At 53.4% G+C, this 69,824-nt stretch overlaps 3 protein-coding genes across 3 annotated transcripts in view; all 3 read left to right on the top strand.

Annotated features, from left to right (window-relative positions):
- The window catches only part of KIF6 (kinesin family member 6), a 417,940-nt gene extending 401,713 nt beyond the window's left edge, over positions 1-16,227 (top strand). The window contains exons 17-21 of the mRNA XM_052648206.1: positions 9-93; positions 1,259-1,394; positions 6,084-6,184; positions 14,037-14,126; positions 16,065-16,227. Of these exons, the coding sequence (XP_052504166.1) occupies positions 9-93; positions 1,259-1,394; positions 6,084-6,184; positions 14,037-14,126; positions 16,065-16,227 (575 nt within the window). The remainder of the gene's footprint in view (positions 1-8; positions 94-1,258; positions 1,395-6,083; positions 6,185-14,036; positions 14,127-16,064) is intronic.
- Positions 16,228-31,294: 15,067 nt separating this feature from the next.
- On the top strand, positions 31,295-37,504 carry KCNK16 (potassium two pore domain channel subfamily K member 16). The gene is made up of 5 exons (XM_052649519.1): positions 31,295-31,507; positions 34,614-34,728; positions 35,837-36,003; positions 36,792-36,957; positions 37,281-37,504. Exons 1-5 carry the CDS (start codon positions 31,295-31,297, stop codon positions 37,502-37,504), a joined length of 885 nt encoding a protein of 294 aa, XP_052505479.1.
- A 2,180-nt stretch (positions 37,505-39,684) lies between these two features.
- KCNK17 (potassium two pore domain channel subfamily K member 17) lies at positions 39,685-52,852 on the top strand. Its single transcript, XM_052649498.1, has 5 exons — positions 39,685-39,963; positions 43,580-43,694; positions 46,168-46,328; positions 46,771-46,945; positions 52,557-52,852. Exons 1-5 carry the CDS (start codon positions 39,685-39,687, stop codon positions 52,850-52,852), a joined length of 1,026 nt encoding a protein of 341 aa, XP_052505458.1.
- Positions 52,853-69,824: the final 16,972 nt, after the last annotated feature.

A 69,824-nucleotide genomic window follows, 5' to 3' on the forward strand; every position in this document is an offset into this window, starting at 1 on the left:
TTCTCCAGGTATCTCAGAAAACACCCCCGTGCCCTCAATGCCAGACCAGCTGGAAGAGAAGCTGCGATCACAGCTGGAGGAAGAGAAGAGAAGGTGCCCCTTCCTTTCGCCGCACACACCTTGATCCCTGCCCCCCACCCCCACCCCCACCCCCACCCCTACCCCTAGAGGACTCTCAGGACCACCTGGAGCTGTGGGGCAGGGCAGGGGGCCACCACCCCTACCCCGCCGACCCAGCCCTGCAGCTCCTCTGAGAAGGGGGTCTTAAATTAGCTGGAGGAGGCGCCACCTTTCATCAGGCAGTCGTGAGGTGCAGGAAGCCAGCCGTGGCAGGGTGAGGCTGGAGTGGGGAATAGAAGGCCCAGCCAGGCTCCAGAGCCAGGATCCCTGACTCGGGCAGGGAGAGCTGGTCGCCATCTGCGCCATGCAGCCTCTGCAGCCTGGGGCCCGGGCTGCAGCCCCGGAAGCAGCTAGTCTTGTCTGCTGCTGCCCTCTAGGGGAGCCCGGGAGTATGACCATAGAGGGCCTCCGCCTCGCTCCTCTCCTGAGCCTCGGTACCTGCAGGGTGACGGAGAACATCAGACCCTACTGCAGCCACTGAGGGCCCCAGAATGATTTAAGCTGCAGAGCGGGGAGCCTGAAGCATAAACAGTCCTGTGGTCCTTACTGATCAAGCATCTCGGTTCATTTCTTCATTTAGGCATTCAGCAGAGAGGTTGGCTATCTTCTCTGCCCTGGAGAGATTTGCTTGCGGGAAACCAAATAAGAAACTTTTCTTGCTCACAGGGGGCAATGATGTCATTGCTACCCAAGCCACCTACCCCTGAGCTGGCTAGGCATGTACCCCAGGTGGACCGTCTCACCCTACCCTCATCCCCGGGTGACCTGGGTTCAAACCCTGGCCCCTGTGTTTATTAGCTCTGTGCTAAGGACCAAGTTCCTTAACCTCTCCATGTTTCAGGTTCCAGACCCGTGAAGGGGAGATGGTTATAATAGCACCTTCGTCCTAAGGTGGTGAAGAGGATTGAATGAGTCTGTAGACAGCAAGTGGCTATGACAATGCCTGCCCTTCAGTGCCCAGTAATGATAGCCAGCCTTCTAGGGGAGCCCATGGCCCTCTGGACAGAAATGCCCAGCTCTGGGCTCACACACCAGCACAGTGCGCTGGCCTCAGGCACCATGGCCATTCTGCCAGGCTTCTGAGGCTCGCCCTGGTCTTGAACCCTCCCTCCCTCCCCCTTCTCCGATTCCATTGTAGATATAAAACGATGTTCGCGCGCCTGAAGGCCCTGAAGGTGGAGATAGAGCATTTGCAGCTGCTTATGGACAAAGCGAAGGTGAAGCTGCAGAAAGAGTTTGAAGCCTGGTGGGCCAAGGAGGCAACCAGCCTGCAGGTACTGGCCGCTGTGCCCCTCGCTGCCCCAGAGTCCGCCCTCCTCTTGCAGCCTGGGGACTGGCAGGCAGCCAGGGAGGGGCTGAACATGCAGCCCTCCCCTGGGGGGTGGCGTGCAGAGGGAAAAGAATGAGGGGCCTTGACCCACACCAAACGCACTCTCAGCCCCTGCCTCCTGAAGTGAGTGCTCAGTAGTAACAAGGAACGTGAGTGGCCCAGGTCTCACTGTTCCTTCGCTAGTGCCTGACCCAGGGAAAGGTGGGGGTGGGGGTGGGGGTGTGCACAGCTCCCCAAAAGCCGGGGGATTTGCCACCATTGCTTCCTGTGATGGAGTGACAACACTTGATGGTTCTTTATTACAGTTATAATATATATATTTTATATATGTTACAAACATAGATGCAAGGTAAAATTACCATAATCCCACCACTTAAGGATAATCGATATAACATGTTGGATTATATTGTTTTATATTTTCATGCATATACATCCACATGCTTTTATAAAAATAGAATCATATTAGTCTTTTTTTAAGAAAGAAATCTTCCTTCTTTTTAAATATGAGTGTATTTATTTGGCTGTGCTGGGTCTTAATTGCAACCCGAGGGGTCTTGGCTGCTGCGCACGGACTCTAGTTGCGCTGCACAGGTTCAGTAGCTATAGCGCGTGGGTTTAGTTTCTCCACGGCACGTGGGATCTTAGTTCCCCGGCCAGGGATTGAACCCGTGTACCCTGCACTGCAAGGCAGATTCTTAACCACTGGACCACCAGGGAAATGCCCATATTAGTCTTGGAGTATTACAGATGCCTTTGTTTCTACCTAGTTGTCCAGCCTGCCACCTCTTCCATGTTGTTATTCCATGACATCATTCCAAGGCCCTCGCTGTCCAAGCATATGGATCTGTTTTAATATATTTAATCTCCTGTTGTTTAATGTTTAGGTTGTTTGGGGACTGGTTCCCTGGAAACGTATTTGAAGAAACGTTTTTGCATATTTCCTAGACAAATTCCTAGAAGTACTCTATGATATCATAAAGGCTAGAATAACCTGTTAAGAAATGTTAGTACAAACCCCCAGTTCCAACTGCCCCCATGTGACCTCCCCTCAGGTGTGTGGAACAAAGGAGATGACAGACACATAATCCTACCTCTCGTGGGGCTGGTAGAACCCTTCAAGGTCATCTCACAGGCTGCTCACTTCATTTTAAGGATGAGGAAGCTGAGAGGCGCGGAAGATATTTTCCCAAAGACACAACCAAGCCATAACCCGTGTGTTACTGCCACCTGTGACCAGACAGTGCAGAAGCCTATTTGGATAAAATTAAATACACACAATGACAAATAAAACCAATGAGACGGAAGTACAGTTATTGCAATATTTTAACAGCAAAGTTATGGTATAATAATATGTATGGTGTTTTACAAATGCACAAATTAGTAAGATCTGGGGGAGTGTTCCATACTTACCAAAATTTCAAAGTAGAACACAGATATTTCAAGATTTCTGCACCAACTGTAATGTGATCTGAAAATAACCGTAATCTCTACTGGTTACAGAGTCACTGGTACCACCCATACTACTGTGGTTTGTTGTCGACATTTAATCACTGAAAGAAATGTTAAATTTCAGGTGGAAGTTAGGAAGGATAAAGATGTCCCTGGTTCCCGGTCACACTCACAGTACCCCTTGGGTTCTGTCTGTTCTCTAGTTAGGAAGCCTCCCTCGTGAGGGCATCAGTGGGTGAGGCCGTTAGCCCCTGCTGGTGCCCACGGGCATCTGGCCGCGGGACAGTTGTGTAGGTCATTCTGTGTGACCCAGGAAGAGTCCCGTCGAGGCTGGTGGCTTCAGACCGTTTATTACTCACGTGGTCAGTGACAGCCAGGGTAGCCACAGTGTCGCTGCAGGGGCCTTCCACCCTGCAGGAGGTCCCAGAAGCAGAAGGGACCAGGTGACCACAGCAGGGGCAATGGGTCTCGTGTAGCTGGGGAGTCAGCTCCATGCAGCCACGACACCTTTTCATAGCCTGAGGAAGAAGCCTGAGTAGGACGGGCAGGAAGCCATAAGCCTCATCAGAATGTGGGAGGTGACGAGAAGCTGCCCCTCGACGGTCTCCGAGCGAGACGGCGAGGCACAGGGGAAGTGGCCTGGCAGCAGCTGCTCACCAGCCTCCCACGCCCTCCTGTTCTGGGAGAATCGGGAGGGGCGGGGTGGCGTTCTGCTAAGACTCGGGTCAGCTGAGGTTTAATTGCTGCTCCGGAGACCTGTGTGGAGACACACAAGGTCTCTAGGACCCTGGCCCGGCTGCCCCCACATACAGTGCTGAACGCATCACCCCTGACTCTCAGTTCAGTTCAGTTCAGTTCAGTCACTCAGTCGTGTCCAACTCTTTGCGACCCCATGAATCGCAACACACCAGGCCTCCCTGTCCATCACCAACTCCCAGAGTTCACTCAGATTCACGTCCATCGAGTCAGTGATGCCATCCAGCCATCTCATCCTCAGTCGTCCCCTTCTCCTGCCTCCAGTCCCTCCCAGCATCAGAGTCTTCTCCAACGAGTCAACTCTTCGCATGAGGTGGCCAAAGTACTGGAGTTTCAGCTTTAGCATCATTCCTTCCAAAGAAATCCCAGGGCTGATCTCCTTTAGAATGGACTGGTTGGATCTCCTTGCAGTCCAGGGGACTCTCAAGAGTCTTCTCCAACACCACAGTTCAAAAGCATCAATTCTTCGGCGCTCAGCCTTCTTCACAGTCCAACTCTCACATCCATACACGATCACTGGAAAAACCATAGCCTGGACTAGACGGACCTTAGTCGGCAAAGTAATGTCTCTGCTTTTGAATATGCTATCTAGGTTGGTCATAACTTTTCCTCCAAGGAGTAAGCATCTTTTAATTTCATGGCTGCAGTCACCATCCTCAGTGATTTTGGAGCCCCCAAAAATAAAGTCTGAAACTGTTTCCCCATCTGTTTCCCATGGAGTGATGGGACCGGATGCCATGATCTTCGTTTTCTGAATGTCGAGCTTTAAGCCAACTTTTTCACTCTCCTCTTTCACTTTCATCAAGAGGCTTTTTAGTTCCTCTTCACTTTCTGCCATAAGGGTGGTGTCATCTGCATATCTGAGGTTATTGATATTTCTCCCGGCAATCTTGATTTCAGCTTGTGTTTCTTCCAGTCCAGCGTTTCTCATGATGTACTCTGCATAGAAGTTAAATAAGCAGGGTGACAATATACAGCCTTGACATACTCCTTTTCCTATTTGGAACCAGTCTGTTGTTCCATGTCCAGTTCTAACTGTTGCTTCCTGGCCTACATACAGATTTCTCAAGAGGCAGGTCAGGTAGTCTGGTATTCCCATCTCTTTCAGAATTTTCCACAGTTTATTGTGATCCACACAGTCAAAGGCTTTGGCATAGTCAATAAAGCAGAAATAAATGTTTTTCTGGAATTCTCTTGCTTTTTCCATGACCCAGCAGATGTTGGCAATTTGATCTCTGGTTCCTCTGCCATTTCTAAAACCAGCTTGAACATCAGGAAGTTCATGGTTCACGTATTGCTGAAGCCTGGCTTGGAGAATTTTGAGCATTACTTTACTAGCATATGAGATGAGTGCAATTGTGCAGTAGTTTGAGCATTCTTTGGCATTGCCTTTCTTTGGGATTGGAATGAAAACTGACCTTTTCCAGTCCTGTGGCCACTGCTGAGTTTTCCAAATTTGCTGGCATATTGAGTGCAACACTTTCACAGCATCATCTTTCAGGATTTGAAATAGCTCTACTGGAATTCCATCACCTCCACTAGCTTTGTTCATAGTGATGCTTTCTAAGGCCCACTTGACTTCACATTCCAGGATGTCTGGCTCTAGATGAGTGATCACACCATCGTGATTATCCAGGTCATGAAGATCCTTTTTGCACAGTTCTTCTGTGTATTCTTGCCACCTCTTCTTAATATCTTCTGCTTCTGTTAGGTCCACACCATTTCTGTCCTTTATCGAGCCCATCTTTGCATGAAGTGTTCCCTTGGTATCTCTAATTTTCTTGAAGAGATCTCTAGTCTTTCCCATTCTGTTGTTTTCCTCTATTTCTTTGCATTGACCGCTGAAGAAGGCTTTCTTATCTCTTCTTGCATCTCTTTGCGACAAGGGAAGGCAAAGCTGAAAGGACTTCTGGAGCACTGTCAGATCACATTGTAGACACATCTTTTCTTAGCTTCGGGAAGTAACACAGGCTGTGTGCTCCAGAGCCCGGAAGCCACAGCTCTCGAAGCCCTCGTGCCCCAGACAGAGCCTGTGCTCCGCAACAAGAGAGGCCAGCACAGTGAGAAGCCTGCGCCCCGCGGCTGGAGACAAGGCCCTGGCAGTAAAGAAGAACCAGCACAGCCAAAAATAAATAATTTTTTTAAATTGTATTTTTTAAAAAGCTATGCAGGCTCAATTTGGAAAACTCAGAAAACAGAGAAAAGCACACAGAATGAATCCAACATCACCCCTTAGCCTGCTATCCAGAGAGCCTGTTTCCACGCCCATCAGCATGCTCCATGCCCACACCTAGACCTATCTTTTTCCCCATACATGTTGTATATTCCAACCTTTATAGCTAGTTCTTTCCCCTTGAGAAATACATCAAAGACAGTTTCCCATGTCATTAGATTCACACTTACACTGCGCAACTTTCTCCCGGACCAGCAGGTAAACTCCCCAGCAGTGACTCCATCGAATCACGTGAAGCCCTTTCCCCAGATGTCAGAAGCCCAGCACGAAAGGTCGCAGCTTCTCTCTAACAAAAGGTAAGGGGAGAAGCCTGCAACAGGTTGGGATGCCCCACCTCTCTCTCCCAACCCAGTCTTGCTGCTCTAAAAGTCTCTCTGTAGGCTGCGTGACCCAGGAAAACGAGTGACTTGCGCTGTTAAATTAGTTGGAGATACTCAAGCCAGTGGCTCTCACCAAGGCTTGTGGGAGAACCTCCCCACCCCCAGCCCTGTCCCTCTGGCTCTGACAGCCAGGGGACCTGCTGCCACAGTGACAAGAAGAGCAACTTGGCCAGACCGTGGACACAGTCCCACCCCAGGGTAGGAAGTAACGATTGGCAGAGGGGAGAAGGAGGGGTGACCTGGGGGGGTGTTGGCGGAAGGCAGTGGGGAGTCGGCCTGCCAGGACCCAGGGAGCTCTGGCAGATGACTGTGCCCTTGCCCAGGCTCAGGAGGGGGCGCAGAGCAGCTGGTGGAGACGACACCTGCCTCGTGCAGCCTCCATCCCTCAGACAGGCCGGCTAGCGTCGTGGCCAGGCCAGCAGGAGCAGGGCCTCAACCTCTGCCACCAGGGCCCGATCCTTGACTGGGTCTGAACGGGAGCCAAGCTCTCACGCTAGAATGTGAAACAGAGCTTTTTAAAGGGGGTAGGAATGGGGTTGCCGGACAGTGTCCTCAGTGCTGTGAAGAGAACAGCACTTTGCCTCCTGGTCTTCTTTTCAAAAACCCATAATGCCCATTGAATCATAAGGAAAAGGTCAGACAAGTCCCAGGTGAGGGGCATTCAACAAAATACCTGCCCAAGGGCATCAAAGGCAAGAAAATTCTGAGAAACCATCACAGACAAGAGGAGCCCTAGGAGATGTGATGGCCAAATGGAATGTGCTGTCCTGGCTGGGGACTGGATAAGAACAATTCAGAAAATCCAAATAAGAGGACTATAGTTAATAACAATGTATCAGCATTGCAACCAATGTGCCTCACTTGAATGTGAGATTGTACAATAAGGGAAATGGGAAGTGGGGTACATGGAAACTCTGGACTAGCTTAGCAACTTCTCTTTAAATCTAAACCTACACTTTCCCTGCGCCCGTGGTTAAGACACCAGGCTGCTATACTCTAGGGGGTATGGGTCCAATACCCCATGTTTAGGGAACTAAGATACCACATGCTGAGTGGTGTGGCCAAAAAAAAATTTTTTTTTAATTTTTGAAAAATTTAAACCTGTTCTTAAAGCAGCCAACCACTGAGCTGTCCACCACCTCGCTGACATTTTCTCTGGACTTCACACCCCCTAAGCTGGTCCTCAGGGCCAGCACTTCGGCTTGTATTCCAGCTTTAGGAAACCTGGGCCAATGTGAGTTCTTAAGCCTCAGGCTAATAGCCGGCAAGGTGTGTCTTCTTTGGTTACCCTGGTGTTTTAAAAGGCGGTTTAGATCCCACAACAGAAAAAAAAATTGAGAAGTTTGACCTTATAAATATGAAAAAATGCTGCTCTATGAAAGACTGTTAAGAGAATGAAAAGATAAACTACAGGCTAGGAGAAAATGTTTGATATATATATATATGTATATGACATTTATATATATATATATATATATATATGTATATGACATTTATATATATATATATATATATATATATATGTCAGCAAAAGATCTGAACAGCCACTCACCAAAGAAGATATACAGATGGCAAATAAGTGTATGACAGGATGCATCATAGATCATTGCAAATTACAATTAAAGGAACAAGCAGATATCACTGCACACCTGTAAGAATGGCTAGAATAAAATGTATAAAACAGATACCACCAAATGCCGGTGAGGATATGGAGAAATGGCAACATCATTCATTGCTGTGATGCTCTGAATTCTGAGATTAACAAGAGCTGTGGCCAAAAACAAAAAACCAAACAAACAACAATGAAAGAGCTGCAGTTTCAGCCCTACTCCAGGCTCCATGCTGGCAGCTCTTTGTCCTTCCCACTGCCCCCTGCCTCCTCCCTCCTGCTCACTGCTTCCCTCCCTTCCTCCCCTCCTCCCCTCCCTTCCTCGCCTTCCCTGACCTCCCCCATCCTACACTCTTTTCCTCCCTCTTCTCATCTTCCCCTCCGATGCTGCTGCCCCTCCTCCCCCTCCACCCAGGCAACTCGCCATTGCTGTCCCTGTGTCCATCCACTGCCAGCTCCTCTAAGAGAGTGTCCACCCTGGACTGGGTCTACGACCCGGCCTCTGGGCAAGCCTCCTAGGATCTCCTCGGGAAACACTGTTCGAACCCTCCCCCGGCCTCTGCCTTGTCTGAGAAGAATGGCCCATCTGGCCTTGGCCTTCCAGGATATTCGTTGGGTATCCCAAGTTTAGGGCTTCCCAGGTTGTGCCAGAACCCACCTGCCAGTGCAGGAGAGGTAAGAGACCCGGGTGTGATCCCTGGGTGGGGAAGGTCCCCTGGAGGAGGACATGGCAACCACTCCAGTACTCTTGCTGGGAGAATCCCATGGACAGAGGAGCCTGACAGGCTACAGTCCATGGGGTCGCAAGGAGTCAGACAGGGCTGAAGCAACTGAGTATGCACACACCCATCCCAACGTGATCCCTGGGTGTGCTTACCATGGATCCTAAACCTTGAGGTTCAGAGCCTTGGATCTCGAAGCTCACCGTGGGTTCCCTGCAAGGAGTCCCCTCAGTTTAAACTTTCACCCAGGGTGCTCTCCTGAGCTATGGGCCCTCAGGCAAGCCAGCATCCCCCTTTGGGATGGCCTTGTCTCATCCATAAGCTGTGCCCAGGTCCCTCTGTCACTATCCTTCCACGAACAGACGAGTGTCCCAGCTTTCAGTGTTGAAAGCTGCCGGAGCGGGGGAGCGGGAGTCCAGCTGCTGGTCTCCCCTGAGCCCCAGAGAGGCCGCTCCTCCCAATGGGCCCTCCGCAGCCCAGGGGCTGGTCCTCTGCTTCTCAGGCTCTGACAGAAGCCTGACTTCATCCCTTCCCCAGGGACCAATCACACTAAATTCACAGCACTCTGATGGGCAACCCAGGAGGCCTGATCATTATTAATAATACTAATTAATCCTTATGAAGAAAGAGATAATCAGCTCTGATGGCTGGCCTGCTGTCTCTCCAAGAAAGCACATCTGCGTGAGAAATGAATTCACTGTCAAAGGCTGGAGGGTCAGGAGAGAGGACAAAGGTCACTGCGGTATGACCCTGAGGGTTCAGAGGCTGTGGCATCCTGGGACGCTCCTGAAGCCTCGGGACTGGAAGAGTCCTTCCCCTCCACCCACCCCCATCCCTCCCCTCCAACCACCCCACAGCCTCCCACCCCGATCCTGGAGCTACGGCCTCCATACTGCACCATCCTCCTGCATGAGCTGCTGGAGGTAACGGGCTGGGCGGTTGGGCCCCCACAGAGGATGCTGGATGCCCCCTCTGCTCTGGTGTGGTCACGCCCTTTGCTCTGCCAGGTCCAGCTCTGCTCTCTTGCGCCCACCCCCAACTCTCAGCAGCTGGCACCTGTGAGCATTCTCCAGGATCTCATCTGGGAAACCATTGAGTTCCTGAGCCATTTGCATGCCAATGGCTGGATCTTGCAAGACTTGCTACAGTCTCCAAACTGACCTCGGCCTGGTGTCATCGCAGCACCTGCAGGATGGAAAGCCCTTTCTCCCTCCCGTGTTGAGGCTGCACCCAGATACTGTTCAGAAGGAGCTCTGGAAGCCGGCCTCTGTTCTCCAAAGAAAGGCGTGCAGAGCCTGCCACCTTGCGGCCACCTCTGGTCCTGCACCAGCCCTGGCCAAACAGCACAGATACCCCGCTCTCTCAGACTCAGTGCAGTCTCTGAGATGCTGGGGGTGAAAAGGAATCCTAGGCTCTGTTTCCTTTCCTGTTTGTAGGACCCACAGTCCTGAGCCAGTAGATGCAGGCCCAGGGTAAGAGACCCTGCCACTGGCTGAGACGGAGAAGGGAGAAGGCTGGGGCTGGGGAGGAAGCAGTGCTCAAGGCTGGAACAGCAGCTTGTCGGGCCCATGGAGAGCCTGGGGCTGATGACGTGGGCTGGGCAAAGCCAGAGGCCCTGTCTCTAACCCTACTGCCAGTCATCCTGCGAGTCCCCATCGGGAAAAGGAGGGCTATGGCCAGGTGACTCTGCAGACCTCGTTCTGCTCTGACTCTGTGGTCTAGGCAGGACGTCATAAAGCAAGGGAGGGGATCTCTCACATCACTGCCATTCCGGACAGCTTATCTCTTCACCTCCTTAGGGTGCTGCTGGTTTCCACTGTCTCCCAACCAGGGTCCAAGGCAAGGAGCCCGCATCCATTAAACGTGCAGAGCTGCATCTGAGGAGCTGCTGGCTCTGACTCCTGACTCAGGGAGCACAGAGCCGGTCAATCAGGGCCATCCAGGATGGTCCACGTGGCCAGGAACAAGCCGTGTGTCTCACATGTGTCCTCAGAATGCCAGAGTTGAGTCTGGTTAATAAAGCACAAGTGGCTGGGACTCCACCTGCCAATGCAGGAGACACTGGTTCGATCCCTAGGCTGGGAAGGTCCCATGTGCTGCAGGGCAACTAAGCCCGTGTGCCGCAACTACTGAGCCTGTAGTCTAGAGCCCGGGAACCTCGACTACTGGCCAAGCCCTCCTGCCTGGAGCCGAGTGCTCTATAGCAAAGAAGCCACTGCGATGAGAAGCCTGCGTACCACACCCGGAGAGGAGCCCCCGCTCACCCCAACTAGAGAAAGCCCACACACAGCAACGAAGGCCCAGCACAGCCAAAAATGAAAACAAAGCTCAAGTTCTGAAGCTTCACGGAGTTGTGATTAAATCCAGATACTGCCACTTACCAGCTGGGTAACTTTTAGAATCTCTTTAACCTTCCTAAGCCTCAGCTTTTCTCAACTATATAATGGGGATGAGGAGGCTATCGAGAGGATTAAGTGGGGTGATGTTTGCCGAGCGCCCTCCCAGGACCTGTGTGTAGCCGGTGTCTGTAAATGACAGCTGTGATCATTGTTGCCTTTGTTCAGCGTCCACAGCGGTACATGCAATGCTCTGACAATGAGAATTAACGAGTAAACATCTATTATAGACTGAATGTTTGTGCCCCCGCCAAATTCATATCACACGCTAATCCCCAGTGAGATGGCATTAAGAGATGGGGCCTTTGGGAGGTAATTTGGTCATGAGGGTGAGGCCCTCAAAAATGGGATTATGCCTTGTAAGAGGAGTCCAGGGACTTCCCTCCTGGTCTGGTGCTTAGGACCTGGCCTTCCAACGCAGGCTGCGTGGGTTCAACCCCTCGTCAGGGAGCTAGGATCCCAAATGCCTTGGGACCCAGAAACCAAACATAAAGCAGAAACACTATTGTAACCAATAAAGACTTTTAAACTGGTCCACGTTAAAAAAAAAAAAGAAATCTTAAAAAGAAAAAGGTTCAGAGAACTAGCTCTCTCTCTCTCTTTGTACCTCGTGAAAGCACAAGAAGTCAGCAGTCTGAAACCCAGAAGAAGGCTCTCACCAGAACACAACCATGCCAGCACCTGACCTCGGACACGCAGCCCCAAAGCCAAGAGAAATGATGAGTTTCCATTGTTTACAAGCCGTTTGGTCTATGGTGCTTTGCTATAGCAGCCCAAACTGACTGAGTCAGAAATTAGTACAAGACGTAGGGTGTTACCGTAACAAATACCTAGAAATGCAGCAGCAGCTTGGAAGCAAGTCATGAGTAGAAGCTTGGAAGAGTTTGGAAGCTCGTGCTGTAAGACACTAGGATCATCATGAATGGACTTTCAAAGGCAGTTCTGGTGAGGGCTCAGAAAGGAAAGAGGAGGGACTTTGCTGGTGGTCCAGTGGTTAAAAATCTGCCTTCCAACGCAAGGGATGTGGGTTCGATCCCTGGTCTGGGAGCTAAGATTTCCCATGCTGTGGGGCGACTAAGCCCGAGCACCCAACTGAAGATGGAGTGCAGCCAAGAAAAGAAAGAAAGAAAGATAGGAAAGAGGAGAGCTGAGGAGAACATGTCCATCTTCTGAAAGAATAAAAAATAACCATATAGAGAATGTTAGAAATAAGGATGGTAAAGACCGTTCTGGTGAGGTCTCAGAAACGAGGAGCATGCTACTGAACACTGAAGAAAAGGTGATCTTGTTCTAAAGAGGCAAAGAACTTGACTGAACTACGTTCACGTTCTGGCCTTTTGTAGAAGGAATAATTTCCAAGTGACAAAACCAGATGTTTAGCTGAGGAGATTTCTAAGCAAAGAGTTGCAGGAGAGGCCCTGGCCCTTTCTGACTGCTGAGATCGAAGAAGAGAGAAATGATTTGAAGATGGAATTATCAAACACAAAGGAACAAGAATGTAAAGATTTGGAAAATTCTCAGCCTATTTATATTGCAAAAACCGAGGAAATGTTTCAGAAGAGAACGCTGGGAGACCAGTGTGGGTGTGGATTCCAGGCTTCATCAGCCTTCCTAGAGGGAAAACTGTGAGACTGAACTGAAGGGGAGGAGATGAGAGGAAGAAAGGAAGGCTGGTGGACCTCTCCGATCTCACAGGACGGACTATAGAGCTAATCCGATGTGAATGGGCAGTAGCCTTTAGGTCAAGGAAAGAATGAGCACAGAGGCAATTCACAGATCATCACAACTGCCTCGTCTGTTTCAAAAGGCGGCGGGGGGGCGGGGAGGGGTGGTAGGTGGGGGCGCGGGTCGCATAGCCTTGCTTTCAACAAGCCAGACAGCCTCTGCCCAAAGATGTGGAGGTGGGGCCGCTTAGCAGAACCATGAAGGACTCCACCCATGGGTCTGGAAGACAGGACCTTCACCCCTAGTGGTTCTGGAGGGTAGAGAGAGCATCAAGCCAAACAGTGTCAAGACCTTTCAAACCTTGAGATCCCGTGACGTTTGCATTGTAGGCTTTGGGTTTGCGTGGGACCTGTCACCCCCTTCCTCTCTCCTCTTTCTCCCTTTTGGAAGGAAAAAGGTAAAATGGATGGGAATGTCTATCTTATGCTTTGTCCCATCATTGCATTTTGGAAGCACATGCCTTGTCAGGTCTCACAGGTTCACAGCCAACAAGGGATTTTTGCCTTAGGATGAATCCTTCTTTGAGTCTCACCCATATCTGATTTAGATGATACCTCAGTGGATGAGATTTAGCGTTGATGCTGGCACAAGCCGGGGGCTGGTGGAGTGAAACGAATGTATTTCACATGAGAAGGACATAAACTGGGGGGAGTGGGGTCAGGGGCAGAATGTTATAAACTGTATGTGTCCTCCAAAAATTCGTAAGTTGACATCTGACCTCCAAAGGGATTGTATTTGGAGATGAGTCTTTAGGTCATGAAGGCGGGGCTCTCATGAAGAGGATTTGTGCCCCGATGAAAAGAGGCCAGAGAGCTCTCTCTCTCTACCATGTGAGGACACAAGAATTCGGCAGTCTTGACCTGACCTTGCAGACCTCTTGACCTCAGAACTCCAGCCTCCAGAACAGCGAGAAATAAATTCCTGTAGTCGAAGCCATCCCATCCATGGCATCCTGTCATAGCAGCTTGAACGGACTGACCACCATCCGTAACAGGAGTCTTGGCGTCTGTCAGATTGGGCCGCCATAAGAGAAACCACACACAGCAGAGGGACAGCTCTGGTTTCTTTCTCTTCCTCTTCTTATAAAGGCACCAATCCTATGCTGGGGACTCCACCCTCATGATCTCATCCAAACAAGTTACCTTACAAGGGCCCCACCTCCAGATACCATCACGCTGGGGAATCAGTTCCCACATACGAGTTTTCGGGAGGCACAAACTCTCAATCAATCCATACAGCTCCGAACTATAAACTCTAGATTTCTCGTCTGCAAACCTCCTTCCATACGTTTTTCTCCTGTTGATCTGTCTTTACAGCGATGTGTATGCCAGGAGGATCCTGCCCTCGCCTGGCCCCCTCCTGCACAGCCTGGAGCAGAGCAGCCCTGGTGCCCCCACGGAGGACAGGTCTGTGGCCTTCTTCCCCCTCTGACTCCCGCGACAGCCCTGCCATGGGTGCAGTGGGCTGAAACCACCAGTTGGCTTCTCTCAACCCCAGCAGCCCCTCAGTGCAGTGGCCTCACAGACGGAGCCCAGGGCAGGCCTCCACCCTGGCATCCCAGGAATTCCCTGGAATCTCTCACAGATGCCAACTCCCAGAGCTGAGGAAGTGTCCCCAGAGTCACTGGGGCCCCATGCAGGCGGAGTTGCTTCACGTGCGTGCGTGCATGCTAAGTCGCTTCAGTCATGTCTGACTCTTTGCGACCCCAAGGACTGTAGCCCGACAGGCTCCTCTGTCCATGGGATTCTCCACGCAAGAATACTGGTGTGGGTTGCCATGCCCTCCTTCCGGGGGATCTTCCCGACCCAGGGATGGAACCTGCGTCTCTTATGTCTCCTGCCCTGGCAGGCGGCTTCTTTACCACTAGCGCCACCCAGGAAGCCCACATGTCCTTGTAAATTGATGTACCTGGGGCCACTAAAGGAACAGGAGCCAGCCCAGGGGCAGTTCCATGTAGCCCACCAGCCCCACGCAGAGTCCCCAGGTGGGAAGGGATGGAGTTGATAGGCCTGGCCTCAGGCTGAGCAAAGCTGATGCGGCCCCTACCCCCAGTGCGTGTCTCCAGTGCTCTCTGACTAGACTACCCGCAAGCCCTGCTTCACCCAGCAGGCCCTGTTCTTCTCCACAGGCTGCCCAGGGGTGAATTCCACCCCCCACCACCCCCCACTCCACCCCTACACCCCCACTCTGGACGGAAGGCACAACTGCAGAGCAGCCCGCGCCTCCCTGCCCCAGCTCTGCTCTAGCTCTTCTCGCTGAGCTGCAGTCAGAACGCCAAATATTGCATGAGGCGATAAGCAACCCTCTGCTACATACAATCCTCCCCACCTCCTAAGGGAGTGGATACTGTCCATGTCGTGTGGAGTGACGGGTGTGAGGATGGATGCTTGTCAGAGCCAGGAGAGCACCTCGTTTGAATTTCTCAAGGAGGATTTTACGTCTAGGGGTTGGATGGAAAATGAGAAGGGAGAGGGGTCTTGCATCTGTCCCTTTTTAAAGGGGAAAAGAAATCTCACTTCTTCCAAATCTTATTGGCCACAATCCAGTCACCTGACCACACATAGCTGCAAAGAAGGCTGGGAAATGTAGTATTCTGAATGTGGCAACTTGCTGGGCTAAATAGTGTATGGTTCTGTTTTTAAGGAGAGAAGGGGAAAGAGTTACCTCTGTCTCAGGAACAACTAGCTAAGGGCTAGCTAAGTGGCTCCTCCAGGGCCGAGATCATGGTCAGGCCCAAGGTGGGGAGGCCAGGGCGGAACTGGAACAACAGGGAGCTGAGAAAGCAGGAAGCTTCTGCAGGTTCCCAAAGCCTCAGGCAGGACCTTGCAGTCACCTCCCATGGGGGTGGGGGTGGGGGTGCAGTGGGGTCATGTCCTAGAGGATACAACACCTAAGCCGGGGGCTGAGGAAGGCAGGCCCACCCTAGAATGGGCTTGGTTTGTGTCAGTTAGAGGTGGGGCAGAGAGAGGTGGGTGTGAGGGGATGGAGGAGGTTCTGAAAGCTCCTGCAGCCGTGTGAAGGTCTGGGGACAGAGCAGGCCAGACCAGAGGCCAGGAGGAGCCTGGTCTATCAGAGAAACAGGGTGGCTGGAGTGCAGTGAGCAGCCTAGATCACACAGGGACGAGTCCAAATTTCATCCCAAGGCTGATGAGAAGCCACGAAGCGTTTGACCCAAAAGACCAGGCGCCATGTGCCTCGCGTGGGTGCAGGCGGCTTGCTGCAGGGGCTGCAGAGAAGCGGGGGTGAGAGCGGATCCAGCCACGAGCATGGAAAAGTGCCCTGGAAAGGTGAATCCCACGGCCAAAGGTCAAGCATGGTAAAGTGTGGTGTGTCATTGTCCCCAGCATCCCAGAGAGGCCAGTGTCGTCCGTCCCTCTCACAGGGGACAGCCAGACAGACTCCGACATCCTGGCCTTCATCAAGGCCAGACAGAACATCCTGCAGAGGACAGGTAAGAGCCCCTTCCCCAGCAGCTCCTCCAGGGCCCAGGCCATGGTCAGGCCCTAGGCTGGGGCAGGGGGAGGGGCTGCGTGGGGAAAGCCGGAACAGGGAGCTGAGGAAATACGAAGCTTTCGCAGGTTCCCAAAGCCTCGGGCAGGGCCTTGCAGTCACCTCCTACATTGCCCACCGCTGCCTCCTCCTGGAGACAGCCCCAGAAGGCAGCCTCGGACACACCGAGATGGGCCAAGGGGGTGGCCAGCCCAGGGGGGATCCCTCCATCCCCAGCTCTTTAGGATGATGTCTGGTCGCCTGTCCCCAGAGCCAGCTCCCCTCTGTCTGCCCACTCCAAACAGGAAGGGCTGACCGACGGTTTGGAACTCGTTCAACCCCCAGCTCGAAATCTTACTCTCCTGTTGGAGCCTGGTTCTTGCCAGTGAGTTGTAGGTGTGAACACCACTTGAAGGCCCAGGCCCGAGGACATGGGAACAGTCAGAGAAGAAATATGCGGTGTGTCAGGAGCTGAAAGAGAAAGAGAAGACCCAGCCTGGCCTCCATCACTGGCCTCCCCCACTTCCTCGTGGCCCCTGCCTTCCTGCACGGACAGGACTTCTTCCCTCTCCCTGGAGACCCGTGGGACCAGCCTCCATCCGGGGCCCCTGACCCCAGCCCTGCTTTTAGCCTTAGCCTCATTCCAGTAATCCAAAGGCTACTTGTCTGGCTTAGCATTGCTTTCACACGGCCACAAGGCACCAGATGGGTTAAGGTTAGGGCTAGGGTTAGAAAAATTTGGATTCAGATTGAGTAGTCTCCAAGCCACACACCCCCTCCCCCCACCCCAGTCATCCCCCAAATACTCTAAATGATACGTATCAGACAGACCAATACCAGACAGCCAGTCGGTAAATGAGCACTGTGTTTATTAGGCACCTTCTGTATGCTGGGCACTGTACCAGTGCTGGGGCCATATCAGTGAACAAGACTGAAGCCCTTGACAGGCTGGAAGGAGGGAGAGAGACTGTGAACACATCCCAGAGACATAAGATTATCCTCGGTGCCAATGAGAGCTCTGAAGCAGCTGGAATACGTGATGCATAGAGATCCGCAGAGAGATGCTTTTATCTGGGAGAGGGGAAAGGGGAGACTCAAAACTGAGGCCTAAGAGTGAGGATGACACAGCCATGTGGCTCTGGGGGCCAGGGTTCCACTCACTCTGGGAGGAGCAGCAAGGGCCAGCCCAGAGGGGAAGGACTCAGCTTGGCCACAGGGTGGGACAGAGACTGGCACGGCTGGGACGGGGGGCCAAGCCAGAGAGGAGGGCAGGATCCCACAGTCCTCCTGGGCTTGGCTTCTGCTCCAGGAGCGCGTGGTGGGAACTCGGGGAAGAACTGAAACCATAGCGTGATGTCATCTGACCAGTGGTTTGGAAAGCTCACTCCAGCCACAGAGTGTCGTGCAGGCCACGGAAGACCAGGAGCCAGCGGTTCTCAGGGAGGTACCTTCCTGGGAAGGTCCAGATGGCCCAGACTTACTGCCGCCAACTTACAGGACACGCGGGGGTCACAAAGACTTGTTTATACACTGAAAGGAATGGCCCAGGAAGGGGAGAAAAAATGGAGGGAGATTTATGATGTGGGAAAGAGGACCAAAATGCAAGAGAAAATTCTTTGAGGAAGTTGATGGAATAATGTCCAGGACATAAGTGGAGGGAGCATTGGTTCCTGCAGCTAGGAGACAACCCAACCCCCCAGAACAAATTCATAAAATTCAACCATCATTTGTCCCATCCAGAAGTCTACAAATAAGCAATATTTTAAAGTTCCATTTACTCAGCTTTTGTTTCACACATTAGCGACGTGACCCTGCAGCCCGCTCCAAAGAGAAAAGGCAGACATCCAAGGTCTATGGCGGGATGGCATCTTCCTGCTAACACCAGGCCGGGCTGGTGCAGAAAACTGGGTCAAAGACTGGGGCACTCTTGGTTGTTTTTTTTTTAACTATTTATTTTTATGTATTTATTTTATTTGGCTGCACCAGGTCTTTGTTGCAGCACGCAGGATGGTCCATTTTCATTGTGGCACGCGGAATCTTAGTTGCTTATGTGCACGATCTTAGTTCCCTGACCAGGGATCGAACCCGGGCCCCCCGCATTGTGAGCAGCATGGAGTCTCAGTCACCGGACCACCAGGGAACCCCAGCTGGGATGCTTTCATTATGATGTTTAGAGCAGGTTACCAGTTATATGTTTTCTTCATGAACATTATTCCGTGTGGCGCCCTCAACATGCCTGTAAGGCGCACAGAACCACAAGTGTGATCCCCCCTTTCGGCAGGAGAGGAAGCTGAGGTACGCCCCCCGCCACCCACCACCCCCAACTGCAATGGCAGAGCCAGGAGAACCCAAGCCTCCCGCGTGCTCCGCTGGGCCGAGCCGTCTGGAAAACCAGCTTGCTCTGGAAAACCAGCTTGCTCGCGGGTGTTTTCCCTCAGCCTCCACCCTCCCTGCAGCTGGGGAGCTTGGTTCTCCAAACAAACGGCAGCCTGGAAGTAATTCATCAAAACAAACACAAGTTCGAGGGTTCAGTTTTTATTCCCCAAGCGGGGGGAAATAATCCCAGGTTCTTAGTGACCACGGGGCCCCAGGGAAGCTGAAGACGGGGTGACAAAGGGCCCCCCTCTGGCCAGGTCGGGGCTGCAGAGCAGCAGGTGCGGTCTCCCCCGCCCCCAACGCATGGCAGATGGCCCCGGTCCACCACGCCGCACTGTCTACACAGCCCACTTATCAGGCCTCCCTGTGGGCAAACACATGGGCTGGGCCCAGGCACCTTGCCCTCCCCACCACAGCCAAAGCAAACACTGCCCGTCCCTGCCCTGGGCCCCTCTGCTCCTAATTCAGTGGCGCTGTCTGGCGGGGCTCCTTCACAAGTGCTCATTATGGGGGATTTGTGACCGTCAGCCAAGGAACAAGAGCCCGGAAAGGGTGATTTAGCCGGCTCTTAGGCTTCAGCAAGGGCCAGGATGAATCTGTTTGATTTAGGATTCCTGGGGAAGCTGTGGAGCGTTTCAATCCCTGCCTGGGGCACATGTGGACAGGTATATCTCCCCCGGAAGGGGCATTATTTATCCATGGTGTCAAAGCTGCTGTTTCTAGCTGCCAACGGTGGCTTCAAGAGCGGAGAAAATGAGATTAACCCCTTTCTAGACTCTTCCTTAATCCCTGAGTTTGGAAGAATGTCTGTCTGGAACCTTGATGTTTGCTGTGAACCCCCATGACCACAATGCCCTCTTCTCCAGCCAGGAGGAGAACCCCCAAAGCCCCCCAGCGCCCCTAGCCCCAGCACCTCCGCTCTGAGAAGCCCCTGGCTCTCTCCTTCCGTCAGGAGCCCTCCCAGGGAAACGGAAACAACACAGATCTGGGAAGGAAGAGACCGAGACGTAAGGGCTCTCCATCTCAGCCCTGGGCTGCTCACCTCCTCCAGCCTCCCTGTCACCCCTGTCAGGTTCAGATTTCACCTTTGCCCCGGTGAGCAGCTCTCCTGAGACAAGGTCCACAAAGTTCTCTCGTAACCTGCTGAGCGCCAGGGAGCCATTAGCGGGGAAACTAGCCTGTGTGTTGAGACCTGATCCTACGCGGTGAGGTGCGGTGGAGGTTTCAATGGTGTAATCCTCTACCCTGGGAATCCACAGTCACAAAAACCCCAGCATCGACTGGTAGCTCCATTACTTAAATGAGGTTCATAGAGAATGAATGGGAACCAGGACATTTATTGTGAGTGGAGGTCGATCTGTGCAAGGGGCTATGTCTTTGAATATCGTGCACTCTGAGCCCAGCCCCGGGGCCTTTCTTCTCAGCCCCACCCTCACCCCTAGTCCTCACCGCAGGCAAGTGTCTGGGGCGGCGAAGCAGGGACAGCCCTAGTGGGGCGCTGGCTCCGACTCTCTGCTCCTTACCAGGAATCCTGGCCCAGGACGCTTCTCAGTGGTGCAGAAGAAGCCTCAGACCCGTGACTTGGTCCACAGCCACATGCTTCATGGTCCTCAGTACCTGCCCTCGCCAACTCTTGGAACAGAGAGATGAAAGCAGCGGGTTTGGGCCTGGCCGTTCTTTAGAACAGCTGGGACCCAGAGATTCTGATTTAATCCATCCTGAGAGTGGCCTGGATATGAGGATTCCTAACAACACCCTAGACATTTCCAACATGCACCAGAGCTGGGGGAACCTTGGGTCCAGAGTGACTAGAACACATCACCTTCCCACACTCTGGTGTGTTTGACTTTCTTCCTTCCTGGTCTAGGAGTCAATTACGACAGCCAGGAATATCTTAAAAATAAGGACTGGGCTTCCCTGGTGGCTCAGTGGTGAAGAATCTGCCTGCCAATGCCGGAGAAGTGGGTGCAGTCCGTGATCCAGGATTATCCCACACGCCACAGAGCAGCTAAGCCCGAGCACCAAGCGTCGTGGGCCAGGATTCCTGGTAAGGAGCACAGAGCCCGTGCTCCGGAGCCCGGGAGCAGCAGCTACTGCGCCCACGAGCCCTAGAGCCTGTGCTCTCCAACGAGAAGCCCCCGCAGTGAGAAGCCCCCGCACTGCAGCTAGAGAGGAGCCCCCACAGAGAAGTCCGGGCAGCAATGACGACCCAGTGCAGCCAAAAAATAAATAATTATTTTTAAATAAATAAGGACATCTCAGGACTTCTCTGGTGGTCCAGTGGCTAAGAATCCACCTGCCAGTGCATGGGACACAGGTTCTACCCCTGGTCCAGGAAGATCCCACATGCCGTGGAGCAACTAAGCCCACGGGGCCACAACTACTGAAGCCCACGCTCCAGAGCCCGTGCTCCACAACAAGAGAAGCCGCCGTCATGAAAAGCCCACATCCTACAAATACAGAGTGGCCCCCTCTCGGCACAACGAGAGGAAGCCCGCACAGAGCAGTGAAGACCCAGCGCAGCCAAAACTGAAATAAAGTTTTTAAATTAAAAAAAATAATAATAAGGACCATCTCCATTGAATTAGACAATGAAGTCCACAGAACTAGATCTTGCACAGAGAACTAAATTCGGGGATCAAGGGTTCATAGCCTTGAATTTTCAACATCTTCCTCCCTGTTACTTCCCACATTCGCTGCATCGCAGAGAATCACCGACTGCGCCTCCGGAAGAGCAAGCCGGCCACGCCCACACCCCCCACTGCCAGGCACCCCACGTCCACACCTGGATGCTGCAGCTGCCTCATCTCTCTGTCCGCTGCAGTTTTTAAAAAAATATGGTGTTCTTTACCCAAGGATCTTCAGAAATTCTTATCATGGTAGCCAAACTTTAAGCAAACTAACTGCATGTCCCCCATATTAGTTCTCATACTTTTGTGGGCCCAGTGAGTCTGGGTGGGGCCCAAGAGTCTACATGTCTTAACAAGCTCCTGAAGATGCCTGTGCCACAGGTCAGTGGACCCCACTTTGCAGAGCAAGGAGCCACACTAGCTACTTTTTCCAGGTACCTGGTCTACTCCAGCGATTTGGAAGTGAGAAAAGTGAGCCCCAGAGAACAAGCATGTTTTACCCAAGGTCACACCATCCTGGCTAGAACCCAGGGGTCTTGCTTCTCAGGCCAGTGAACCCTTTCTCCATGCCCCGCCATGGAAAGCTGCAGGATGGGGCCACATGGTCAGGATAAAACATCATGGAACATAATGAATACCTGGAGCAAAAAGCAAGGAGCAAATGTGCAAGAATGAAACAGGTGTGTCAGTGAAAATCGTGGAGCTGGAAAGTTAGTGTGGGTCCTGGCTCGGGGTGATGAGACTTTTGCAAAAAGCAAAGCAGGCAGGCTTTTCCTACAGCGTTTGGGGAGCAGATGCAGCTCCCTGGGAGCAAGGCCCTGAGGGGAGCACCACCTGATGCCCACAGGGGGTGATCCAAGAGGTCCGTGACCCAAGCAGAGCCTAACCGAGACCACCGTCTCCTTTCAGGTTTCCAGTAAGCACCGCGGTGTGTTGTGGCAGCAAGAACGGACTCCAGACGAAGATCTCAGCTCCAGCAGCGACCTGTGGACTGCTGGAAGCAATTGGTGACCTGGATCCCAGTCGGGAGGCGGTGTTTCTTTAAGGATGGAGCCCTGGATGCTTGCTGCCAGTGGGGCTGGGGCCAGGCTTACGGTGCTGTCCTTGCTGTGGGTGCTGGAGCCGTGGGCAGCCAGGCGGTGCCGGGTTCTAGGGGTGGAATGAGTGCTTTAGCTCACCCTTGCTATGGTCTTACACATAGACAACTACAAGCCTTGGAGATCATGAGACAGTACCATCCTAGCGCAGTGGCAGGGAAGCTCACACTGGTAGGAGGAGGTGGAAATGAGTTATCTTTAGCTATGGGGTTGGCCAAAAAGCTCACATGGGTTTTTCTGTAACATCTTACAGGAAAATTCCAAATGAACTTCTCGACCAACCCAATATTTTCCCTCCACTCCCGTGCCCCAGCCCCTGGTTGAGACGCCCAGGAATGGCTGGGGCAGCCACACAGCAGGTCAGACCAATGCCAAGGCAGTGGAGAGCGGCAGGGCATCCGGATGGCCAGCCCTGCCCCCCCAGGCCAGACCCCGCACCGTCACTCTCACGGTCCTGATGACCCACGGGCGACGCCTGAATCAGCTGCGTCTCCAGGGAGCCACCCCTGCAGCAGCAACCGGAGGGCAGTGGACGGCTCCCGGGAGCTCTGCTGAGATCCGCGAGGGGCGGTGTGGGTGACTTGGGCCTCACCTTCACCCGTGCCTCGGGGCTCGGCAGGGTTTGGGCCAGTTCTCCCGCTCCCACAGGGGAACGTATCTCAGGGAGCCCTCTCAGCACTCCAGGCTCAGGGCCAGTGGAGGGTGGGCCGCCCCCTAGAGGCCCTTGGGGGGACTGCCACCCGCCTCAGGACGCTGGCAGTAGGTTCAAGCCAGCTGCAGCGGGGTGGATGGGGGCGGGGGGGAGCGGGGACCCTGGAAATGCAGCTAACCGAATAAAAGCACTTGCCCTGTCACCTCTGGCCCATGAGTCGCCCTGTGGAGGGAGCAGAGAGAGAGTACGGCACTGTCAGTTTCCCCACCCACCCTCCCGACCCTTTCAGGTCTGGATAACAGGATCATGCAAGAGAAGCTAGGTGATTACATTTCAAAGCTGGACAGAGCTCCTCTGACCCACACTCTTGTTTATAACATTAGAAAACTGAAGCGGGGCAGGGCGGGGGTGGGGGGAGGCTTTGCTGGTGGCTCAGTGGTAAAGAATCCACCTGCCAATGCAGGAGACAGGTTCCATCCCTGGTCCAGGAAGATCCCACACGCCGACCGGGAGCCACAGCTCTTGAACCTGTGCTCTAGAGCCTAGAGGCGCAGCTACGGAAGCCCCTGTGCCCGGAACAAGAGGAGCCGCTGCAGTGAGAAGCCCCAGCACCGCAGCTCTAGAGGAGCCCGGGCTCCCTGCAACTAGAGAAAGTCCGTGTAGCAACAAAGACTCAGCACAGCCAAGAATAAATGAAGACAATTATTTTTAAAAAATAAAAATGAAGTGAAAGGGAGGTCCTGGTTGTTAATTATACAGCCAGTTAGCGGCAGAGGTCCCCTCCTCGGACGGCTTTCCCTGATCACCCCAACCAGAGGGACACCCCCACCCTGGTCACCCTCTATCCCGTCACTCTGTTATCTCTTCATCACTACCTGACAGATCTCAGATCTTTATTTGCTTTTTTTTCCCCCCTTTATTGGCCACAGTGCACGTCTTGTGGGATCTTAGTTCCCCAACCAGGGTTTGAACCCAGGTCTTCAGCATTGAGAGCAAGCCATCCTAATCACTGGCCTGCCAGAGAATCCCCTACTTGCTTCTTCTCTAATGGTCTTCAGAGCTCACCACCACCAAGACTGAAAGCTCCACAACAAGGGATTGTTTGTCCTGCTCGTCACTGTGTCCCCAGCAATGTGTCCTCAGTTCACGAGTGGCAGAGTCAGAGCCCATGCTCCTGCTTCTTGGGCCCCCACGACCTCCCCTGGGCCCACAGGGCATTCTGGCACCCACGTGGCATGTGGCAAATCCTTGGGAAAGTCCACAGAACCAGTGAGGGGGACACAAATTGCCCTCACAGCCTGATTCTAGAAGCCTCCCCAGGAGTCTGCAAGGCACATACATGCTCTTTCTCTCTCTCACTCTCTCTCTTAAGAGCCCCGAGGATGGCATGGAGTGGGCCAGGCTCCCTCAGAAACAGAGTACCCGGCACACCTTGGTACCCAGCCCTCTGGAGCTGGTTCGTCTGCGGACCGTAACGCTCCTGCCCAGAAGTTACCTCCCAGACCCGAAGGCCTCGTTGACAGGGATGTGTGACATGGCCCCATGCAGAGCGCAAACCCGCCTCCTAGAACAGTCGCTGAGGCCGGAGAGGAAAAGACTAGGAAAAGACGAGAGGAACACAGACAGCCCCCAAAGTCTCTCCCTCCCCACAGAGGCTAGCCTCTGACGTGGACGGCCACTCCCCTGGTGCAACTTCCCCTCAGCCCTGTGGGCCCTGCAAATGGGAAGAGCGGAGGAAACGTTCTGGAAAGACCCTCCAGCAGGGTCTTTCCACACCGGGCATCCGCAATCCGCACCGGGTTCCAGAGAGCCGTGAAGAGGTCCAGAGTATCTGAGTTCACTCCAGGCGGAAATGTAGAGTTTTCCCAAAACGTCTTCCGGAAAGCGGCCTGGCCAGTGACTTCCCACCCAGGTCCTAATAGGACCGAACTGGCTGTGCCAGTCCTGTGGCAGGAAGTATTAGGAGGAGGGAGGCTCAGAATGTGGCTTTCTCGGGTCTTGGACAGGGCGGGGGGTGGGGGTGGTTAGAAGGCAGGTAGAGAAGCTGTGGTAGCCTGAAAAACCCGCCTTAATTTCTCACGTGCCGAGTAACAGAAATGGGCATCCAAAGCCCTGGCCATGGCCTCATCAGGGCAGACTATGCCTCCTTCCCCCTGCAGTCTGGCCTCGGCCCTGCAACTTGCTTTGGTTAGTGGGGACATTGGCAGTTATGGTACAAGCAGAGGTGTGAAATGTGCCGGCCTGGCTGGGTCCACCTCTTGCCAGGCTGGTGATCTCTGCTTGGCAAGAACATGCCCTGGGCAGGCACTGCCCCCTTGAGCCTACACCCCAGAACACGCAGCGAGCAGACCCGGGCCCAGGCCACAGCCTGGAGTTGAGCCCTGCAGCCCTGGAGCCTGGATTCCCTGTCAGGCGGCCCAGGTCCACTGAGCATTGGCTGACCTGAGGACCCATACTCTTGAGAATAAATGCTGGCTGTCATTAGCCACTGAGACTTGGCAGGGTCGGGGGGTGACTTGCTACGAAGCATTAACTGTAGCAAGAGCCACAGAAATTGAAACCCAGAGATCATATGTGAAACAGCCCCAGAGTTTCTTTCGTTTCCTTCCCTCTATGCCGCCTATCGAAAGGCACTCGAGGGTTTCCGTGCCGGTCCAGTGGTTAAGATAACGCCTGCCAACACAGCGGCCACGGGTTCAATCCCTGCTCTGCGAAGATCCCACATGCCACAGAGCAACTAAGTCCGCGCACCACAACTACCGAAGCCCGTGCCTAGAACCTGTGCTCGGCCGCAAGAGAAGCACCGCAAGGAGAAGCTCGAGCACCGCAAGGAAGAGTAGCCCCCCACGCGCTGCAGCTGGAGAAAGCCCACACACAGCAGCGAAGGCCCAGCACAACCAAGAAATAAAACAGTGCTAGGAGTAGTGAAAGTCACTCAGTCGCGTCCGACTCTTGCGACCCCATGGACTGTAGCCCGCCAGGCTCCTCTGTCCATGGGATTCCCCAGGCAAGAATACTGGAGTGGGTTGCCATTTCCTTCTCCAGGGGATCTTCCCGATGCAGGATTGAACCCATGTCTCCTGCACTGCAGGCAGAGGCTTTACCGACTGAGCTAGGAGGGAAGCAGGCGCTTGAGGGTAGGATGTATGGAGCTGGCACTTTGGGCCATGATAGAGCCACAGAGACCTGATTCAGCCTCCTGCACTAAGCGACTGAGAACTAGACAAGAGACATAAAACAAGGGTTTTCTGACGTGTGACCAAAGGCAGAGCAAGACCTGGAGCCCCAAGAGAAGAGAAACAGGAGAGGTGAGCCCGCTAGTCGCCTATGTGCAGGGCAGGCCGGCAGTGCAGGAGGCAACCGCCCCGTCAGCCCTCAGCTGGTAGGGATGGGAGTTGGGAGATAAGCACCCCACCCTCCTTCCACCCCGCGGGACAACTCTGAGTGAGCCCTACACAGGTGGTGCCCCCCAGGGCCCCCACAGGTGGACCCCCAGGTGCCCACAGCAGCCACCTGCTCCATCACATGTGCAGGGCTGCCCACGTTCCTCCCCTGCTCCCCTTCCCCACTTTCTTGGAATCCCTTCCTGGGCTCACTTCCCAGATAAACCACGCACATCTGGTCTCAGAGTCTGCTCCAAGGTCAATCCAACTCAGGCAAGGACATCTATTTCAGAGTCACGGCAGGAGGGCTCTTGCATCATGCTCTCTGGGCGGATGAGAATGGGAGTCCCCCCAACTTCAACTAGAGCCCCCCTCTCAACCTCACTACACACGGGGGCTCAGGGAACGATCTCTCATGAGAAAGGAATCCCGCTGCCCCAATAAACAATGGAATCTTCTGAACGAGATCAATAACAGGTGAGCTTGTCTGATTGTCCGTCTTCAGGCTCCTTCCCCTTGGCTTTCCCCACCCCCCGGGGGCCACACAGCCCAGCGGGACCTCCCCTGACTCACTGGCCAGCAGGGCACTCACACCCACACGCCCTGCCTCCCACACCCTTCACGGGGTGGGGTCACTGCCAGGAGCCCAGACAACCACACCCCAGGCTTGTAGCTCTGGCCCCGTGCGCCACCGTGTAGGTGGGCACCGTTAGGGCGGCAGGACCTGAGACCAGAGCTCTCCACCTGCCCTTTCCCCTGCAGGGGCTGCACCTGGGCCAGGTGGGCCTCGGCCCCTCCCCGAGCTCTGGTCCAGAATGTACCATTCTCGTTTGTGCAGATACACGCCCAAGAGCAACTCTGTGAGTGAATACCGATGTTGGCCCGCGGCTGGGCGGGCTGGCCTGCCCTCCCCTCCAGGCTCGTTCAGACGGAAAGAGGCCCACATCCAGCTGCTCTGTTTGCCCTGCATCCTCTGGCCACTGTACTTGAAATTGATCGGGGTCGGGGGGAGAGTTGTTTTTCTTCTTTTTTCCTCCAATCTCGTTATTAGTTCAGCCTCAGAAGGTCCCTTATCACTGCCGGATGTCAGGCCACACTCTGCCAGCAGGCCTGGCCACGTTAGACTCTCCATTAATTGATTTTGCCCTCCCACCTTGGGGGAAGCACAAATTGGCGCTGCCCATTAGCAGCAGTAATTCCCTGAAAGGGATTATAAATCATGCCCTGTGTCCGTCCATCGCTCCCAGCGGAGTGGCGCCCATGTAGGGAGGTGTCATGCAGGCAGGGACCATGTCTGATGGGCAGGGGAGGACCCCGCAGGCCTGAAGTTTCCCTCCTAAACCTGGCCAGGCCAGGCCACAGCCAGGCAGGGGAGCAGCCAAGGCAGGTGCCAGCACACAGAGGGCATTCAGCTCACATGTTCTGCGCGTGAAGCGGAGGCAGGGCAGGCACTGGCTCTGGAGTGGGGAGCGCCTTGGGGACTGATCGAGCTGAGCTCCCGGCAAGCCCGCCATGAAGGCTCCACCCTTTAGCTCTGTGGCCCCCTTTAGCCAGAAGAGCTCCTGGGAAAGGCTGTCTTAAACTCCAGCCAGGTGGCTCAGACAGTAAAGAAGCCGCCTGCAATGCAGGGGTCCGGGGTTCAATCCCTGGTTCGGGAAGATCCCCCGGAGAAGGGAATGGCTACCTGCTCCAGTATTCTTGCCTGGAGAATCCCATGGACAGAGGATCCAGCAGGGTACAGCCCAGGGGGCCACAAAGAGTCGGACACGACTGAGCAACACACACACAATGCCCTGTGAGAGGAAACAGCAGCAGCAGGGAGAAATGGGGCGAGGCCCCAACAGGGGGTCCCCAAAGGAGTGGGGGTCTTGGCCCACAGGGCGCCTGGCATCCTTCCTGTCCAGGCCCTGAGGGAGCCCTGTCCATCTGCAACAGACGGCCCTCCCCACTGTGCTCGCCCATCTCCCGCTCCCTTTCCTTCCACCTGAGAACCACCACCATCACCTGCAGACCACGCCCAGACTCACCAAGGATATTCGCACAGAAGAGGTTGCTAAGACCCGCCCGAGTCCCCAGACAGCAGCAGGCAAGCCAAATGGTAAAGGAGAACTCTTCACATACTGAGCTTCTCCTAGGCAGTAAAACGGGATTTGATTATCACACGCCTGGCAAGTGTGTAAGCATAACCCTAGCTTAGAGCCAGGACCGAGGGCGAGATGTGTGACTCAGATGCTTGCTTCTGCCCCAGGACCAGCCGGTCTCCCAGCATGGTGCTGTCTGGGAAAGCTCTGGGTGTGAGGAGGGCCTTACAGGAGATGGCTGTGGACCCCCCGGTGGCCTCAGGGACCCAGAGCCAGCAGGACTGCAAGGAAGGCACCTGCCACCCCCAGACAGGGCCCCGACTGAACCTTGAACTTATCTAACCATTGAGAAGTAACAGTCCCTAACTGTGGCTTAAACAAATCAGGCTTAGGTTTCAAACCTGTTTAAATCTAGAGGTAGGTGTGTGCAGGAATCAGCTGAGCATCTTTGAGATGCTCGTGACCTTTCCTGCAAGGACACTGGATGGCTGAGCAGGGGCCAGCATCCATGCATTCAGGGCAGACCACCCTTGGTTCAGGTGCATCACCCTCAGCCTGCTCCTCCGCAGCTGTCTGATTGGCCAGAACCAGGTCTCGGGGGGCGGGCGGCCCTGCTGCAAGGGAGCTCCGAAAGTGGGTGCAAGGGGCAGGCGATCCCCTGATCCCCTCCTCTTCTCTGGGCGCCTCTCCTCCGCTTTCACGTGTTTGCTCCTAATGGCCTGGCCGCACCTGGGGCTCCTCGGTGGACTGTCCACAGGCTCCTGGAGCCATTTTGCCTGCAGTTGCAGAGCTAGAAATGCCAGATGACTGCCTGGGTGGGGACGATGATAGCCCGGCCTCCCTGCCTCCAGGGGACTAACTGGGGGCACTTCACCCACCAGGGCTCCCCAGAAACCAGGGCAGGACAGGGCTACTGTGCTTTGTTTAACCCCCTATGGGTCTTCACTTACTTCACTGCCCATACATAAAGCACCCTCACAGGGCTTTATTGTTTATTTGTTCCTGAGGCAGTGAGGAGTAGGAGTATCATGATGGGTGAGATCAGCTGGGCTCCACTGCCTGGAGCTGACATGTACAAATGTGGGGCTGTGTTCACCGACAAGGAGGGAAAAGCTATCAGCGTGGGAACTCGTGTCTGCTGCGGGCGCAGCTCGTTACAGGAAACACCAGAGAACTCAAGCAGATTATACTGACAACCCTCGCACACTGCTGGTGGGCCTGTAAAATGGCACAGCTACTTTGGAAAGCAGTCTGGTGGTTCCTCAAATAATTAAACATAGAGTGATCACGTGACCCAGCAATTCTACTCTTAAGGACACTAAATGAGAAGTTACAATCCCACTAAAAGAGACTCGTATGTGAACACTCATAGCAGTATTATTCATAACAGCCAAATATCTATCAACTGATAAATGGATATATAAATATACATAAAATGTTGGTACATATCCATGGAACGAAATATTATTCAGCCATAAAGAATGGAGTAGTGACACTTGCTACATTTCAGATAAACCTTGAAAACATTATGCTAATTGAAGAAGCCAGACACAAAAGTCCACGTATTGTATGACTGCATTTAAATGAAATGCTGTCTAACAAGGCCCTATTGTATAGCACAGTGAACTACTGATACATTCGATATCCTGTGATTAAACTATAAGGGAAAAGAATTTTTTTTAATGTATACATGTGTGTAACTGAGTCACTTTGCTGTACAGCAGACATTGGTACAATGGTGTTAATCAACTATACTTCACTTTTTAAAAATTTTTAAACATGTCCAGATTAGGGAAATCCTGAGACAGCAAGTTAACTGTTGCCAGAGGCCAAGGGGACAGGCTGGACGGACAGGGGTGACAGCTAAAATGTACAACGTTCCGATCTGAGGTTTTAAAAATATTCTAAAAATTGGTCTTGGGATACTTGCAGGCCTCTGAGTATTCTTGAACAGAGAAACCATTCAATTATATACTTTAAGTGTGTGAATGGTAGCATGTGAGTTATAAATTAAAAAAAAAAAAAAGCTGCTGCAAATACACACGCGCGCGCAGAGAAAGAGAGGAGAACACCCTCGATTCCACCCACCCAGAGTGAACCACTGCTAACACCTCCGGGCCGGGAGGTACTTTGTTTTAGCGTCTTTTTATTCACACTTACGTCTCACTGACGTAGCCTCCCAAGGGAACCTGCTAAGGATTTCAAGCAAGGAGGATTTTCAGCAAAAACTCTAAAGCAAATGCATCCGGTTTCTTAGGAACATCAACCCTCACAATTTTCCTGATCCAGGCTGTCATTTGTCTGTTTGCTTTCTCCTGATTTGTCACCCAGGTCTCTCATCCATGGGTTCCCCCAAGAGGCAGGTCCATCCTTCCAGCCCCATTTTGTAGCCAAGGCAACTGAGTGCAAGTTTTATTCACACCCATTCTGATTTCTTCCCAGCTCCTAAGCCTGGGGCTCAGAAGACGTCATGGGTGAGAAGCTGGGAGCTGCTAAGGGAGCCGGGACAGAGTGAAGCGGAGCATCCGATTTGGTCCCCAAACACCCATCCAACTTGGAGGCAGAAAGTGGGACACGATGTGCTCAGGAGGACCATTAGGTCTCTTTGAGGGGTCCCTGCCGCTGACCTGCTGCTCTCCATGGGGAAAAAAAAAAAAGCCTGGGCGGGGGGTGGCCGTCCTGTTTGCACTCAGGGCACTTAGTGCAGCCAAGCTGAGCTGCACTGTTCAAACAGACTCCCCAGCCTCCGAACACCTGTGCCGCCAGGGAGGGTGAGGCAGGCAGGAGGCCGGCCCAGGTCCCCGGGTGCTTCCCGCCTCTGTTTCCACAGCCACCCCCACGGCCCTGGCACAGTCCTGGGCCCGCCATGCCCCGCACCGGGCTGTGCAGCCGCTGGGGCGGCCGGGTGCTGCCCCTGCTCCTGGCCTACATCTGCTACCTGCTGCTTGGCGCCACCATCTTCCAGCTGCTGGAGAAGCAGGCAGAGTCTCAGTCCAGGGACCGGTTCCAGTTTGAGAAGCTGCGCTTCCTGGAGAACTACACCTGCCTGGACCAGCAGGCCGTGGAGCAGTTTGTGCAGGTGGAGGGGGGAGGCTGATGTGGGATGGAGTTTGGTGACGGGGAGGGGAGGAGAGTTGCAGAATGCAGGTCCAGAGCCATCACCGATGGCTGAGGCCCCATTGGAAGCTGAGCGTGATGCGCACAGAGAGCCAGGGGAGACCTGAGGTCAGAGTCTGGCCCCCGGGGTCTACAACTGGATTGCTGTGTGACATTGGGCAAGCCACTTAACCTCTCTGGTCCCCTTCTAGGTGAGGAGAATAGTCTTATATGTGCTGCAGACGTTTGAGAGCTGATGAAAAGCTCTTTCTAGGCTGCCACTTGCTGCATAAATGTGAACCGTGTGTCAGGGCTACCAGCGCTGTGCACACTTCTGCCCCCACACTCCTCGCTTCCCCTTCCCCGGCTCCAGGCAGCTTCTTCCTCTGCCGTCCCACTAGCTCACCTCCCCCCTCCCCGGGGTGCTGACCACACTGTGGGTGGGAGACACAGATGAAGGTCAGGAGCAGCCACCACACCAGCTGCCATGGGTCTGGGCTTGATGAGCAGCAGCCAGGGTGACTGAGCCCCACCCTTCTGGTGCCGACGGGGCATCTCTGGTGACAGATGGGTCACCCCTGCTTGGACCCCTTCTGTAGAAACTCTGGGGCCCCAGTCCCCTCTCTCACAGAAACCAGCCAAAACCAGGGTCTTGTGGGGGAGGGTGAGACCAGGGGGTCCAGTGGGGGACAACGCCCACCGCAAAGGAGCAAGCCACATGCAGGTTCATCACAATGACTGGTCTTTATTGAGTGTTTACAATGTGCCCCAAACAGCAGGGAGCAGGGCCAGTACCGGTCCATCCCCTGGGGCCCAGTGTTTTCTGTGTGTTTCCTCATAATTACCTATTGCCACCACTCTCTCAGATTTGCAGGCAGGGACTGGTGGGGTATGCAGCCCAGAGCTGCATAGTCAATGGCAGAAGCAGAACTCGAACCCAAGCCAGCTTCTCCTCGCCACACAGCTTAACATAAGTGCAGGGGGCAGCTCTCAAAGGCTGGGCCCTGGCCTACCAGCATCAGCCTTACGTGGATGCTCCTTACAAAGGCCACCCTTCAGGTCCCACCCCAGACCTCCTGAGTCAGGAACTCCAGGGGGCAGCCAGGGCAACAGGCTGTGTGTTAACAAGTCCTCAGGCCACACTGATGGACCCCCAAGAACAGCAGGCCTAGAAGATGAGAGGTAGGCTGGCTGGTCAGAGAACTTTCCAGAGTCGTGAGAAGCCCTTTCTCCCAGGAAAAGGGGCTTCCAGCCTCAGGTTTCACTTCCTCACTCCCCAGCAGCACAGGGCTGGGACCATAGCACCCCAGTCAGGGCTGAGAAGGGCTCAGGATGGGGAGTAAGGCAGAGGCCCTGGAAACCCTCCACCCTCAGCTCCTGGTTGGAAGCAATTCCTGGAGCTGCAGAGGGAGCGGGGGAAGGACTGGTAGCTGGTATGTAATTAAAGGCACAGGCTTGACTGCAATCCTGAGGGAGGTGCCACTGATGAAAGGCCCCCAGACCTCCCCGGGGGTCCTCAGCCTCCTCGGGAGGGACCTTCACTTGCCAGGGGATGTCCAAGTGAGAGGCAGAAGAATGCCAGGTAAGATTCCCAAAGAACGCACGTGACAGTCATCGCTCGGTGTCCGCGTGGGATTGCTTCCAGGAACCCCGGAGAGTCGTATCCCCGGTGTGAACCGCGCTGGTGTGATACGCAGGGCCTGCTCTACTGTTCAGCTGACAGTAGGGGGAGCGGAGCTATAACAGTAACAAAAGCAGTATTGAAGACCGACACCATCAGGAAACTGGCCCAGGGTGCAAGCCTGCCTTTCTCACCTGGGCACGGGGATTCTTAGAGCAGAATGGACTGTCGGCACTGGGAGCCCCACCCCCAGCACCCTCCGCACTGCGGCCCCTCCTTGCAGGATGGAGACCCCCAGACTGGCGGAGGGGACAGCCGGCTCCTAGGGGCAGCACTGCTCCCATGGGCGAGGGTCTCTGGGGAGCAGGCGTGTTCTGGAATGTTCGGTTCTGGCCTCTCTGGATGCGTGGGAAAGGGAGAGAGGCCAAGGTTCACATGAGAAGAGGCCAGTTCTGCCAAAGTGAGGAGAAGCAGACAGCCCCGGTCACGACATCCAGACTGGCCTGGCCCTCACAGGGGTCACCCCCAGCCCCGGCAGAGCTTGCTCATGCAGCCAGCGGGGAAGCGGTTCCCACAGGCACTGGAGGCCGGAGCTTTCCCCTCCCCCCACCTCCCTCTGGCCTCTGGGGCTCTACCAGGTGGCCAGGCTGCGCGGCTACCCTGGGACAATTCACGGCTACAGGGGCGGGGTTTGGGAGCAGATGGGGGCAGGTGTCCTGACCACCTCCTAGAGGGCTTGGTGGGGGACAGAGGGGCTTAGGCTTGAGTCTACAGGGTTCAAGTTCTATAAAGAACAGCATGCACACACGTGCAACATACGGCGCCCATGCACACACCACATGTATACAACTCACCACACATATACACCACCAACACACACACACACACACACACACACACACACACATAGAGGAGACCTTTGCCCTGGCCTCTGATGGAATTTCTCCTATACACCTGGGACTCACCAGGGGGCGGCAGAGAGCAAGCCTGCCAGCTCACCTGGAAGCTCAGAGAACTCAAGGTCCTCTGTCCACCATCAGCCCCCAGAGAGGGCAGCCCCATGGCTTTCCTGTGGTCCCAAACCTCATGTTCGCAAGTACACCCTTCCAGGAACATCCAACGCAAAGTCTTCTCGTTGTCCTGGCAACCCCTGGGGTCTCACCCTCTTGGCTATAGGCAACATGTCCCACCTGGATGGCTCCATAAGTACTGTCTGTCCCCTTGGGGCCATCTCTCTTCCGCTAGCCACACTTAAAGCCCACATTTCACTCAGCCCTTGGCCAGCGAAGTAGGAAGTGAGCTTGGAATTCAGCGACCTTGGGCAAGTCAGCCACTCTGAGCCTTAGTTTCCTCTTCCATGAAATGGGAATGTGACTTAAGAGCTTCACTAGGTGAAACACAGCGGGGAGGCTGGCCACCAGCTGGTGCTATCAGCAACCTCTTCCTCCCACCCCCTGCTGCTCCACAGGTCATCATGGAAGCCTGGGTGAAGGGCGTGAACCCCAAGGGCAACTCCACCAACCCCAGCAACTGGGACTTCGGCAGCAGTTTCTTCTTTGCAGGCACGGTTGTCACCACTATAGGTAAAGCATTGGGATGGAGAAGCCCACCCCCAGTACCCCCGCTGAAGTTTGAGTTCCCCAAAAGCAGTGGCCGAGACAAGGATGTGGTTTATCTCAGAGACGATTCTGGGAAGCAGGAGAAGTGGGAGAGTGAAACAGGAAGAGGAGAAAGGGCAACAGAGTTTGCAATCAAGAGCAGGGGACTGGTTAGGGCCACTGGGTTCACCAGTGCTGGGGACCCTCTGAGAAGCCGAGGAGAGCCCAGCCAAGCGGGGAGGAAGCAGGCATATTTGTCTGCCGACTCCTGCCCTGGCTGGTGGAGGACTGAGTCCGGATGTATGAATTCTCCAGCATTTCGGACCTGCCTCCAGACCAAACACGCTCCTGTGGCCAGAAGAACCCCTCAGGTAGACAGAGAGGTAGGGACTTGGGGTGGGGAGTCCCCTGCGTGTCCAAGAGCTGTCCACTCAGCTGCAACTGCTGTCCCAGTATTCCCAGGGGACGGAGCGCCAACAGCGTCTGCTCTACTCCCTCGGCCAGAAAACCCACGCCCCTCCCACAAGGAACCCCTGCATCCTGCGGAGCCCGGTCTCTCCATTCATTCGATTAAGTTCAGTTCCACACACCGTCCTTGAATTCAGGTGACATTAAAGCAGTTGGAGTGGAGGTAGCAGAGTGTGACCTTGGATCAGACCCAAGGATAGAGCGGAGATAGCAGAGTATGACCTTGGATCAGACCCAAGCTTGGCTCTCAAGGAGCTTCTGATCCAATAACGCAGGATAAGATAAGCACGCTAAAAATAGGAGCACAGGGCAAACTAGATAGCTAGATAGAAATGACACAAAGCACTGTGGGGAATCACACCTGGTAAAGAGGAAGAGGCTGGCAGTCAGGAGGGCTTCCTAGAGGTGGTGTTTTTGGAAGGATACTTACCAATCGAGATCATTCCAGAAGAGGTTGAGAAGAGTGTTCATGAGAACAGAGGAGCTTTCTCTCGGCCCCGCCCCATCCTCTCCTTTGCACCTCTCCTCCCTGTGGTGGTGGAAAATCAGCCTCTGCTAGAGTCTGTCAGGGAGGCCGTTCCGAACTCTCCCTTCCTCATATTTGCACCCTCTCCCCCGCCTGCAGGATATGGGAACCTGGCGCCCAGCACAGAGGCAGGCCAGGTCTTCTGTGTCTTCTACGCCCTGGTGGGCATCCCGCTTAACGTGGGCTTCCTCAACCACCTGGGCACAGGGCTGCGTGCCCACCTGACCATGCTGGAGAGGTGGGAGGACCAGCCCAGACGCTCCCAGGTAAGGTCCTCCCTCCCCACAGCCCCTCTGGGACAGACTCTTTTGCACTCACGTCGCCCAGAAGCTGACACGGAGACAGAATCTGGCTAGCAGGGTGTTAGGGGTTGACAACCATGGACGAAAAGGACCAGGTGGACAGAGGAGCGAAACTGTGGCGCAGGCTGGACAAAGCCTCAGCCCACCCCTCAAGGAGCTGGGCAGGTGCCGGTGGTGCAAGCTGCCCCACAGTGGGCGCTGACGTGGCCAGGACTCTGCCCCGGCCTCAATCGGGCATGGCGAGGTGTGCCCTTGGGCCAGGCTGAAATACACCCTGAGAGAGATGGCTGGAGGTCACCTGCTGGTGGCTCGGCTAGGCCTTCTTCAAAGGGGGATCTATCTGGGCACACACCTCCATGATCATCAGAGAACTCCGTGCCACCCTGAACACCCCCAGTGCCCACCCTGTCATCTGGGCCCTTGCAAAGCTATGCAAAGAGGCAGAGGTGTAGAAGGATTGGGGACAGCTCAGGGACCATCTTCCATCCCATATCTAAGTCCTCGGGGTCCTGCACACATGGATACCAAGCTGAAAGGCATCTCCAACTTGACCCACCAACATAATCCTGCTGACCAGCTCTTTCCTGGCCTGGACAAGATGTCACACACCGAGAAATACAACCCCCGCCCCACAGGGGTGCAGGCTAAGGACCTGACTATGGCCCAGCCCATTTCCTAGCTCGCCCCAGACCCCCTCCCCTGCTTATAACCATGGGCCTTCCGAGCGGACTCAGAGACTCCTCTGCTTCCAGCTGCTGCAGACCCTGGGCCTGGCCCTCTTCTTGGCACTGGGGACGCTGCTCATTCTCATCTTGCCGCCCATGGTCTTCAGCCACGTGGAGGGCTGGAGCTTCAGCGAGGGCTTCTACTTCGCCTTCATCACCCTCAGCACCATCGGCTTCGGGGACTATGTCGTCGGTGAGAAAGGGACAGCCACAGATCACAGGGTGGGGGCCACTGGGATTCGGGGGAGGGGGGGATGTCAGCAGGGGGAAGGGGGTAATTCTTGAGGACCAGAGAGCCCCTGGTTATTCAAGGCAGACAAACAGTTTGTGAGGCTGCCGCAAATTCTCACAACATCCTCAGAAGTCACTGGCCTGGGAACCCATCACCCTTTCCTCGCCCCAGGGGCCTCGCCTGCTGATCCTTATTAGGGGGAGGCTGGTGGGAACCCTTTTGGAACCTGGAGGGTGGCTGTCCCTCAGACCACTGACACTGATAGTGTCCCCCTTCCCTGCCAGGCACAGACCCCAGCAAGCATTACCTCTCGGTGTACCGGAGTCTGGCAGCCATCTGGATCCTCCTGGGCCTGGCGTGGCTGGCGCTGGTCCTCCCACTGGGCCCCCTGCTTCTGCACCGGTGCTCCCAGCTCTGGCTGCTCGGCAGAGGCCTTGGTCTCAAGGAAGGGGGAGCCCCCGAGACCAGTGGGCTCCCTAGACCTCAGAAGATTCCCATCTCTGCATGAGCCCCGCCCCCAAACCGTGGCCGCAGAAGCCCCTCACAGCATCCTTTGTCCACCCCAGAGGCCCCCTGGATTTCCTGCCACACCTCCTCCTCAGCCAGCCCACTCACTTCCCAGCCAGAACTGGTCTCAGGAGCTCTCCAGAGAGAGAAAGGAGACAGGAGGGCCCAAGAAAGTGACAGAAAGGAGACAGAACGGGAGACAGATGTGTGCTGTGATTCCCAAGCCCCTCCCTCAAAAGTGACCTGCGGGGACGTCCCTGGTGGTCCAGCGGTTAAGGCTCCACTCTTCCAATGGGTGTGGGTTTGATCCCTGGTTGGGGAACTAAGATCCCACATGCTGTGCAGCATGGCCAAAAACTTAAAAAAATTAAAATGACCCAAAAAAGTTGAATCCAGACATGGATCATTATGACCAAATCTCCATCGCACTTCCTGAACTGCCCCCACCCCCGACTCCAGAAGATCTCATACAGGACAGCAAACAAAGGCTGTTTCTGAGGCTGTATCTGTGCCTCATTTGATACGTGTGTGAGGCATCATCAGGCCCCCAGTGTGTGTCAGGCGCCGGGCCAGGCTCCAGGGCAGCAGCAGTGGCGCTCCTGCCCCCCAGGTGGAAGGGCTAGACAAGCAGAGAGGCAACCAAAACCTCATGGCACGGGCAGACCAGGATATGACGCACACCCAGGGGACCCCCTGGCCCGGGCCGGGACTCTGGAGCCAGCATCATGCAAAGAGGGTGCCTGCCTTCAGGAAGCTCCAGCGAGAGGGCTGCCTCTAGGTCTGCCAGTTCCCCTTGCCTAGAGGTCTAGAGCTGTCCGTGAACAAGGCTTCAGCACTCCTGGGTGTCCCACCCACTTTCCTGAGTATGGCCTCCCTTGACTGCCTCATGGCACCCTTTGATCTCATTACCCCTTCTGGGCTCTTACAAGCCCTTCCAAACCCTCCCTGGGAAAACACCAGCCAGCTGATCCCAGGAGATTTCCAGGAAATGAGCTGTGAGGAGGCCCAGCCTCCTCTGGGAATACCTCATGCAGCCTGGCCTCTCTCCTGCCAGACTGTGACACCTTTGGCCAGAAGGAGAAGAGATTTACACCAGTCTGTCCCAGGCCAGGGGCTTCCCGGGTGGGTGCACTAGTGGTGAGGAACCCACCTGCCACTGCAGGTAGATGTTAAGAGACATGGATTCAGTCCCTGGGTCAGGAAGATCCCCTGGAGGAGGGCATGGCAACCCACTCCAGTAGTCTTGCCTGGAGAATTCCAGGGACAGTGGAGCCTGGCGGGCTACATACAGTCCATAGGGCCACAAAGAGTCGGACACGACTGAAGTGACTTAGCACACACGCACATGTGAAAAGGCCCGAACTCACCAAGGACTGCAAACCTCTCTCAGCAAGACAGACTGGGGACCTCTGGACAGGACTGAGGTTAGACCGTGAAGCCGAGGAGGCTCTGGGTGGGACACCCAGGGAAGGATCTACAGCAGCAAGAGACCCGGGCTACACCCAGGACTTCCTGGCATGGAGGAGAAGCCTGAGAAACTGGGAACCCCCAGGACTCTTTATATTGAATCCTTCCTCCATCCTGGGTGGAGGAGGGAATGGGGAAGGGGGCATCTTCAGAAGCAGGGAATGGACAAGCCCACTGGCAGAGACTCCTGTTGCCTCCCAAGTTCACGAGCAATTGGCGATAGATTGCTGGGATCTCAAATCCTTGGGTATATAAGGCAAGGATGGTGATGGGAGAGATCCAGAGAGGACTTGACAGGCCGCGGGTCCTTGGTGATGATCCCAGGGCCTCAGGAAATAAACTTGCCTGACGCTTTCTCCTCCCCCTGAGTGCGGTCTGCAAGAGTTCCTCCCACCGTTTGCTACAGACAGGACACGGGGAGGCCCTGAGCAGGTCTTTCCCAGCGCCTGCGGTCACCAGCAGCCCTCCCCTTCTCCCTGAGCTAGGCGTGCCTGGCGGGTGGGCACGCCACACGCATTCGAGGCGGGGCCAGATGCCCACAGCTTGCCCTCTTTTTGTCCCGGGATTGGATCCCAGTGCGGGGTGGGGCAGGGCTGTCCCATTCCCCAGCACACACCTCCTCTGCTGAGAAAACGGGGCAGAGGCGCGCGCTGGCCAGAGAAGGGACCAGCCGAGCTCCTCCCTAGCCCTTCCGCTGCGCCTCGGCCCGGGTCCATGGCTCCCGACTCCCGCCACTCCGCCTCTCCCGCTAAGTGCGGAGGGAGAGCCTGGGATGCGAGCGAGCGCGGGGCCCCGGGCTGCGCGGTGCCGGTGCCGAGCACATTGCTCCTGCTGCTCACCTACCTGACTTACCTGGTCCTGGGCACCTGCGTGTTTTGGTTGCTGGAGAGCCCCGCGGCGCACGATTCCAGCAAGAGATTCCAGCGCGACAAGTGGGCGCTGCTGCGGAACTTCACGTGTCTGGATGGCCCGGCGCTGGATTCGCTGATCCGGGTGAGGGGCGCGTCTGGGCGGCCCGGGCGCGGGGGCGCTGGCTCAGCGGAGCGCAAGGGCACGGGGCGAAAGGGCACGGCCCGGCTCCGGTCAGGGCACCGCCGGGAGCACTTCTCCGAAATAAAGTGGAAGGCACGGACGCGCGGACGGCTGTGGGCGCGCGTTGCAGGGTGGAGACCAGAGTCCCGGGCTGGATGGACCCCGATGCAAAGACCCCGGCTCGGGCGAGAGAAATGCGCAGCGCGGCGCCGTGAGCCCAGGGTTCGGGGCGAGAGGGCGAGACTCTCCAGATCGGGACCCTCCCTGTCTGGAGAGTTGCGTGGCGCACGCATCCAAATCTCGGGGTGAAGGCGATAGGGGGCGCACTGACGGGGTCCAGAGCTGGTGGGGCCCGACCGTGTTCGGGCAGCGTTAGGACAGAGAGGGCTGCTCAGATTGGGAGAAGGCAGGAGGGGTCCACCTGGGAACTCAGGGCGCTGCGTCGGGTCGGACAGCGGGCGAAGGGCGAAGGGGCACCCGTGGCCCCTTCCACAGGAGCCCCACGTGCGAATTTGAGACCTGGGGGCGGGGACAGCAGAGAGCGCTGGTCTGGTCTGATGATGAGTGAGCTGGCAGCAAGACCGTTGGAGGCTGGGAGGAAAGTGGGTGCAGAGCGCTCTTGTCCCAGCTGCCACACACACACACACACACACACACACACACACACACACACACACACACAACGCCCCAGGTTAAGTGGAATGGGGCCGAGGGGCGGGAGCCAGGGGCCCGGGGACTTGAGGTGCGCAAAAAGAAAGCAGCAGACACAAGGACGTTCGGTGGCTGAACCCGGGTTTCTCCGAGTCTGAGGGCGCGCAGCGAGGGCCCGGAGGGTCTGCAGGGGCCGGCGGGGTGGGACGATGCAGAGGTCGTGGAGGGCAGAGACTGCTGAGGGGGTGGGGGAAGACTCAGCGGGGTGAGGGGAGCGGGGCCAGCAGGGGAGGGTTCTTCCAGGCCTCACGATGGGTGAAGGTCTCCTTCGACCCTGGGCTGGACGGAGAGCTGCTCCGATCTGACGCCAGCGTCCATCTCTGGGTCCCTGGCTTGGTTCTTGAGCACAGACAGCTGCACCCAAGCCAGACATCCCCGAACTGCAATCCGGGTGCCTTTTCTGGCGAGGAAAGCAGGGCCTGTGTCCCAGAGTTGCCAGCCCAAAGCTGGTCCCCAGAAGGTAGCAGGGAAGTGTATCTGGTGGCAAGGGCCAAGGGCACTGGAACGGAGGTGAAGTCCTGAGCCCTGGGACTGGGCGGATGTGTCAGGCCTGGAACCCAGCAGAGGAAGGACTATCTCTGCTAAGAATCTCAGGTGACACCTCCAACCACTATCTCTAAACTTCTACAAATACAGACCGCCTAATCCTGGAGGCTGTGTGACACTCCCCTTGAAAAGGTGGCGAACTTCAATTACGAGCAGCCTGGCCCCCCAAAATGTGACAGTGATGGCAATGGGAATGATAGGAAATACTTCTATGCGGCACTTACTGTGTGTCAGGCTCTGTTCCTAGTGTGTGAACTTTCTCCAGCCCCACCTGTCTGACAGGTAGACGTCATTATTATCGTGCCCATTGTAGATATGGGGAAACCGAGGCTCAGAGAGGCTCATACAAAGGCACGGCTTCATAGTCAGGGCGCTGGGGCTCTCAACCACCATGAGGACTGCCTCAGTGCAGATCTGCATACAGGGGTGCTTCCCAAGTCTCCTGGCAGAGCTCTCATCTCTTCCCCTCCACCCACTTCCTGCTCACCTCCACTTCACCTCCTTCCTCAGCCCCCTGTGGCTTCAACCGTCCCCAGGAATACAGATGTGGTGTCTCCAACCCAGATCTCCCCAATGAGGGCAGACATGTTCATGTAACTTCCTGTTGTCGTTCAGTTGCTAAGCTTTGTCCAACTCTTTGTGACCCTGTGGACTGGAGCATGCCAGGCCTCCCTGTCCCTCACCATCTCCCAGAGTTTACCCAAGTTCATGTCCGTTGAGTTGGTGATGCTATTCAACCATCTCATCCTCTCCCGCCCTCTTCTCCTCTTGCACCTTCCTAGCAGTCCTCAAACTCCCCCCGGGCCAAGAGTAAGCAGCTCTGCTCTTCCCTGCTCCGAATCTCTGCCCCCGCATCCACACACCTTCGGAGTGCTCTTAGATGCGTCCCTCACTACCCACACCAAATACGGCCAGAGCCCTGGGCTTCTGAGTACCTCCTCTCTGTGCCTCCTGGACACTCCGTGCCGGGATGCCGGCCAGGCCCTCTCCATCACTCACCCCTGCAGGACTCTCTCCTCTCTGGATCTGCCAGCATCTTCTGTGCTGCCAGCTGCCACGGAGCACACATATCTGAGCTTGCTCCCCTTTACTCAGTGACCTTGGGTGAGGCCTGCCACTCCATCCCCAGCCTGGCAGAGCCAAGCACGGCCTGGCTGCCAACTACCTTTCAGTCTCCCTAGTCTATATCCCAGACCCAGTCCTCCCTTCCAGCCTTTGCTCCTGTGGTCCTATTTCCCTGAATCTCCTTCTACCAAGAACAATCCTAGCTAACCCTCTAGGAAGGCCCAACTAAAACATCACCCTCAGCCGCCTTCTCACATTTGTACAGAATGCTGGAGTTGATGACACACATTCTTTAAAGTGTGTATGGAGGCAAAATAAGCACATTTCAGAAAATCGAGACTCATGGGGGGAAACACACATAATTCTTAATAAAACTGTATTTTGTACTTTGGTATGTTAAAGAAAAACAGTCACCCTCTCCATGAAGTCTTCTGCCCCTACCCCCATCAGAATGTACACCCTTCCTATCCCGTATTTCTACAGCATTATATTCATAATAATGATAATGATAGCAGTTGCTAACCTTGACCATGTTCCAGGTACTCTTCTAAGCCTTTACACCTAGTAACTCATTAAACCTCAACAACTCTAGGAAGTGGGTGCTATTAGTATTCCGGTTTTACAGAGAAAGAGACTGAAGCACAGACAAGTTGGCTGTCTTGCCCAGAATCAGGTAGCTGCACTGTCTAGGCGCCTAAACCTTCATGGACGACACTGTATCAAAGTTAGTTGAGTTTGGGGACTTCACTGGCAATCCAGTGGTTGTGACTGCATTTCCAATTCAGGGGGACAATTCCTAATCAGGGAGCTAAGATCCCACATGTTGATTGACATGGCCAAAAATATAGATAGATAATTCAAAAATTAAAAGAAACAAAGTTAAGTTCGGCTTTGTCCCACTGAAAACTGAGGTCGTGTCTCTTTCATCTTCAGCTCCCCTGATACCTCACATACAGGTCCTGACCAGGGCTTGTTGCAAAAATGAGAGTGAACAGGAGAGAAAACAAATGGAGTTCTCCCAGCCAGTGCAATACCTGGGGCTGATCTGGGCTCCAGGGTGGACAGGGGAAGGAGCTGGCCCCGTGCTCCCTACCCTGGGGAGGCCCTGGTTGGACAGGAAGAGACTCCTTCCCCCAGACAGGCTGGGATCAGAGTGGTTACAAGGACGGTCGTGTGTGTGTATGTGTGTGTGTGTTTGGGTGCAGGGGCCCCATTGCCTCAGAAAGCCTGGTGGTCACTACAGCCTCTCCCCCAGGGCATCATCGAGGCATACAAAAATGGGGACATCGTCCTTGGCAACACCACCAGCATGGGACGCTGGGAGTTCGTGGGCTCCTTCTTCTTCTCCGTGTCCACCATCACCACCATCGGTAAGAGAAGGATGGGGTCAGGGAGGGGTGGTGGGGAGGATGGCCTCGCCTGAGAGACCGGGAACCAGCTACTTTCGGAGGCGTTACTAGGACCTCAAGCACAGTCAGGCTAAGCAGCCTGGACACCGCCTGGGAGCAGAACCTTGGTCTTATGGAAGGTGTGCTAAATCGGCTCCTGCCCTCCACCCAGGTTCCGGGAAGGTTTGTGAGGTGCTGCCCTGGGGATTTCTGCTACACAACCTTTCAGGAGGCAGAGGGTCCCCTGTGTAGCGGTAAAACCCCTCTGGACATTCTAGGGGTCCTAGTCGGCTCAGTCAAGCCCACCTACACAGCCTGGAAGGGCGGCAGGATGGGGTGCGGGAGAATAAGGGGAACGTGGGAAGGAAGGAGGGACAGAACCCTCTGTCTCAGCCTTGGGTGAGGTGGCCACTGCCAGAGGCCTCCCCTCAGCTCACTAAGACACCTCCTCAGCCCCATCACCATCCTCCCCAAGCCCCTCTCCTCCCCAACACACAGGGACGCCCGAATAGTTCTCACTCCCATTTCTCTGGCCCCGTCCTCAGGAGAGCAGAGGCGAAATTTGTCCTAGGAGGGTGTCTGGGGGCTATTGTTTGGAGAAGAAGAGTGGCCTAGACTCCTCCAACTCTACACCCAGGAAATAACTCAGTGGGGCTGCCCCATCAAGGAGCCCACCGCTCCGCCCCGGCGCCGGCATGACACCATACTCACCACCAGGTGGCAGGCTGACCCCACTGGTGGCTACTGCTACCTCCTCCAGCCAGGATGCTGGCCCCAGGAACCAGGATCCCAGCCACCCGCTACTCCCACCTCACCCCACCCGACCCCCTGCCGCCCTTTCCTCCCCAGAGTGGAGCTAAGCAGATGCACCCAGAGGACTCTCAGTTCAGTCGCTCAGTCGTGTCCGACTCTTTGCGACCCCATGAATCGCAGCATGCCAGGCCTCCCTGTCCATCACCAACTCCCGGAGTTCACTCAAACTCACGTCCATCGAGTCGGTGATGCCATCCAGCCATCTCATCCTTTGTCGTGCCCTTTTCCTCCTGCCCCCAATCCCTCCCAGCATCAGAGTCTTTTCCAATGAGTCAACTCTTCGCATGAGGTGGCCAAAGTACTGGAGTTTCAGCTTTAGCATCATTCCTTCCAAAGAACACCCAGGGTTGATCTCCTTCAGAATGGACTGGTTAGATCTCCTTGCAGTCCAAGGGACTCTCAAGAGTCTTCTCCAACACCACAGTTCAAAAGCATCAATTCTTCAGCACTCAACTTTCTTCACAGTCCAACTCTCACATCCATACATGACCACAGGAAAAACCATAGCCTTGACTAGACGGACCTTTGTTGGCAAAGTAATGTCTCTGCTTTTGAATATGCTGTCTAGGTTGGTCATAACTTTTCTTCCAAGGAGTAAGCGTCTTTTGATTTCATGGCTGCAGTCACTAACTGCAGTGATTTTGGAGCCCCAAAAGATAAAGTCTAACACTTTTTCCACTGTTTCCCCATCTATTTGCCATGAAGTGATGGGACCAGATGCCATGATCTTCGTTTTCTGAATGTTGTGCTTTAAGCCAACTTTTTCACTCTCCTCTTTCACTTTCGACTCTCTATCTGGCTTTAAATTAGACAATACTTCTTGGAAGCAGATCTCAGGCTACCCGGGGACTTGTGTAGTCCTCCACCGTGAAGCAAGCATGCTTGGGAGGCCCCTTGATTCCATGGGCCCCAGAAGGATGAGGCAGGATGGTGTTTTTTCATCCTTACACCCCAGCGGGTCTAGCATAAGCCTGGCATACCGTGGGCACTCAACGAATGCTGACTTGTTAATAAATTCCAAAATACCCATTCCACCAGCATTCCCTGAGCTCCAGAGCAGGAGGGGCTGCTGATGTAGTCACTGTGGTCCAGGCCTCCCGGGTGTGCAGGATGCCCTCATCTCTGAGCCCCACACCCCCACACCCCCTGCCCCAGGCCCACCTGATTCAGAGGTTCGCAGCCTCTCTGCCCAGCTCTACCATCCCCAACGTGGACTCTGTCCCTCTCCCTTCTCTCCGCTTGGTATAGCCCTAAAACTGTCTGGGCCAGCTCTGAGGGGGAGGAGGGCCCTGGGGCTCAGCATCCTTCTGTCCCTAACCCTAACCCTAACCCTAGCCCGTGTCCCCCTCCCATGTCCCTCTGCCCGCCCAGGGAGGGAAGAAGCGAATGGAGAACAAACGGGATTCTCACGGTTTATGGTGCAAACACCATCCCTCCTAGAGCTTTGGTCCCCCAGTCTGCAGGTCTGAGGCATGACCTCCATGGGAAGGGAGGCTAAGGCCGGGCCGAGGGAAGGATGTGTCGGGCCCTGCACGGTGCCCGGGAAGGGCACCCCAGCTGCCATGTCCCATCTGTAGCAATGGTAGAACCAGGGCCCCTGAGGATGGAAAGTCTCCCTGAAGTGTCCCCTTTTGGCCCTCAGGCTACGGGAACCTGAGCCCCCGCACGATGGCCGCCCGGCTCTTCTGCATCTTCTTTGCTCTCGTGGGGATCCCGCTCAACCTCATGGTGCTCAACCGCCTGGGGCACTGCCTGCAGCAGGGGGTACACCGCTGTGCTCGCAGGCTGGGGGGTGCCTGGAAGGTGAGGGGGCCGGGGGGGCCGCCACCGCCGCCTGGAGGGAGAGTCTCTGGTAGAAAAGGATGGATGCTGGCAGTCAGGGGTGCCCCAGGGGGTGGGTCACTGGTGGAAGCAGAAGGTCTTTCTGGAAATCAGGGTTCCTGATGGGAGAGTAGTGGGATTGGGGGGTCACTGCCCAGAATAGAGGGGGTCTTCAGTAACAAAGGGGCATCAGTGGGGATACATAGGAAAGGCACGAGGCAGCCAAGCCCTTTTCAGAAGCCCGGAGAACACGCACTGGTGGAGAAGACCCAAGGGCACCTCCCTCCTTACCCAGGGGAGTGCTAGCCCTGTCTGCAGCTCAGTACCCCCCAGGCTACCTGCCCGACCCCACCCCACCATCCCACGGCTGCACATGTCGGGCAGAACTAGCCTCACAGGGGCTGGGCACCGTGTGCACCCACAGGACCCGGCCAAGGCCCGGTGGCTGGCGGGCTCCAGCGCCCTCCTGTCGGGCCTCCTGCTTTTCCTGCTGCTGCCCCCGCTGCTCTTCAACCACATGGAAGGCTGGACCTACGTGGAGGGCTTCTACTTCTCCTTCATCACCCTCAGCACCGTGGGCTTCGGTGACTACGTGATTGGTGAGACGCGAGGCGCACCTGCACGCATCTGCTCGCAGCCCGCATCCCAGGGGCGTGCCCAGCCCCGTGGGGTGTGGGTACCCAAAGTCCAGAGCACACAGGCTTAGTTTGGCTGGTTCAACCTGCCTTTGTGGTGTGATGGGGTTAAGACCGCCCAGCTAAAAGTGATAGCTGGAGTTTGAACCCAGCGCCTCAGGCTGTAAGCCACATTTCTAGTCATTCCGAGGAACCTGAGGATCCCACAGGGTCCCCTATTATTTTTAAAGCTTATCAGAAAAGGGGGGGCTCTGGGTCCCCTCCCCCATCCATCTTTGGCCAGGGCCTCTCTCATTCACCTCTCCCACACTTCACCTTGCCCCACAAAATGCCAACTTCTTACTATCCTTGGGTTGAGGGCCACGTTGCCCCCATCACAGTGCAGGGGTGTCTGGCAGGAGAGCCTGGGAGCATCAGAAAACCCCAGCCTCATGCAGCCCCCAGTCAGCCTCCAAACTCTTGCGTGTTAGCAAGAAAGGGCTGTGTGGTCCAGAGTGTCCAGGGTGGGGTTTATTCAATGGTCATCACTCATCGTGGGCAAGGTAAGGGCCCAGGAGCAACTGTCCTCTCAGAACAGAGCCGGGTGGGTGCCCAGCAGGGGGCAGCAGAGGGGCATTCTGTGGGCGCAGGGGCAGCCCCATCCCCCTTCACTCCTGCCCTTAAAGGGTCACCAAAGGAGCAGTGGCCCCCAGCACCACCACACGCAGGCCTCAGGCGGGCTTTGTGCCCCCACTCCCATCAATGATCCTAAACCGAGGAGGAGTACCTTCTCTCCTTCAGAGAAAGACAGAACCCAGCCTGGAATACGGAAATGCGATCCTGGGACTTCCTTGGGGGCCTAGTGGCTAGACTCCGTGCTCTCAATGCCAGGGGCCCGGGTTTCATCTAGTTCTGGTCAGGGAACTAGATCCGGCGTGCCACAGCTAAGACTCGGTGCAGCCAAATACGTAGATAAATTTAATAAGAGAAGAAATGAGGTCCTACCAAAGTAACAAACAGCTAGCCCATTAAGAGTAATGACTGTCACTGCATTTTACTGAGGAGGAAGATGACGCTCAGAGAGGCCAAGTCATTTGCCTGTGATCACACAGCTAGTAGGACACGAATTCTGACCTGTTTGCCTCCAAGAACTCTTACCCTTTCCAGACGGCCTCCCATAACCCCCATCTGGGCCGCAGTGTTCCTGTCTGTAAAACAAGGGGCTGGGCCGGGTGATGGCCAGCACCTTCTGGCCTGTGTTCGGGGCCTGCTTCCCTGCACCTCTCCATCCCCAGGGTCCAGTGTCGGGGCCTCATACTGCCCCTTCCAGGTGTTCCCCCATCCTGGAAGGGACGCTGTTGCTCTGGAAGGAAGTCTTTGGGATGGTTTCCTCCAAGTGAGTCATGCTTCCACTCCTGGGCCCAGAGGAGAAATGTGTCTGAGGAGAGGTGATGCCAGTGTCCCCAAGGCCTCATCTGCCCCCCAAACACACACACACACACACACACACACACACACACACACACGTGCAGCTCAGAGAATGAGTTCTGGATCTGTCCTCTCCTCTCTGTTCCCACTGCCGTTTCCCTAGTCTAGGCAGGGCCATTGCATCTGGCTGGTTGGACAGGTTGGGCACTGCACAACCCTAAGTGGTTGCCATTCACACAGAGCACAATGAGAAGGGCACCCACAGACTGGCACAACCACTGTCCTTATGCCCCTTTGGCTCTTATGACCTTTAAAAATTACAAGTTCTGGAACTTCCCTGGCTGTCCAGTGGTGAAGACTCTGTGCTTCCCATGCGAGGCCTAAGTTCGATCCCCGCTTGGGGAACTAAGATCCCACATGCCATGGGGGCCAGCCAAAAAAAAAAAAAAAAATTCACGCCACCTGCCCAGCTCCTCTGAAAACCTCAGGGCTTTCCTGTAGTCGTTCTGGCACCCTCCCACCAACTCTCCCCCCTACCCCAGGGCTCAAAGCATGAAACTCAGAACTTGCCCCAGTTTTAAACCCACAAGTTCTTGTTCTCTGAGGGTGCCCAGTGCAAAAAGCGGGGAAGAGAAATGGGAATGGGACCCCTAACTACAGTCTCTTGGTGCCCACTGATCACTAGGGCTCCAGAGGTCAGTCCTAGGTGGGAAGAGCTGACAGTAGGCTCCTTAGAAGCACGTCTGGACAAACCTCTGTGAGTTGGTAGGACGCTCTGTGAGGCTCTGTGAGGCTGTCCCGAGGCCCCATGGTCTCCTGAGGGAAGGCAGGGCCAGGGGGAGGGGGCAGGCATCTCTAGACATGGCACCCTGGAAAAAGGAGACAAGGTCTCTGCCACCACTGCGGGAGCAGGGGCTTGGGAGGTGGGCAGCGACCTCCACACAGCCATCTCTGCAGGAGCGAGGAGGGCTGACCAGAGGGTCCCTGCTGCCCTGTGAGCCACCCTATGGGGACTGACAGGGCAGGGAGGCTGGTGTGTGGGGTGCAGGCCCCCCAGAGCCTCCTTCCACCACATGCTTTGACTGAGAAGGCCTGGTATGAACCCATGAGGGCCCTTTAAGTCCACAGGGGTGCTGGGCAGACCACGGCCATGGAGTGGCAATGGGCAGCTCTATCCCCTGCACCACACAATTTTCCTTCTGCAGCCGTCTCAGCGCCTCATGACAAGTGACCACACGTGCCCTCATTTGCCCTCTCTGTGAGAACACACAGCTCTGGCTTGAGGCTACTGCAACTGGACTGGTCAGAAGAGTATTTCCTGGGCGCCCACGTCCAGTGGGGAAGCAGGGAGCTCAGAGTGGAGAGGGAGGCAGGGCCTGGTCACATAGAGAGCTCTCTCAGGCTGAGTCATGAATTTTGGACTCTGTCCTAAGACTACAGGAAAGTTCTGAAGGTTTTCAGAGGAGCTGGGTAGGTGACATGATAGTGCCTGTAATTCTTAAAGGTCGTAGAGCCTAGTGGAGACAAGGACAGAGGCCATACCAGGTCCACGAGCACATCTTCCCTGTGCTGGGTGTGAATGGCAACCCTTTAGGGTTGTGCAGTGTCCAGCCTGCACAACCAGCCCCCTCACTGCCTCATTGACAGCCCCAAAGAGGAGAAAGAAGTTGATGAAAGTCATAGTGCAAGCAAGCCAAGGACAGGTCTAGGATAGACTCCCAAGCTAGGGATCCTCATATGCACATGTTCTGGAATCTTCCATAGCTGAGAGGAAACAATCCACCTTCACCTATTCCCCATGTCTCTCAGCCCTCCTTGTCCTCTAGGGACAGGGTCAAACCCCTTCCTCGGATGGGAATGCTGAGGTCCACCACCTGGACTCTGGGCCTCCACTGTCCCATGTCAGCAGCCACAGGGGTGTCGTCTTCAGAGCCGTTCCTCCTGCGTGAATGCCGCGGTCAGAGCAGCCCCCAGGCCCTGGCCGCTTGCTCCTCCTTGGCCCTGCAGCCAGCCCCCACGGCCCCCAGTTGCATTTGCAACTCCGTTGAGCGCCTTGCCAGCTGCCAGGTCTCCTGCTGCTTATGATTTCGGCTAAAGAAAAAATGAAATAAGAAGGGAGGAGAACACCTCCTCCCCTCCATTGACAGGAGCAAGCCAAGCCGACGGGTCCCCGGGGGCAGAGACAGGAGCAAGCCAAGCCAACGGGTCCCCGGGGGCAGAGAGCTGGCTCACAGCTGCTCTCATCTGGGACCGCCAGCGGAATCGTGGCCTCCTAACCCAATCAGCGTAATCCAATCCGGGCTGCTGCCAGGTGGTGATGTCAGGTCGAGGGCTGTGCGCTCATCCCTGAGCTGGGACCCAGGAGATCCGTCCAGGCTGGGGAAGACAGCGAGGATCGGTGGTGTTGGGGCCCGCAGGACAGAATGGGAAGTGGACAGGGAGGTGGGTAGTATAGAGATCGGAGACAGAAGAGGTCAGAGAAATAAAAGGCCAGGTCTCTGCCCTTTGAGCAATCTTGTTCTGATGAGGGAGATAAGACAGACCCCCGGGACAGAGGGAAGAACTAAGTTATGAGCAGCCTCTTATATATATAATTTTATTTATTTTTAAATTTCTTTTTGGCTGTGCTGGGTCTTCGTTGCTGTGCGGCTACTCTCTGGTTGCTGTGCAGGCTTCTCATTTCGGTGGCTTCTCTTGTTGCTGAGCACAGGCTCTAGGGCACTTGGGCTTCAGTAGCTGCAGTTCCCAGACTCTAGCGCACAGGCTCAGTAACTGTGGTGCTCGGGCTTAGTTGCTCTGCGGCATGCGGCATCTTCCCAGCCCCGGGAGTGAACCCTCATCTCCTGCTTTGGCAGGCGGATTCTTTACCACTGAGCCAACAGGGAAGCCCTACCTAAGCCTCACAGGGAACTCCATCTGTTTCCTCCTTCAGTCGTTCCTTATCCAGTCCCCATCTGTGAGGCTCCAACGGTGAGAAAACCAGTCACCTGACTACAGATCTCACATGCCAGGCACCATTCTGAGCACCTTGCGATATGAACCATATGATAATCACAACAGTCCTAGAAAGTGGACCCTCGTATTGTCCCCGTTTTATAGATGAGGAAGCTGAGGCCCAGAGAGAGTAAGTAACTTACCTGGCCGAGGGCTGTGAGAGAGGGCAACACAGAGGCTCAGTCTAGTCTCTGAGCTGGGATCTGAAGGGTGAGGAAATGAAGAGCTTTCTGAACTGCGAGGACAGCGAGTGCAAAAGCCCTGGGGCAGGAAGGTTGATAGATGGAGAAATAGGAGAAGGACCAGAGTGACCGGAGCACAGTGCTCAAGGGGGAGAGACGTGCAAATCCAGTCTGGAGAAGTAGATGGTGGGCACTGGGATGAGAATGTAGGACCTATCTAAAAGCCAGTGAAGTCACTGTTGTGTCCGACTCTTTGCGACCCCATGGACTGTAGCCCACCAGGCTCCTCTGTCCATGGCATTTTTCAGGCAAGAGTACTAGAGTGGATTGCCATTTCCTTCTCCAGGGGATCTTCCTGACCCAGAGATCGAACCCGGGTCTCCTGCATTGCAGGCAGACTTTTTACCATCTGAGCCACCAGGGAATCCCAAGGAGAAATTATTGTCCCCATTTCACAGGCAAAGGACATTCAGGCAGATGACAGTCACACAGCTAGTGAGAACTGAGCCCGGATACAAACCCCAGCAGTTCCATTTCTTCTTCCTAAAGCTGCTGGCAAGCTGCCTTTCCTTTGAGAAAACCAAACATAGAAACAGGCAAACCACAGAGCAGGTATTACACACTCTTGGAGGATTTCCTATGACACAGTTTCTGATTCAGTGATCTGGAATGGAATCCAGACCATTCGCACTTCTAACAAACCCCCAGGCGATGCTGATGGTGCTGGTCCACAGGCCCCACTTTGAGAACCACTGGGATAGAGTATAAGCAGAGTCCTTCAGAAAGACAAAGGGGAATTTTAGGGTCAAAACTCTAGGAGTTAATCCAGGGAGGCTTCCTAGAATCTAGGGAGGTGATCCCAACAATCTCAAGCCAGTTTGGACCTCCCACGTTCTGCTTATACACACAAAGCCATGTGTGTCTGTTTCTGTTTGGGGAACTTGGCCCTGACTTTCCCAGGTCTGCATCCTCTGACCTTGCTTCTCCCTCAGGAATGAACCCCTCCCGGAACTACCCTCTGTGGTACCAGAACACAGTGTCACTCTGGATCCTCTTTGGGATGGCATGGCTCGCCTTGATCATCAAACTGATCCTCTCCTTACTGGAGGCTCCACGAGAATCATACTCCTGCTATCCTCAGAGTTCTGAGGGGAACTTCAAGCCCCGAAGCTGGAGGCAGGCCCTGGATGAGGAGGCAGGACCCCACTCCCCACAGCAAAGCTGCTCTCCAGAGGGACAGCACCCAGAACCTTCTACTCAAGTCTCATGCTGCGGAAAGGACAGCTAGCTGTATTCCAGCATTTGTTCCACTTTCTTCTTCAGCAAGAAGATTATTGATTTTAAGCTCAGCATAAGACCACCCAGACTAAAGTTTACAGTTTTTGGTCTTCCCTTGAAGCTAGGTGCAGCTATATGATTAAATTTTATCCAGTGGGATATACAGAGAGGTGGCTCAGACGGTAAAGTGTCTGTCTACAATGTGGGAGCCCCAGGTTCGATCCCTGGGTTGGGAAGATCCCTTGGAGAAGGAAATGGCAATCCACTCCAGCCCTATTGCCTGGAAAATCCCATGGACTGAGGAACCTGGTAGGCTACAGTCCATGGGGTCGCAAAGAGTCGGACATGACTGAGTGACTTCACATTCACGTCCACGTTCACGTTCAATCTGTGTGACTTACGGATGTGACTTACAGTGTGCAGAGGGTACTCCTCTTTACCACTCCCTTCTAGCTGGCTGCAGTGGTGGCTGGAGCTCTGTTGCACCATGAGTTGGAGGCCATGTTTGAGATTGGTGACACAGTGAAATAGAAGGAGCCTGGATTCTTGACGTTTACAGAGCCACCATAACAAACCTGGACTGAATTCCACCAGACTGCATTTATATAAGAGAGAAATAAAAATTGAGATTTTTAAAAACCCTATGAATTGCATTTTTCTGTCTCTCATAACCAAATCTAATTCTAACCCCAGGTGACACATGTACCCAGAGGCAAAGGCAGCTTCTGAGATTGGAGCATATTAGAGAAATCACTCCTTCCCCAGGTGGATTTGCCCCAGACAGGAGGAAGGAATGGATTGAGGCCTGCAGTGCAGGCTCCCGACAGCCCCAGAAACCTTCCAGGTAAATTCATTACAGATTTGCTGATACCTCTCAGGGCTCATACAGGCAGCAGGCAACTGGTCCCAGTTTGGCTGCTAATTCTTGCTCAGTCACTCACTACATCACAGAAAAGCCCAGAACAGGCCAGTGGGCTCCTCCTGACTCAACCTGCCCCACTGCATTTGAAGGTTCCAACCACCGTTTGTAAAGCCAGGTCGAGTTTGCAGAGGTCATTTCTGTTTGCAAAGCACGTCACCCTAAGCATTTCTATCTCTCACTCAGGGTTGCTATTAAGGCAGCACAGAGCTGTGTGGTCCCCACTACACCTAGAAACCCAAGCCCAGCCAGGAGCCCCTGGCAGTACTAACCAGCACCTGCAGGTTACCTGGGGCAGCTGGGTCCTTGGTTTCAGTGGGCACCTGCAAGTCTGCTCCCCTCCACCATCCTATAGATAGCATCACAAGGACCTAGGGTTGCTCCATGTAGCTCCTCCCTATGGGCAAACCCCTCAGCCTCAGAGCCCTGGTGGGACTGGGTCAGAGGCAGCCTCTTGGCCGAGTAAGAAGGAAGGGTTGTTACACCATACAGCTTGCCTCATCTGGCCTGGGCCAAAGTGGACCAAGGCCAGACTCAGAAGCAAATACCAGCGAGTAAACATCAGGGTCCATGCCCACTTCTTAAGGCCCACGGGCTGGGCAGAGGAAAGTCAAAGTGCAAAAGAGTTTGCTGAAGTTCTGGAAATAGCATTCCTTGTAATTAGCACACCCCAGAAGGAGGGACTAGCAATTCAGAACTAGGAGAGAGGAACCCGGAGTGCTAGATTGGCCTCTGTGGTTCCAATTCTGTCTTGCCTTGAACCTCTTTCTTCACATGCCTCTCTAGACAGTCCTTCCCTTTCCACCCAGCCCATCACCGCATGCCTATCCCTGCTAAGAATGTCTGCCGCACAGGGAACTGACAACCTGTAATGCTGGGCGGGGGCGGAAGAAAGCTTCTGATTGGCCAGTTCCCTACAGACGTCTGCCCCACAGCCAATAAGAAGAGACGCTGGGACTCTCGGTACAAATCCGGAAGTGGGGACCGGTAGGGGAGTCCAACGAGGGTTGTGGAGCGGCCAGACAAATAATAAGAAATAGAAAGAGGTAGGGATCTGGGAAAGGGACGAGAACAGAAAAGCTGACCTCAGAACTGAAATCATAGCGCAAAATGGGCAGTGAGGTCTTTTCCCACATAGTCAAGAGGGAGGGGAAGTGGAACCATAATACCGTGACAGTCGCAGGCAGAGAGCGATCCACAGTGTGCAGGCAAGGAACCAAGTCCTTCATTCATTCACACAACCTCGGCCACCAAATCCTGGAGGAGGAGGGGAAGGGGGCCCTCAGAACTGTATACTGTAGTGGTGCCTGGCTCACCCTGGACCAGCTCCGTGATCCCCGACAAATCACTCAAAGTTTCTTTGCAGCAGTTTTCTCCTCCGCGAGACGGAGATAAGAGCAGAGCTGATCTCCCGGGATTAAATGAGTGACTGTGCAAAGTACCAGAAGGGTGTGCGTCAGCCCAGAGGAAGCGTAATGTGGATGTCAGCTGCTGGCGGTCCACAGCAGGCCCAGTGGCTGAGGCAGGAGGCCGACGCTGTGCCGGCCGGCAGCCACGTGGCAGGCAGCTGCCTTTGCTGATCCCTCTGGGGCTGGGGCGGGGTTGAGGGGTGAGGGTTGGGGGGAGTGGGTTGCTGGCCAGGCGGACTGGGCTGAGCAAGTGGTGATGCAGGACTAAGCCCTGCCCTTGGGGGCTCCCAGGCTAATGCCGTGGTGCTGCTGGCCAGGAGGGGTCTGGACTCTCATGAGTCACAGGGGAACTTCCTAGCAGAGACCAGGAAGGGCAGGCCGAGTAGGCAAATGCAAGGCTGGGGACCCTGATGCGGAGAGGCAGACAGAACCCTCACCCCAGACAGCTGCTGTTTCCCCTTTCCCTCATGGATGGGTGACCCAGTTCTGTGGCTCCAGCACAGCCCGGGCAAGATCAGACTCAATGTCAAACGGCCGTCACCTTTAAAACAGTGGCATCTTTTATGATCATCACCGCCATCATCATTGTCATGTCTGACATTTATTAGGTGCTTACTACGCATCAGACACTGTTCTAAGCTCTTGGTCATTTTCTTCTCCCATCAACTCTGTGAGAAAGGAGCTATTTATTTAATGCTATTTTAAAATGAGGGAAATGAGGTTTCTGATGGATGTTAAGACCGGAGGTAGCCACTGGTCCCCGTCAGCGGGTCATCTTAATGATCGCTGCCAGTTCTCTGGAGAGGGTGGGAAGATTCCTTTTTTTTAAGTCCTGTGAGATCTTAACCAGCCACTCCTCTTTCTGTGCCTCAGTTTCCTCACCTCTAAAAGAAGAAGCTGGCTTCAGGGAGTCTGAGTCTTACTACTTCTACAATCTCAGTCTGGACTGTTCTAATTAACCACGTTTCAGGCAGGGCAGTTCCTGGCCCCTCCTGTCTCCTGGGGCTGTCTTAAGAGTTTGGATACAACGGATCTCTCTCTGTCTTTTTCTTTCTCTCTGTCTCTGTCTCTCTCTCATACACACACACACACACCATACAAGTTTCCCAGGCTCCTGCCCCCTCCCTCATAGCCTGTCTGATGCTGAAGGCCCAGCTTGGGGAGGGATGTCCATTCATTTTAGGAGCCAAGCCAGAGAAGGACTTGACTCAGTAGGAGCTGGAAGAATCCTCAGCCTGGGGCAAGAGCGATGCTGAAACTTCCCTGTTCCCCATTCCCCTCAGCCCTTACGTCACCAGGTCCCCACCCCTGGGCTCCAGGCCTAGAGAGCACTGCCCTGAAGTCGACCCCACGGACCACCCCCTCCACCCTCCCCAGACAACCCACACTGCTGGCCCCAGGACCAATCAGCTCACAAATCCACTCACCCACCGACCCACAGGGCTGGTCCTTGGCCTCCCGCTCCAGTCCATCCCACCCCCCATGTACACACAATGGTGACTGAGCCTCTGACCCTTTCTGACCCTCCTTCCCCCAATACAGGGCAGGACCTTCCTTATCTCATGTTTCTCCTTTGCCCTTTGCTGGGTGAAATCATCTCAGTTGAAATTGTTCCTTGACGCCATGGAGACAACCACCATTTCCTCCCCCAGGCCTTATCATCTCATCCCTAGGGTCTTTACCCAAGATTACCAGCCCCAACCTTCAGACAGAAAATCTCTCCCAAGCCCTCACAACCCACAGGTAGGAACAACAGCTGGAGCTAGACATGATGCAGGGGATGGTCCCCACAGCTTACCAGCATATTGTCCAGAAGTACGAAAGAAAAATTGGCTGGCTCCTCTCTAGCCACCGACCCAGTCCATTGCTCCCTGCCTGGCCCTGGGGTTAGAATCCTGTTTGACCTTTGCCCACATTCCAATCTTTTCATATCTTTTCAGACCAACATTCACCTTATTTACTGTCATCACTTGCTGTGCAATATTTGAGAAGTCACATAGCCTCTCTGAGCCTTAATCTTCTTATCCTTAAAATGGAAACTCTGATACCAACCTCAGGATTGTTTTGAGGAATGTGGGGAATGAGTAACTGGTGAGAAAGCACCCATGTTGTATCTAGCGCAGTATGCTGCTGCTAAGTCGCTTCAGTCGTGTCCGACTCTGTGCAACCCCACAGATGGCAGCCCACCAGGCTCCCATCCCTGAGATTCTCCAGGCAAGAACACTGGAGTGGGTTGCCATTTCCTTCTCCAGTGCATGAAAGTGAAAAGTGAAAGTGAAGTCACTCAGTCACATCTGACTCTTTGCGACCGCACGGACTGTAGCCTACCAGGCTCCTCCGTCCATGGGATTTCCCAGGCAAGAGTACTGAAGTGGATTGCCATTGCATTCTCCAGCGCAGTATAGGGCTCAGAAATATTTGTTTCCCTCACTTTCTCTTCTTCTTGGCCTGAAACATCTCCCCCTCCACCCTCTTTCATCAAGCAGTTCATGAAGCCCTGCTGTGTCCCTTCTTTCCAGATCTGGACCTGCCTGCCCTTTGGCCTCCAGTGGACTTGGGAGGGGCAGGAAGTAAGGAGGAGATGGAATAAATTCGCCAGAGTTCTGGGAAGCAAAAAGACAGACTGTAAAATGAGAATGTTATTGTGAATCTCAGAAGGGCAACTGCTGATCCACCCACCTAACAGGGCCTTCCCCCTGAGGGTGGGGTTGGGTGAGGGGTGGGCAGCAGAGGGGAGCGCCTTCAGCAGCTCTCTGGTTGTTAATCTCTCTTGATTCCTCTCCCATCCACCCTCTGAGTTTCTCTGAACTTCTGAACCTTCCAAGGTGGGGGACAGGGGCTGACACCCAAGAACTGCATCACCAAGTCTCATTTGGTCTTTGGCTTCAGATTTGATTAGGCCTGAGAAGGAAAGTGATGGGGGGTGAGGTGGGGACAGAGGATTCAGGGTAGTTGCTCCCCTCTCCCCCCAGGTCCTGGTTTTGCCAGTGGCTGGGTCCCTCTCCTAAGGGCAAAGTGTCCAGTGGCCCTTCCCAGGGTAGCAGCATTGGCTGGCTTGTCACAAGACTGCCCTTTCTTGCCCCCTCAGCCTAGGAGTGGTAATGACTCCCCGCCCTTTCTAGGCCCCGGGAACCGCACCGTCGCCTAGACCCGCCCACACAGTGCGCAATCTCTTTGTGGCAGGCTTTGCCATGAACTCAGGGAACGTGCCACCCACTCCCTGCAAGGGCTTGACTAAGCCAAGCACCCAGTTCAAGTTCACCAACCTCCCACCTTCTGCTTGAGCCAAACTTAAGCCAGGTGGTGGGGAGGGAGGCTCAGAGATCTGAATTAATGCTTGGAGGAATCAGTCTACCCACCCTGGTCCAGGAGAGGCTCCAGCTCAAGCTCTGCGTGGCGAGGGTGGAGACCCAGATGGGGTGTCAGGCCGACCTTGTTACCCTTGCCTGGCTCTGCCTGGCTGGGTACAGCAGCATGAGGGAAGGCAGGGAAAAGGCTCCCAGAAACCCTGTTCTGGGCCATGCAGAGAAATCAGGGAAGTAGGGACAGCCCCCGTCCCCAACAGGAAACCCCTTCATCAGACTGGGGGCTCTGTGACGTGGGAAACCAGGTCTCTCCCATCCAACTAGACGCTCCCTGAGAGCAGGGCTGCATCTCACCCGTATGTTTTTACTTTTGTTTATTTATTTAATATTTGGCTGCACTGGGCCTTTGTTGCTGCGCGTGGGCTTTCTCTAGTTTCGGAGAGTGGGACCTGCTCGCGGAGGTGGCTTCTCCTGTTACAGAGCACAGGCTCTAGGCACGCAGACTCAGTGGCCTTAGTTGTGTCAAGGCATGTGGACTCTTCCCAGGCTAGGGACTGACCCATGTCCCCTGAATCAGCAGGTGGATTCCTATTCACTGTATCACCAGGGAAGTCCTTATTTGTTTGTTTCTTTGTTTGTTTTTATGATCCCCAATATCTAGCTCAATCGCCAAGAAACAGCTCCTCAGTGCAAACCTTAGAGACAGAAAGGTACGAAACGTGACCCCACCCTCTGGTGGGAAGCAGGCCCCTTAAAAGCAGAGCAGATCGTACTGTGGGGCGGTGGGGAGGGTGTTCCAGAACGCCACCCTGGAGCACCTGCCTGGCTCCCCACCCATCTTCCCATTCACTCTTGTGTGACTGCTAGTCCTGATTTTCCCGAGAAAAAATTTTCTTTTTCCTGTTCTGGGAGAGTCTCACACCCAAGGAAACCCCTTAGTCCCTGGAAAAAAGAGACAGTTGTCCCCTCTACTCAAAGTCTGTGGGCCTCAGTTTCCTCATTTGTGAATGGAAGTGATAAATAGCAAGATCTCCCTCGTGAAGAAGGCTGTGGTATAGATGAAGTGAATTCAGGGACTTCCCTGGTGGTCCAGTGGTTAAGAATCTGCCTTGCAATGCAGGGGATGTGGGTTTGATCCCTGGTCAGGGAACTAAAATCCCACTTGGCCTGGGATTGGCTAAGCCCACACGCTGCAACTGGAAAGAAGACCGTGTGTCACAGCTAAGACCCGATGCAGCCAAAAATAAATAAATTTTTTAAAAAAGAGTTGATGCAAATCCAGGACTTAGAATGTTCTATGTGATTCGGACGGAGTAAGTTCTATGTGATCTACCTTCTTTGTTTGCGTCCCCTATGAGCAGATCATGGGACAAGGTTTGGCTGCAAGTAGTTGATTTGGGCGGAGAAGCCCACTCCAGTACTCTTGCCGGAAAGTCCCATGGACGGAGGAGCCTGGTGGGCTGCAGTCCATGGGGTCTCAAGGAGTCGGACACGACTGAGCGACTTCACTTTCACTTTTCACTTTCATGCATTGGAGAAGGAAATGGCAGCCCACTCCAGTGTTCTTGCCTGGAGAATCCCAGGGACAGGAGCCTGGTGGGCTTCCGTCTATGGGGTCGCACAGAGTCGGACACGACTGAAGCGACTTAGCAGTAGCAGCAGCAGCAGTTTATTTGGGAAGCACTCGTAAGAAGTGAGGGAAGCACAGGGAAGAAGAGGAAACCAAGGCAGAGAGTATTGACGAGCAGGTGACTGCTGTGGGTGGCGGGGGCTCCACTCCATGCAGAACCCTGGGAACCTGGGTGGGTTAGAGTTGCCCTTCTGAGGGGCAAGGGATCTGGGATACATAACCTTCAAATCTCCCTAAACCCAGAGGTGCTAGTCCCCCCCACACACACGTGGTGTGGAAGCCTGTGGAGTGCACGGGGGTGTGAGTGGAGGGTGGACAGGGCACTGTCAGTGTCTGTGCCCGCGTGCCTTCATCACACTTATGATGTGCAGGGGACATGGCAGCAGAGGGGGCCCTGCCCACCTGCAGGAAAGGGAGTCCAGACCGGAGGAGACAATTTCCAGGAGAGATTTGAAGCATGAGTAGGAGTTTTCCAGGCAGAGGAGGAGGCAGGCCTTGAGCATGGTGGGTGCACAATAAATGTTTAAATGATGCCAAATAAGTGGAGAGCGATTCAAATGCTTAAACTTGTGGGATTAACTAGATCCTGGAGGGCTGTGGGCAGCCAGAGGAGGAGGTGATGCAGTCAGGTCTGTGGGCATCAGGAAAGGCTGGATCAAGGCTTGAGGCTCTGGGCTGATTTCTGGTCACCAGATGAAAAGGAGAGAGAGTAGACCAGGTGGAATAACCTTGAGAGCTAAAGCAAAGAAGTGAGGATGATCAAGGGTAGAAAAGAGCATTAAAGAGAAGGATGGCAGTAGAAAGGAAGGGAGGGAAAGGGAAGAGAGAGGAAAGGGAGAGAAGGCAAGGAGAGGAAAAGGAAGGGAAAATAGCAGAGAGGAAGAAAGTCAAAGTGAAAGTCGCTCAGTCATGTCTGACTCTTTGCAACCCCATGGACTATACAGTCCATGGAATTCTCTAGGCCAGAATACTGGAGTGGGTAGCCTTTCCCTTCTCCAGGGGATCTTCCCAACCCAGGGATCAAACCCAGGTCTCCCGCCTTGCAGGCAGATTCTTTGCCATCTAAATCACAAGGGAAGCCCAGAGAGGAAGAGGATAAGAGTCAAACTTGGGAGAAAAGGAAAAGAAAAATAGAAACGTCAATCACAGATATCAAGGGAGAACCACAGAGGCTTGTATCACAAAGGTCAATGCAATAGAGAGCATACAGTTCTGAAGAGCTGAGTGCCACCCAGAGTGAAGGCATGAGCCATCCCGGAAGACTTCCCAGAGGAGGCGAGTCCTGAATCAGTTAGAAGCTGCTGTCAGCCTAAGAACACGAGTTTCATGGGAAGAAAGCTGCAGGGGCCCTGAGAGTGAGAGTGAGCTGAGGGTAAGACACTGCCAGGAAGTCAGGAGGAAGAGTGGTTCTAGTGGTTATTACCGGCGCCGCACAAATATTGTTGTTTTGACTGGTAGTGAGAATTGGGTTTATTTTTTCACGGGAACCACAAGTGTGATGCGCAGGTTCCTTTTAGAATATGACACCATGGAAGGAGCAACAATCTCTGGCCTCGACACTCCCACTTTTCCTGGTGAGACACACACATGCACAATGGGTCCTAAAAAATAACCCAAACCGCAGATGTTTAATCCACCAACACCAAGGGTCTGCTAGAAATATCTCACCTTCTACAATGGTAAGAACATTGCACTTTTTCAAAATAAGTAAAGCACTTACAACAGTGCCTGGACCATTAAAAGAAAAAAACTCCTTGAATGTCTTTACTATTATTTGGAGGCTGAATGGCTCAGCAACTCCGAGCATGGACACAGCAGCCACGTCATCTGAGTTCAGAGGTCAGCTTCACTGCTTATTGGCTGTGAGACTGCGGGCAACATGCTGAACATTTCTGTGCTTTCATTTCACCATCTAACACAGGGTTAATAATAGTACCTCGCTCACGAAATTGTGAGGATTAAATGAGTTCATGCACATGAAGAGATTAGAAAATGGCCTGGCTCAGAGTAAATGCTACAGATGTGATAGTCATAAAGACACCATCATCATCACCTTCTGCCCTGGAGGGAACCAGAAATGACCAAAGTCCCTGAAGCTTTCGCCATAGACTCCCATCCCCCTCCTCCCTGCTGAAAACCAGCTGTACCTTGGACAGTAGTGCCCTGGGACTTAGAAAGAGGGAGAGACAGACAGACAGAGAGGACACATGTGATCTCATTCATACAGGAGACATCGGATACCTAAAGACTTGACCCCAATATGGTGTAAACTTCTCCTCTTCACCCCAAAACTACATCCAGGGGCTGAGCCACAGCTACTTCCTTCTCCATCACCCCTTTTATGAGTCTTCTGGGGAGAAGACATAGCCATCTCCCTGCCCCAAGATGAATCTGCCTGCATCAATTAAGTCAAGTTCCAGTCCTGGGGCTGGCAGGTGAACTGAGGCCTGGATCTGGTCAGGGTTGACTCTCTCTTCATGGTTGGGTTTGTCTGGGGAGGGAGGAGGTGAGGATCCCTGCACACCATTTTCAGGTTTGCCTTGGAGCAATCTGAAACCACCTGGAAAACTCTCAGCCTTGAGTTTACATCCCTAGTGCCAAGAAGGTTAGACAGGTTGCTGACCTCTTGAGTATGTAACTTCTAGGACAATTTGCTTTTCCAGCAGCTGAGGCTGCTGGTCCAGGAAGCACATTTTAAGAATCAAGCATAGGTTTAGGAGCTTGAGTCTAGACAGACATCTGTCTGAATCCTAGTTCCACTCCTAGGGGCTATGTGACCTTGGCCAGGTTACAACTTCTTGGGCTGCAGTCTTCCCACTTCTAAAACTGGGACTCTAATGCCTAGTCTCAGATGACTGTGAGGTTCCATAAGGACATGGAGGCAAAGCCACCAACCAGCACAGCATCTGGCCCCACTAAGTAGACTGTGTGTTGACTATTATTATTCCTCCAGTGGGTGGGATGGGTGAGTTGCCTCCAGGATCTTCTCTTCCTCAGGGATGCACCTCCAGTCATTAACTAAGCACAAGGCTGCCCAGAATAAAAACCACATTTTCCAGGCTCCCTTGAAACAGAGTGGCTTTGTGATAAGTGTGTCTAATGGACTGTACATTAAAGGGATATTGGTTTGCTACTGAAACAAAAAATGCAACATAGTGGAGAATAATGGAGGAATAATGGTAAATATATGGTAAAAATAGTGGTAAATAATGGAGGAATGTATTTATTTCTCATATAAATACCTGGTATGTGGTCTAGGGGCTAGAGAATTGAGAATTAACTAGACTGCTAGCCCCTAGAGAAGGAAATGGCAACCCACTCCAGTATTCTTGCCTGGAGAATCCCATGGACAGAGGAGCCTGGCGGGCTACAGTCCATGGGGTTGCAAGAGTTGGACACGACTTAGTGACTAAAGAGAGAGGTGGTCTATGACCGTGCCATCTTATTATTCTGTCATTCTCGACAGAAGACCTTCATCTCGTCATATAGGCTGGCTCCTGCCATCACATCCACATCCCAGTCAGTGGACAGGAGAGTAAAGGGAAAGGGAGACCAAACTTCTTCCCTTTAAGGTAACAGCTAGTGGGTGTATCATTTATACTCACAGCCTATTGGCCAGAAGTTAGTCACATGTGCACATCTACCTGCATGGGACGCTGGGAAATGTTGTCTTCAGGGAAGCAGCTGAAGGATCCATCAAAAATGCCATTACTATGTAAAGAGGGGAGAATGGCTTCTGTGTTTGCAACAGGATAGAGTCAGAAGTTGTGTGTACAACTGTCCCTGAAAAGGGGGAGTATTCCCTTTCTCAGCCTTCCTTCTTTCTGTTGTTGGAAGGTAGCACTTCCAACAGCCTTCTTGGACTGTGAGGTAAAAGTTGTGTTAAGGTAGGAAATCCACTTTATAGGAAGGTGTTGACTAAAAAATATAATCACAACCTGAAAATATTTTGTTTTGTTTTAAAATTTTATTTTATTAAAAAAATATTTTATTTTGTATTTTATTTTAATAAAATAGTTATTTTATTTAGTGAGAATGTTTAAGACCCCGAGCCCAGGAGACAGCTTCTCAGTAGCTCTGAGAAAACTGCTCCAAGGGGGCAGGAGCGGGGAGTCAGACCATATACAAGTTTGCAACAAGGGGAGCAGGCAGTCTGAACACCAAAGATTATTGTGAGGTACGAGAAATCAAATATCAAGTTAAGGAACTTAGCATTCTGTGTATGGGAAGATGCAAGTCTCTGGGCTCGCTGAATTCGTTGATTTCATATGCACCTCAGCTCTCTGGGGCCAGATCTTGTTTACTTGCTCACCTTAAGGTGTGGCTCGTGGCAGATGGCTGCTTCTTGCTGGACTGCAAGCACTCTGTTCCATTTTGGGAGCCCTCATTCACATTTGGAGGCCAGAAATAGCTGATGGCTGTAACATTTCTTGTTTATTGACATGGTAGGAGATATTTCATTTCACAAGGTCATGTGTTCCTATCAATTGAGGTGCTGCCATACCAGCCTTGATCTGCTTCCTGCTGGATTTTTTTACATGAGAGAAATTTCTACCTCATTTAGCACACTGTTACTTGGGATTTCCGTCACTGGTAAGCTAACCCTACTCTTAACTGATAGCACTCTTCCTGGCTAACTGAATTCTCTCCCTAGCTCTTGCCGTGTGCCATGCTCAGTTGCTCTGTCATGTCTGAATCTTTGTGACCCTATGGATTGTAGCCCGCCAGGCTCCTCTATTCATGGAATTCTCCAGGCAAAAATACTGGAGTGGGTTGCCATTTTCTCCTCCAGGGGATCTGCCAGACCCAAGGATCAAAGCTGTATCTCCTGGATCTCCGGCATTGGCAGGTAGATTCTTTACCATTGGGCCACCTGGGAAACTCCCTAGCTCAGAGTCCCCCAGCTATCAGTCATCACATGTTTGGTGAAATGGGAAGGAAGGGGGAACTCTGAGACATTCTAATGTTTTACAGAGCTTTTAGCTGTGTACCCCTGGCCCTGTGTTGCTTGCTGTACAACCTAGAAAATACTCCAAACTCTTCATCCCCTCCCTGTCCTGTGACTTCACAGTGACTTCTATGGACCATGAACAACATAATGGAGTTACTTAGGTCACAGGCTTTGTTTTTTCCTTTTTCTTTTCCTTTTGGTGGATCTTAGTTGCCCAACCAGGGACTGAACCCACAGCCTTGGCAATGAAAGCCTAACCCTGGACTGCCAGAAAATTCTTTTACAGGGTCTGAAATGAAGCCAGTGCACCGTTAAGAATGTAGAACTTACACCTGTTCACTCTTGAATGCAAATAAACTTTCAACCCAATGATCCTGAGACCACCTGGAACTTTTCTTCTTTACTCCCTGGAGAACACAGTTCAGCAACGAATCTGCTACCCAGAAGTGACCAAATGCCTGTAGGCACCAACCCTTAGTTCTGCAAAGATAACGTATATAACTTCTCTGGAATGCCTTTGTGTATGACCTTTATAAACCCCTGCCATGTCTATTTCCCTCAGAGCACATTTTAGTTGCTACTTGAATCAATGCCTCCCACATTCCTAAGACCCAAAATCAACTCTTTTTCTTCTTTGCCACTTTCTGCATCCCTTTGTCCATAATTCTCATGACTATACAAGTTTGGTCATGTGACTTTCTTTGGCCAGTGGAATGTTAGCAAATGAGATGCCAGTTCAGTTCAGTTCATTTCAGTCACTCAGTCATGTCCGACTCTTTGTGACCCCATGAACCGCAGCACACCAGGCCTCCCTGTCCATGACCAACTCCTGGAGTCTACCCAAACCCATGTCCATTGAATCAGTGATGCCATCCAACCATCTCATCCTCTGTTGTCCCCTTCTCTTCCTGCCCTCAATCTTTCCCAGCATCAGGGTCTTTTCAAATGAGTCAGCTCTTCGCATCAGGTAGCCAAAGTATTGGAGTTTCAGCTTCAACATCAGTCCTTCCAATGAACACCCAGGACTGATCTGCTTTAGGATGGACTGGTTGGATGTCCTTGCAGTCCAAGGGACTCTCAAGAGTCTTCTCCAACACCACAGTTCAAAAGCGTCAATTCTTCAGCGCTCAGCTTTCTTTATAGTCCAACTCTCACATCCATATATGACCACAGGAAAAACCATAGCCTTGACCAGATGGACATTTGTGGACAAAGTAATGTCTCTGCTTTTTAATATGCTGTCTAGGTTAGTCATAATTTTCCTTCCAAGGAGTAAGCATCTTTTAATTTCATGGCTGCAATCACCCTCTGCACTGATTTTGGAGCCCCCAAAAATAAAGTCAGCCACTGTTTCTACTGTTTCCCCATCTATTTGCCATGAAATGATGAGACCAGATGCCATGATCTTAGTTTTCTGAATGTTGAGCTTTAAGCCAAAATGTTCACTCTCTTTTTCACTCTCTCTTTCATTTTCATCATGAGGCTCTTTAGCTCTTCTTCACTTTCTGCCATTAAGGGTGGTGTCATCTGCATATCTGAGGTTATTGAAATTTCTCTCGGCAATCTTGATTCCAGCTTGTGCTTCCTCCAGCCCATCATTTCTCATGATGTACTCTGCATAGAAGTTAAATAAGCAGGGTGTCAATATACAGCCTTGACGTACTCCTTTTCCTATTTGGAACCAGTGTGTTGTTCCATGTCCAGTTCTAACTGTTGCTTCCTGTCCTGTATACAGGTTTCTCAAGAGGCAGGTCAGGTGGTCTGGTATTCCCATCTCCTTCAGAATTTTCCACCAACTAAGGCTCAAAAGTGCTAATGAATTGACTTGTTCTCTCTCTCTCTCCCTCAAGTTTTCCATGAGAACATTTCTGTAGTAACCTTCTGGAGGAAGAAGAGACACACACAGAGACAGGCATTTCATTTCAGAAATAATAACCAAGCTCAGAGACCATGAACTGAGAAAATGGGCACTCTTAGCAGAAAATGGGGAGGGACTTTCCTGGTGGTCCAGTGGTTAAGAATCTGCCTTCCAATGCAGGGGACACAGGTTCAACCCCTGATCAAAGAACGAAGATCCCATATACTGCAGGGCAACTAAGCCCACGGGCTGCAGCTAGAGAGCCCACACAAGGAAGAGAAAGATGCCACATGGTGCAGTGAAGATCCTGTGTGCCACAACTAAGACCTGACTCAGCCTAAATAAATATTTTTAAAAAAGAAAAGGGGGAAAGAAATGGAACTACAGCTTCCTCACTGCTTCCTATGTTTTGATGTATTCATTCATTTTGTGAGGTGGTACTGCTGGGGCTAGGGTTCAAACCAGACTTCAGCCTGACTTCAAAACCCTGGTGTTCACACCACCCCACACTGCCTCCAAAGACACACCCTGACTGAGCTTCCTCACTTGGCCACATCCTTCCCCCAACTCCAGTGAAGAATCAGACCCTGGAGTGTCTCTCTGTGAGGACAGATGTCCATGTTATTAAGTCCAGGTGTCCCTGGCAGCTATATATATTTTTTTAAAAAATGCCATAGCCTGGGTGACTTATAAATGACAGAAATTTATTCCTCACAATTCTGAAGGCTAGAAAGTCTGAGATCAAGGTGTTAGTGTCTGGCAGGTGCCCACTTCCTGGTTTCCTATCTAGCCACCTTCTTGCTGTGTCCTCATAGGGTGGAAGGGGAGACGGAGCATTCCCCCAATAAGGGCACTAATCCCATTCAGATGGGCTCCACCCTCATGACTATGTACCTCCCAAAACCCTCACCACCTCAACCCATCACCTTGGGGAGTAAGATTTCAACCCCCCTTCAATATAAATTTTGAAGGGACCCGGACTTTTTCAGACCACAGCACCAGCTACACTGTCCAGTCTTATCTGACTTGCCCATCTCAGAGACTCGGCATCTGTGCCCCTGCACTTTCTCCTGGATGCCCACCTGGCTGCATCTTTCAGATGTAGCAGGATGGTCTGTCTGTCTTAATTTTTTTCCTTCTTTTATTCTTTCCTTCCTTCCTTCTTTTCTGAAATGAAGGACAACTGACCTTCTCTGTGAGACAAAGGGTCAGTTCTGGAGAACACTTAGTTACTCAAAAGTAGAACAGTTGGGCATCCATTGTTCTGGGTTCAGGGGAGCAGGTGGGTCAATTTGTGTAAATTCTTAGACATTTTCAGGAAGAGGAATGTGTTGCACCAGTTTACAGCAGTGGCCTGTGGCCATGAGATTTATGGGCAGATCAGACTAAAAGGCTACAGTTCTCTTCCGGGCAATGCTTTAGCCTCAGGACTTAGCCTACTGGGACCTAGTAAACCTTTGAGAGTCTGGTTAATAAAGGCATTCCAGAGGGAGATAATGGAGTTCCGATAGTAGAGCTGGTGGAGACTGAAGTCTTTAACCAGAGTCAGGTCTGCCACTCCATGACCATCTGTAAACCTGAAACTGTATACCCATGAAACAATGACTCTCTACCCTCTCCTCCCCCGTAGCCCCGGGAAACCACCCTCCTACTTTCTATCTCCATGATTGGACTACTCTAGTGAGATTATACCGTATTTGTCTTTTTGTGACTGGCTTATTTCAGTTAGCATAATGTCCTCAAGTTTTATCCATGTAGTAGCAATATTGCAGAGTTTCCTTCCTTCTGAAAACTGAAAGACATTCCATGGTAGGTATTTACTACATGTTGCTTATCCAGTCATCCTTCAATGGACACTTGGGTCACTTCCACATTTTAGCTTGTGAATAATGCTGTTATGAACACAGGTATACAAACATCTCTTTGAGACCTTGCTTTCAAATATATGGGGTATGTATCCAGAAGTGGAATTGCTAGATCACATGGCAATTCTATTTCTAATTTTTAAGGGGACCATCACAGTTTTTCACAATGACTGCATCATTTTATATGCCCACCAACAGGGCACAAGGGTTCCAATTTCTTCACATTCTCATCAACTCTGTTATTTCCTGGGGTTTAGACAGTAGTTGTCCTAATGGATATGAGGTGATATCTCATTCTTGTTTTCATTTGCGTTTCCCTAATGACAAAGTCCCTTGGACTGCAAGGAGATCCAACCAGTACTGGGTATTCTTCAGAAGGACTGATGCTAAAGCTGAAACTCCAATATTTTGGCCACGTCATGCAAAGAGTTGACTCATTGGAAGACTCTGATCCTGGGAGGGATTGAGGGCAGGAAAAGAAGGGGACAACAGAGGATGAGATGGCTGGATGGCACCACTGACTCAATGGACGTGAGTTTGACTGAACTCCGGGAGTTGGTGATGGACAGGGAGGCCTGGCGTGCTGCAGTTCATGGGGTCGCAAACAGTTGGACACGACTGAGCGACTAAACTGGAATGACAAGTAAAGTTGACCATCTTTTCGTGCACCTCTTGGCCTACCTAGAAAAATGTCTGTTTGGGCCATTTGCCGATTTTTCAATTGGGTTATTTGTCTCTTTGTTATTAAGTTGCATGAGTAGATCCTAAGATTTCTCATCACAAGGAAAAACACATTTTTTCTTTTTTTGGAGGGGCGGGGAGTAGCTATGTAAGATGATGGATGTTAACTTATCTTGGTAATCATTTCACAATATATGTAAGTCATTGAACTTACTACCCAGTGTTGTAGGTTAATTATATCACAAAAAAGTGAAATGAACTGAAAATTTTTATTGATTTGTTTATATCTGTCTGCTCTGGATCTTCAGTGCTGCGCGTGGGCTTTCTCTAGTTGTGGCGAGTGGAGGCTACTCTCTAGTTGTGA

This window comes from Budorcas taxicolor, chromosome 11, assembly GCF_023091745.1.
Source record: "Budorcas taxicolor isolate Tak-1 chromosome 11, Takin1.1, whole genome shotgun sequence".
In the NCBI taxonomy this organism is placed as follows: domain Eukaryota; kingdom Metazoa; phylum Chordata; class Mammalia; order Artiodactyla; family Bovidae; genus Budorcas; species Budorcas taxicolor.

Excerpts from the sequence above, each read along its gene's own strand:
- KCNK16 (XM_052649519.1), top strand. The coding sequence starts at position 31,295 with ATGCCCCGCACCGGGCTGTGCAGCCGCTGGGGCGGCCGGGTGCTGCCC. Across the intron at positions 34,729-35,836 it reads CACGGTTGTCACCACTATAG|GATATGGGAACCTGGCGCCC; the intron begins GTAAAGCATTGG and ends CCCCGCCTGCAG. Across the intron at positions 36,958-37,280 it reads CTTCGGGGACTATGTCGTCG|GCACAGACCCCAGCAAGCAT; the intron begins GTGAGAAAGGGA and ends CTTCCCTGCCAG.
- KCNK17 (XM_052649498.1), top strand. The coding sequence starts at position 39,685 with ATGGCTCCCGACTCCCGCCACTCCGCCTCTCCCGCTAAGTGCGGAGGG. Across the intron at positions 39,964-43,579 it reads CGCTGGATTCGCTGATCCGG|GGCATCATCGAGGCATACAA; the intron begins GTGAGGGGCGCG and ends CCTCTCCCCCAG. Across the intron at positions 46,946-52,556 it reads CTTCGGTGACTACGTGATTG|GAATGAACCCCTCCCGGAAC; the intron begins GTGAGACGCGAG and ends CTTCTCCCTCAG.